Here is a 72,089-nt window from a genome sequence, read left to right as displayed (position 1 = left end):
CATTTACGCTTCAGATTGCTTTGTCTATCGAATTACACCATCCGTGGTCAGGTGTGGGTCCTACTACCAGGAAGTTAAGTTAATACAATGTTTCTTCTGTAGAATGCAGATATATAAATAGTTATGATTTCAGCACGATACTAACGTTGACTTCCTTGTGTGTAAAGTAAGACAATGAGAAACACAAACACAATGTGAATATCATTTGAATATATTTTCGTATACGTCACAGTCGCATAAAACTCATATTACGAAAAAGAAACAAAAGTTTTGTAATAACAGATGTTTAACCACGCAAACAAAACGAACCAGCAAACACACAAAAATAAAAAAATAAAAATAAGGTAATAAAGACAAAATAATTAGTTCTATGAAAATGAACATAGTTAATTTTTATCGAACTAAATTTTGTACATTTTCTTTTATTCTGAATATCATTTTTTATTGTGTATATGAAAAAAGAACCCCCGTAACGTTCGTTCGTACATACCTATACTACGTGTAATATACAAGTTAAAGATCAAGTTCAAAGCAGCGTGTAATATAATAGAATTGTGAGAAATGCGTTGACATGTTGTTGCTTTAAAACTTCAACTTATCTAATGGATCAGTACCGCCTTACTTAAAGCACTTAATTTCAACTCGTTAATTTGACTTTAATCAGGAAAACTACTGGTGTGTAATAAAAGACACCTAAATTTGCCTATATTTTGATTTATGATCTTAACGACCAGGCGATGGCCTAGATTTTAAAATAACTAGAAAAGTTGCGAGTTTTAGTAATTAGTTTAAAACATTAGAATCGTAAATTGGCTCTAGGTAAATACGAGAGTTGTCGTCAATTATGAAATATCATAATGTCTTCGTTCTGACCTCTCACAACGCGTCATATTGAAAAAGATATGAAATAAAGATGATGAAACTTTTCTGGCAACATCTTATGTTTTCAAAGCCTGCATACTATATGCACAATTTCAGCTATGGATTTTGATAACTAATATTCGATTTCTACAAATTCTTCAAAAAAAAAAAAAAATGAAACCAATAAAAGAATACAGGGGTCATGATATAGAGCCAACACGGGACAGCCTAAAAAGACCTGGTTGGGTATACAGGTAACCTCATACATTTTCACTTTCGATTCCCGAATCTAGTAAAAAGTTATCGATGAGAAATATTGTGAATTTAGAAATAGATGAAAATAAAAATATGTTCTTGTTATACCATGTAATACATGTAATACATAAATAAATAACGTCCAGCGATTGTTCCGATACCTTATATTAAAGTGGAATCTTGGTTTTTTGTTCGTTTTCTTTTAAAGTCGAGCTGTGAGGATATTATCTTACAATGATCGAGTTTAATAGTTTGGAATTCGCTTAAAAGGTCGTGTCGTATCAAATTCTCGAATTCGTTTTTATCATATGACTACTGTTACATACGGTGTCATAAACCCATCACATAAATTTTCTTTATGACACTAGTGTAATAACACCTTTCGCTACGCTGATTGGCTGGTTCCGTGAGAACTGTATTCATACGCGTGGGAACGACCTACTTCTTTTTACTACGACTCGTAAAAATGGCGACTAGTGCTTGTAAACTTTGAAAAAAAATCAACTGAACGACAAATTGGTCTATTAACATAACATATTGTACAATCAAAGATAAAATCCAAGATGTAAACATCCTAAGTTTTTTAATTATATTTATACTATAAGATGTTAAATTAGGCCTGGCAAACATCTATTTTATGACCCCTAGTCTAGTAACATATTTCAACTCCGATAGAAAATTGCGGTTGCGTTGTCCGATGAGACATATCTAGTCTAGATTCTTTTCAAATAAACAAATAATAACATTATTTAATAAAATCCTCATGAAAAACGGCAATGTAGTTTGTTACAACTTGCCTTCAACGGTTACTCAGAATAACATGCTGACACTGTCGTCGACAAACACGTGTAATGTCAAAACAAACAACACTGCCAACAAATCGGCATCCAAAGTCGCTTTTCACGGCAGTCTGAACACAATGTTCAGTGGGAATATTCACGGTGGAACATTTCACATCTCCATAAACTCCCGCGAGGACGAGGATAAACACAAAGCAGTGAAAAGGCACCGTACAATGGTTCTGTACGACAGCGACAGCGAATAGACATTTGTACAACGAAGCCTCCATTATCGCGCCAAGTGACGTCACGGCTTCGTCACATCAAAAACAGTCGCTCATGAACTTTCAAACTAAAATATTTTCCTCATTGTTTCAAACACCAAGGACAATTTATCTATTATAGATTAAATGAAAAAATGCTGAAATTTTGTTTTGAGACGTGTATTTAATAAAATGAATCCTTTTCAAGAGTCAGTTGTGTTAGAACTATTTCTTCTCTCGTCGGTATAATTGACCTACTTCGAAGGTTCGGGTGATTTGGTTAAGATGTGACATATAAACTCTATGGCAGCTCATGTAACATCCTCTATGTCATCACCCTACATAGAGCTACTGAAGAAACATTGATCAAATATAAAGATAGTAACACAATAACTGGATACATCAAATCACTTAACACACTGAATACAAAAAAAAAAAAAAAAAAAAAAACAACAACAACAACAACAACAACAACAACAACAACAAAATAAAAAACAAACAAAAAACACAAAAACAAAACAAAAACCAAAAAAAAATTACTGATAACCGTTCTTTTCACCTGTAAGCTGGGTTTATATTTTACCTTGTCTTTGCCTTGAAATACTTAGGTGATCATGTCGCAACCTCACAGCATTGATTAGTGGTCTAATGTTTCAGCGAATAGCGAATGACTCATTTGCTTTCAAGAATACTTGATTTTTTTCCAAACATAACAATATTAATATTGAAATTTAAAGTTTTGTCAATTTCTCAATTATAGAATAAGGAAGTTGATATCACATATCTATATATATTAATTATAGTCCCCTTATCATTAGTCAAATGTTAAAACTGATTTGCGTTTGGACCATTATGGCTGCTTAAAGACCAATTTAATCCATCACCCAAGATTCATTCCTCTCCACAGATGTTGTTTACCACGTAATTGTAGGTGGGGTACATTGACACTATATTGTCACATTCTATAATTTTATTTTATTTACGTTTTTACATCCCTCAATGTCTGTTATTAGTTTACAGAACATTCATTATGTTCGAAATGAGACTGTCAACTTAAACGAATAAAAGTACAGTCATACTCCTGCACTTTAGTCCCAATATGTAACCACAACAGTACCTGCGCCCCATCACAAATCCCCCACGCCGACCTATATATACCCCCACACAATCAGCTACCTTACATATTCCCGGGGTTAGATTTCCTGTCGTGTCGATTCATATCGATAGGTAATTTGAAGACACACACCCATTGTGATTGATTCATGACGTCAGCTGTTTGTTGCGAGCGCGAGCTTACATTCCATTGCCATTCACTCAACTCTCAATCTACCAAACGAATTCCTTTAATTTGCAAAGATGTTTACGCTAAGAACTTCTTGTTATTCAGGGCTTCTTCAGAATCAGAGGTCTACCTGAAGAAAACCTTGATTGCAGTAAAAGTCGTGTACATTTTAGGTTCGCTATATTGTCCATTCCAAAATAATTCATTTTCCATTATCTGTATATATACATTATACACATAATGCAGTACATCAGATGTTTTAATTAATGTATTAGGCATTTTCAATTGGTGCTTTTTAATAAATGTTAGGCTGACATGGTTATTGTTTCAAGATCATCAAGTGTGTTAAAATAGTTGAAGAATGCCGCTATTTGTAAGTTAAACGTATCTATAAGATTACCAGTCACAAAATATATAAGAAATACTAAACATTATGTAATAATGATGTTTTATATTGTTAAAGCAAATTATTCACCTAAAACGTTTTGAAATACAAACTCTGGGGCCTATTTCATGTTATATAAAGCCTCTCTTTGTTTTTTGTATATGTGTATATATTATAAAGCTAAACTTTATAAACCTCTATGGGGTTTATTTTCAATTCATTTGCTTGATAGCTGGTGTTACGTCAACAATAACTAAACAAGGTACGTAATAAACATCTAAAAAATGGACCGGAAACCAACCCTCCGCGCGTCGAGTTACATGCCCGGATGATGAACAGAAAATCGTGGTTTGTTTATCAAATGCAAATCTTTTATTTTTTTCTAACAGCCTTACGCCTACTCTGTAAGTCATAGATGATGTTGTGATTTTGCCCTCTCCTGTTCTTTGCCCTCGCGACAGCAACCAGTACTACGTCTAATCAGCCGCCATTATTCAAAACAAACCAGTTTCCCAACGATATATGACATTTTTTTAGGGTTATTTACATATAGGGAGTGGACTGCTGCATTAGAGATTCCCCTTAATTAGTTGGTATTGATTCTCGCATTATGCCATCATTAGGGTTTGGTTTGGGTAATCATTGGTTAACGTCCTTCCTAAGGTCATTATGGTATATATTCTATCATTCAACATTTATTTATTTATTTTAATTTTGTCCTAACTGATAGGTTACGAAAATTGTAAGTAGAAAACAATAGCAAAGTCGCATGCTGGAAATCCAAGACAAATCCTAAAATGCAAATCAAGCAGGCACAGAAGCAAAATTATGCCTACGTCCATCCCCTATTCAATAATTAAAAACCAAGATAGATGCAATGGTTATTTAACTTATATTTCAAGAAATGAAAAAAAAAGATATATTTCTTGTGCTTTGCCTTATACTATTTGAAATAAAATGATTTATATTATTCTTATTTAGAAGATTGCATATTTTCTAACGGTTTTGAATGACTCAGATGTTAGTAATGACTTCACGTTGATGTATTTTTTATGTGTCTGGAATACATGTTTGATATGCATATGCACGCGACTTCATACTAATATATTTTGATTGATGGTTGGTTTAACAGATCGAATAAATGTAGTTGTTCGCTCTGTCGCGCAAATAATTATTCTTACAGCTAGATTCTAAACCAAAACGAATAAAACCCATTAAAATTTAAAATATCCACGTCGAATTATGCATTGAAGGACAGCAAATTCAGTAAAGAGGAAAATTAGTAAAATTTAATGACAACCGAATGATTTCCATCGCATCAGGAAACAGATATTAGTACTTGAAATTACCTGGAGGGAGGGGGTGTCTAACCAAGAAGGTTAACAACACATCATTTATTAGGTAGTTAAACTATGAATACACTGTTATGTTCGCCTTTTGATCATGAACTTAATCATAAAATGGCTTTTGTGTACCAAATTTAATTAACAGTCCCCCTTGCATGTGCGGACAGCTTAATGCTATAACGGTGATTAATTTTTTACGGTGTTATTCAGTAAACCTCACGGTAAACACATAGCCCATTGGTGATTCAGACATGCAACATCACTTTCCCATAAACACACATCTCGTATAGTTCGAATAACCTTAATTGTCCCATTGAAATATATTCCAAATATTTTGCAGTACATTGATACAAATTAAAGAAACAGCCCCGGGTTTGTTATGTAGACCTGCCATTTCTGCCACATACCATAATGGCTCGCCGAACGCGATTGAAAAATTCATTTTTTCATAAACATCATTGTTCTCAATCGATAACATGCAAATCGATAAAATCAATATCTGATCTGGCTGACGTATCAAATTATGCTACCCTCAAATCAGTCGCGTGCAGATACGCCATCTAATAAAGAACTTAGTTACGTTTAAATTTATGAATGAATGATTGTGAACTTGATTATTTCACCAGCTGTACTTGGAAGAACGCGACAGGTCCAATTGCCAAGTGTACCCAGTACTTAAATGTAAGATCGGGTCCATCACATCAACAATCAATAAAACATATACAGATTAAATAGGTCATTTATCTTTTCATAAAACGATGACTACTTTATTAGACTGAAATTGTTAAGATATGTTTTGCTATGAATTGGGTACTTTTGCAATTAGCATCAATCAATTGCTACCAAACTATGCAGGTGATTTGGTTAAACACTACTACAGTAAACATAAAAATGTATATTTTTCAACTTCTTAATATTCCGAAAAACAATGCATTCTAAGTTTGTTATCAAATACCGCAATATCACAACAATACAGCCGTCTCAAAGCCGTTAAAAATTATTATCCGTGGTTATTTGGCCTTAAGGTAGCAGCCAATGCTTTTTATTTAACTGCTCCGGAGCATGCCACCGGAACCGCCATTTCGACGCTAACACAATACACATGGCATGTCTTGCACTGCCCCATCACCTACTCATATACACCTTAGTCGACTTGAACATAACAAATCAAAGTATCTTGCTCAAGGACACAACTCCTTGTCGGAACTCGATCCGTTTGGTCACATAGTTCTATGTTCTACCACCAAACCACAGTATCTCCTTTATTATTGGTATTCACATGAAGGTTTTAACATAATGATATTGGGGTTATGGTCTAAGATTAATCGTCATCCATGATATAAATATATATAGTGATAGACATTCTTTGTGTCCCAATCTTCCAATGATTAACGAATTTTGTTGTTTTCTTAATCTTGTTTTGATAACAGTTTGTGTTCTGTTCTCTTTTACAGGAAAAAGACACGCTAAACCCTATCCAGTATGCCACTTACAAGTTTAGCCGCAAATGTGAACTATCAGAGACGCATCACATGTATATTGTCGATAAATCACAACTGGAAACACTCCCACCACCTCACGTACCACATACGAAGAAAAGCGAGATCTTCGATTTGTTGATGTACAAACATATAGACGAACGGGCATTGAAAGTACGTACAGTGTGTTGTAGATCGGGATGAGATTCATCAGTTTGGTATTAATATCATTATCATTAACTTTTAACAGAAAAAGGGACTAAAAAAGTATTTGCGAGAGCTTTTGAAAATATGTGTTTCTTTGCCAAGCAAAAGGGCAAATGAGTCTTGACGACATGTACAATTTGATAATGTATTGTATTGTTTAACGTCCTATCAACTGTTTTGACAATTTAAGGACGGCATTCCCTACGTGAAAGAACATGCTTGTGGTGAGTGTGTGTGCTTTTTGGAAGCAAATGATTAAAACAAGTTATCGTCTCCATCTCCATTAAGGTTAATGTTAATAGCAAACCAGTGCTTCTTTTCTTGTTAATTTCGGCAAAACATGCGAAAAAATGCAAGTTTCGGGAAAAACAAAACAAAAAACAAAACTCATACGGTTAACACATATCGCACAAAATAATCATGCATCATTCTCACACATATCTATAGCAGGTAGTGCGATGGATTGACCGGATTTGCCTTTATAAAATCATAAACATTGGCTTTCAAGGTCAAAATAGAATAAATATTTATGCTTTTATAAAGTCATATCCAGTGTAGCGATAGCTCGTACTATGTCTCATGAAATTTGCATTTTACGCATGTTTTACCGAAATTAACAGTCAGCTTAACAAATCAAATGTCAACAGGAAGAATCATGGTTAGCTAGGATACAAACTAACAATTGATCAAACTACTTCTATTTTATTGCACCAAAAAAAGTGATTTATATGCTTGTAAAACATCACTGAACCTTAAAGCAGATATGGAAACATGATATAATCAAGATATTTTAAAACAATATCTTTTCGACTGGAAATAGGTATAGGTATATTAGATAAAATTGAATTAAATTTTAAACAATTTTCCTTTTTATAGTCTTTTTATAGTTTACGTATCGTCAAAAACTTGAAACTGCAAAAAAAAAAAAAAAAAAAAATGCCTGGAATAAAATTATCCCAAGGACTTATTGCTATCATTACACTTCCCGATTCTCCTCTCTGATTGTAAAGATGCCTTGTTAGTTCAACTCTTGTTCACTGGTATTTAGAAATGGCTTAATATACATTTAGTATAAGCTTTTAAGTTTTATTTTTCAAAAAATTAAATTTCCTATAGGTCTCTAGCGATCTACATAAAGGCTCCATGGCCAACCTGGTAGCATACCTTGTGGAGCCGTGCACTGACGACCTGGGTAGAATCAGGTCGATATACACCTGGCTGACGTCAAAAAACCTGAACCAGATAAAGATACCACTGCCACCGATAAGGGAGGGTAGTGTCCCCTATTATCTGAGTAGACTGAAGAATAAGAAAGGGAACTACGCTCAACTACTTAGTCTAATGTGCAGGTAAGTCTCTGTGGAAAACTTTGTTAATTAGGAAATTTCATTTCTAAAAATGATATAATAATTTCGATTATATACATGAGGTATATTTTACGGAAATGATAAAATGAATTTAATGCAAGCAGTTGAAATTTCTTTATGTGTATTTTTGCATCATCAAATTTTGTTCACCAACGATTGATATGGTCTCGAACATTAATAATGATGTGTATTACAACTATGTTGAGATACAAAACATGATACAGAAACACGATAGGGTTCATTATCTTTATTTCATCTTTGGGTTGATTTCGATCAGTTTATATTTCAAAAGTGCATACCTTATATGTCCGTATCTTTTCCCTGAATGCCTATTCAATATGAAATTTAGATATTACGAATAGCGGTATTAACATATCAACGCGAGCGTGATTTTAATGTTTTATTTGATTTGACGTAACTTGTCGTTCTGCCTGTTAACTGCAGACATGCTAAACTGAGCTGTGTGGTCGTCCATGGTTACATGAAGGGAAGCACGTATGCTATTGGTCAATCGGTCAAGGACAACAAAGACATATTGTATGGCGAGTGGAATGCTGTCCTAGTGGACAATGTCTGGCGACTTGTCAATTCCTACTGGGGCGCATGTGCAGTAGATGGTGATGAGAACGCAGCCAAATTTTCGGTAGATGAATCCTTCTTTCTTCCTAACCCTGAACAATTGATCTACTCACACTTTCCGGAGGAATCTAAATGGCAATTACTGGAAACCAGTATCAGCATGAAACAGTTTGAAAAAAAAGCTTATTTAAAAGAACGTTTCTTTGAACTTGAAATGAGGGCTCTTTCTCATCAGAAATGTGAAATTGTGACGGATAACGGCGAGATTGAGATTCTGTTTGGACTACCACAGGAAAAGGCACACGAGTTTGAATTCATGTGCTTGCTCTTCTCCAAATCCGACGACAAATGGAAGCATATCAAAGAAAAGACGTGTCAACATGATTTTGTGTATTACCCAAACGACAGTTCGGTTGCTGTTCGGTGCCGCTTTCCGAAAATAGGAGTGTACAAACTGGAAATAGTGGGCAAAGATTCCAGGAGAAAAGAGCAAGGATATGATTTTGATTGGGTGGCAATCTACAAAATCAAAGTTAACGGCATACCTGAAGGGAACACATCCTTTCCAAAATGCTGCGCGGCCGGATGGGGACCAGGCAAAATTGTGAAGGAGTCCTGCCTCGAAGCCTCCACCGATCCAAATGCCATCATTTTCTCTGAGGGTGGTTACGTAGAGGTGTCTTTTGAGAAACTGAAACGCGAAGCTGCTGGTTTGAACATCTCGTACAAGGTTGTCGGACTGAACAAATCCTTAGACAATATCCCGATGGAGGAAGAAGGTGTCCGAGAGGACGACGAAGAGTATACTATCGAGGTTAACGCGCCACCTGGCGAGGAAAGTGCGTTGTGCATATTTGCATTGATAGATGACCCGTCTTACGGGACAATCACAAAGAACATATGTAATTATCTAGTCATCAGTTCAGAGGTGGAGGAGGTGGACGATTCTCTCTTCCGGGATATAGAGGAGACCCGTCAACGTATGTAATCACAGCAGATTTATTTCATTGATTCTATTCATGGGGGCACATGAAGGTCAAATAATCCCTGCGAAATGCTTGTAGAGTCAATATTTTTGAGTTATTCAAAATGTTCTATCCTGTATATTTTAACAATGGTGTATATGTGAAACATTAAATTACCCCAAAACAGCAAAAATAAGTTTTAACAAATGTATGTCATCGTAATGTTATCATGTTAGGCTTTGTCATTGTAACTTTTCTTCAGTTTTCTGAAGAAGGATACTTATAACGTAATCAGCAATGTAGCAATATACATCCATGGGACTTGTTTTGAGATACTTAAAAATCACCAATTACAAAATACAATAATGTAATTATAACACCGACGTCTCTGTGAACACAATTCGACTACGTTAATATCGTTAATCTTAAACTTCCGTGTCCTCTGAAACCTCCATCATTTTTTTTTATGCAGAGCTTGAAAAGGCGATAGAGGAAAAGAAACTTGAACCGCTAGAAACAGCTGTTGATCTGGTAGAAACAAAGAAATACGAGCGATACATGCCACAAGAAATGAGGAGGGCGAGGGACCTTATTGCCAGGCTGAGGAAGCTGCAACAGCTTCTTCATGCGGTCATGGCGTTGGAACAGCCGACAATAGCGGAAATCCGATCCTTCTCTAATCCACTTCCGGAAATACACAACGTGATGAAGGCAACTCTTTTGTTACTTGGCAACTACGATGATGAGACTAAGGTACTAAATGGCTACATTTTCCCCAGTCTTCAAAATGGTGTATTTCGATATTTCCATAATGCATGCTAATCCATAGAGATATTAATGCTCAATGATCCTCAAATAAGTCATATATTTTATAGGAAATATCTAACGTAATTGTATGTCAACAATATAATGATAATACCACAAGATGTTCCAATGTAGCAATCGTTTTCTGACATTGGATACACACCATAGTGCATGATCACTGCCTCAATAACCACGCGATGATTCTTCAGTAAATTTTCGGTTTACTAGGAGCTATCTAGTAAGTCCATGGTTCTATTATTTTTGCAGCAATGGAAAAATGTACAGGCTATCATTGGTCGAACAGGTAAAGAGTCCCTCAAACGGCGGATAAACGAATTCGACATCAACCAAATGGATCTCGATATTGCATTGGGAGCTAAGAAGATGATTGGGAAGACTGACCTCGCTGACATAAAAATCACCAGTCTAGGGGCTGCCACATTCTACGTATGGGTAAGGGATCGGACATTTTGTTTTTTTCAGTGGTTGTTTTGCTTTGAGTTTAAAGGTTTAATGCACCGAGGCTGCTCCTCACGCGTAAATGAAAAGGCAAGCGTTATATATGTATGAACCCGCTTGATTTTCTCATTACTAGGTTATATATGATGTATGCTTTTGTAGGTGATGCGGTATGTTGTAGGTGATAATACTTGTTTTTCGTTGTAGGTGATGGGATTGGTGGAGGAAATGGAGATACGATACATCGACAAACTCAAGACCACTGTCCCTCGAACTCGAAAGAAGAGTACTTCCTAGGACAAAGCAGACTGACAGATGTACCTTACAATTGGCCAACATAGAAAGCAGTTTTGAAGTGTTGGTACCTCAGCCAGATTGCCTAACATGCTTGTATATTGACGTTCTCCGTGTCATAAAGCAGAAACGCATAGAATAAGTAGAGCAATCATCAAGTGTAAGTTGATTTGGGGATGACAAAGTTTGGTTGTTGAATTCGCTGTACAACGTTTTCCTAAAGTCATAGTTCATCGTTTAAAGCGCAAATGAGGAACATCCTGCTATACAAATATGAATGTGTCATCGTACATCTAAACACGTGGTAACGTTAAACGTGTCAGTAAGACGGGACATGTACTTAGACATTGTAGCAATAAAGAATAAGTTGGACAGACATTATGATAAGAGTGCTGACGATAACAAAGAGGTAAGAAAGGTGGTCCTATACCACGGACAACACAAAAAAGTGAGGACAGTGTGAAATGTGAAAAGATGAAATAAAATGTGATGACATGGTCAATGTGAAACGATGATGCGATATGACGAGCTCTGATGATATTTAAGTGTTGTTTTATTTATTTATTTTTTTGCAACATTGCCTCCAACACAAGCAACGAACTCTATGTTCCGTTTTCTTTATAATATCCTTATATACATATCAATGTACTGCTGCTATCTTAGAAATATGATATGCCGATTTTATTTACACATTTAAATTGTATTTGTTGTGGTCATTATGTCAAGTATCTTCTTAATGCTGGTTGTTTCATTATTTTCTTGTTTGAGGGGTTATTATGAACTGTCCTTGTCGACCAATGTAGTTATATTAATGATAATTAGTTTAGTTTAAAAGCCTAGCTGTGATAAATGTAAATAGTTTACATTCAAGCATATGCCTTATCTTGGCCAAATTTACCTATACACTGGAGACATTCGAGAATGTCTATATCCGTCCGTCATTTGTCTTATTGTAAATATACGTTATTGAAAATATATGTTTCTTGTTATGAAATTCATACTTTTATTTAACAGCTTCATAAGTTATATCAGTCCAGGCTGTGATATTTGTAAATAAATACATCAATGTCGTTATTCCTGCCATCATTAATAAAACTGTCTGACCTTTTGATAATAGTAAACGTAGAAATTGCCCTGATATTTAGCTGTGCAGTCACTTTCTCCAATTGGTCAGGACAATCAAGCTCAGTTGTAATTAGAAGCCTGTTACTCTTGACGCTAATATTTTCTGTGATAGCCTACCTTTAGTTGAATTTTTTGTCCTGCGGAAATGTATTTCATGTAGCAAGAGGAATATACTATGGCTGGTATGCCTTTTATTGTAATTTTACCTTTGTTTTCATTGTATAAATTCATCTATTTAAATTTTATGTTGAATGTTTATTGATCAAACTGAATATCAGATAATAAATTATTGGTTATTGTTGTTGATGGTGCGATACGTAAGATATCAATGTTAACTAAATTATGTTGGTAGTATGCCATATTTAATCATTGTGATATACGATTTGCATTCATTTTATCAATAAAGTGGAAAATTAAAGCTATGTATGAATGCGTGTTTTCAGGGTTTTAACATCCTCGCAACAGGCAGGGATATATACCTTACTGAGTTGATAACGTATATTCTATATTTAATTATAGGTTCTTTGTGCTTTATAAGCAGTACTCCACCTTGCACAATTGCATGCACATTGGATTAAGGCAATATGCTCCAAACTTTAAGGAGAGTTTGGATATGTCGAACTCACTTGCTCAATAAATGTCATCGTGCCCTGCGACACCACATCTAGCACACAACATTTACTTTTTGCAATGATCTGAATGATGACCAAACTTCTGACTGTTGAAAAACGCATTCTAGACACCCTAACACTCCCGCAACCCGTCTTCACAAAATTTAGTAGGTTTTGGGCTAGCATGAGTGCTGGCATCGCTTAGGATTCCTTCTAGTCTAACTTTTATTCTTCGATCATGAATGACTTTCTGCTCCTTTTCTTTGAAATAATTGATAATATTTCATCACCCTCCCCGAAGAGATGGACAACGAGTGACGCCTTTTGAAGAATTCAGGGTAGAGCGAGGAGGAACATTCTCAACACCTCTATCAAAGAACTGGGTCATTCCCAAGAGGTTCTTCGCCTGCTGTTGTCGGACAACTTTCAACAACAGTTCTCCGGATTTAAGCTTTTCAACACTCTTGGAAGTGCCACAGTTAGCGAAAATCGTCTTTGGCGAAAGGGGACATTGAAGGCGCAGGTCTATTGAATTAATTTGAAGTTGGTCATCTTCTGAGTCAGAAGAGGGACAGGGTCGTTTGATTCATTTGGTGGAGCTCATGTTAGATATTTAAAAAAAAAATCACTACCTATGTTCCCCAGCCACTGCGAAACCCAACAAGGGGACACTTCTGACGGTACGGATTCCCAGTACATGAGTGCCATGGCTAGACATGACCTGTACTCGAAAGAGAAGGCAAAACTATATCGATTGACCCAAAAGCCACCGCCTTCTGGGATCAAATAAAAATTTTAAAAAAATAAAGATAATTTATTGAAGCTGGGTATGGCGTGACCAGCCGGTGATTGCTCATTGCAAGCCGTAATGACCACCCGCCTTACTAACATAGGGACAAAAGTAATGTGTTATGGAAGATAATGCCATGGATCATAGGCAGGAATTGACTTAACCACTTACCTTTCACATAATCTCCATTTCATTACCAGGATCGTTTTACTCCTAAGGACTCTAGGGAGACAAACCACGGCAGACAGGTTGCCCCACCTAGTTGACTTTTACCACTACAGTAGGGTACAGTGGATATACAAGCATTCTTAATACTATCCACTGGTGATGAGAAACTTATATTGAATATCATCTGGACCCAAAGCCGTGTTCTGTGATTTGTCAAGCAAAACGTAAAGACTTTGCTGATTATATAGAAGAGCTTACCAAGTATACTGGATAACATTAATTTTATTTCAACGTCAGTCACTTTTCGCGAACATTATTTTCAACGTTAAAATTAGTTTCATTTAAGAATATTGCATTCACTAGACACTGCGTTTCTATTTCGTTATCTTATTTCCTCCCTCTTTAGTCTTCTTTTCCATTCTGAATTAAACAGGTGATAACTGGTCACAAGTAATTTTAATCGCTGAAAACGTGAAAAGTTAACGACGACGCATAAGCACAAAACATGACTAATGCTAGTTCTTTTGGTTTGGAATATATATCTATTCTTGGGCTATCCAGTCGTCTCCCAAGACTGTCAATGGAAGTGTGTACATTGAACGAGTATATTATTTACTACACGAGAAAATTTTGGTTAAATATACTACGAGTCATCTAATAAGTGTTGCTTCCCTTTGGCCATTTATTATATAAGTTCTACTGTACACGTTTTGGAGAAGATTAATGAAGCGTTCAAACTGTTTAAATAATTTGGTATATGTTGCAAATAAACCCGTCATGAGATAATGATCTAAAATGTAATAAACAAAGAACAGAGAAGCATCTGCTAAGGTAAGGGTTGCTTCTCAACGATATCTAACCAGATATAACATTGAACCGACATGACTGGCCCCAAAAATAAGATGACCTAATATGACCAGTTTAACCACATCCAACCAAAAGAGCTAAATTTCCAATCTTCTGGAAACTATCAAAGTGTTAAACACACAGTATTATCCCAACGTCATCAAAAGAATGCCAATTTCTAAAGCCATGATCCAGGTCCAGACATCGTTACTAATAGAAATGGTTAAGTAATAATGTATTAAGTAAAAGAAATACTATGGCCTGTGACAAGCAAGCTATATGGTATCTCTTTGGTAGATATTATCTCGTAGCTATGTGTACGAGATGGTGTCGCTTATCACAACACTTTCAAATTTACAAACGCCGTAAGATATTTCTTTGGTGGAAATGACCTCGTAATATTTGTACCAGATGGTACTTTTCACATCACTTTCTACAACACCAGACTTATATATAGAATCCCAAGAAATGAGATTTTGTTTAACAGAATTTATTATACAAGATTATTTTATTACATAAGTAAAAATGCATTCAGGGTTGATTGATACAAATAAATGTATATACGGATGATTGTTACAATCAAATATAAAATGTATACAAGGATGACTGGTACAAACAATTATAAAATATTTTTAGGGAGGAGTGGTACAGATAAGATTGATATAATGACTGGTACAAATAAAATGTATTTAGGGATGACTGGTACAAGCAAATATAAAATGTATTTAGGGATGACTTGTACATACAATTATAAAATATATTTTGGATTGAATAGTACAAATTAGATGTATATAATGACTGGTACAAATAAAATGTATTTAGAGATGACAGTTACAAATATAAAACGCATTTAGGGATAACTGGTTCATACAAATAGAAAATATGTTTAGGGATGACTGGTACAAACAAATATAAAATGTATTTAGGGATGACTGGTACATACAATTATTAAATATATTTTGGGATGACTAGTACAAATTAGATGTATATAATGACTGGTACAAATAAAATGTATTTAGGGATAACTAGTACAAAAAAATAAAATGAAATACGGATTATTTGTACAAATAAGATGTATTTAGGACGAGTGGTAGAAATAAAATGCATATAATGATAATTGGTACAAACAAATAAAATTTTTATAAAGATGATTGGTATACATAAAATTTATAAGGGATGATTAATATAATCAGTGCATTCTTAACTTACATTTCATACAAATATGAACACTTCATGCTAATTGATTTATCAAAAATCGTACTCTTTTTTTTCCCAAAAAATATTCAACATGTAATTATATTATATGTGTCTATGGTAAATACCTTTTAAGGCGATTGGTTCAAAGCTCCTCATGCGCTTATACATGCACAATAATTTAAATACACATGGTATAAAAGGCTATTTTGCTTTATCATTTATTTTATGTGAAATCAATATGTATCGAAAAGATAACTAAAAAGTTGCTAATAGGCTAGGGTTTACATGTAACCATGACACTAACAAATTCTCTGATTTTTATTTAATTTTGTTAATTGATAATATTTTTATATACATATACTTATTTATATAGAGACACTAAATATATATAGGATGTTTACTGAATGTAAACTAACAATTAAAAAAATTGACTCGGAGGTAATTGGGAAATTAAAACAATATAAAACCGCTTATAACAGCAAATTCTGGAGCTTGCATTAGTCTGACCTGCAACTTTAATGTCGTTAAATTTACACAAAAAAGGATATCAATATATGTTCTCTGAAAAGAGCTTAAATATGAATAGTATATATAAACCAGTTCCTGATTATGGATCCCTGTTCAATCCAAATCCCAGAATCTATCGGTTTTTGTTTTCGTTAGGACATTTTGCTTTGCACGTAATACATGTAGTTATAATACCATGATGACTAATTCAGTTAACCAGTTTTATTATCTCAATTCTAAGTATTTCATTTAGATGTCAGAAATGTATGTTGATAATTCTCAAGATGAGTTTATAACACATTTGTAAAAGCAAGGCTAATCATCAACATATCCCTAGATCCGTAAAACAGATGAAATGTATCCCCTAAAGGACAGAGATAAGATCAGCTGAGTGAATAGGTCATATTCTGAAACAGTTTTAACATACAACGATTGCACATAGTGTTGATGGGCAGTTACAAATGAAATAAACTAATATTTGCAACGAGTTTGATGAAATAAATGTATATTTTGATTTCATTATAGGTATGATTTTACATATATATATATATATTTATTTAATTTATCTAACGACTACTTGACTCCGTTAAATATGTTTTATATAACTCACACTGCTATACGAGGTTTGAAATTACAAACACATACATAACCCATAACAGTCAACTAAACAAATCATCAAAATGATATGCCAACGTATACGATTAATGTTTAAATTTCAGTGGAAATATTATCTTAACGGATCTTGCGCTGGAAGCAGCATTCCACTAAATTTCGACTGGGCTAATTACACGCTAAAAGTTAATGCGCCGAAGTAGGTATGTTTCCATTCACAGATAATAATGTTTTCATTGGTCGGCTGTAAATATAAATGATACTGAAGTTGCTTATGTCTATACCAAAGGTTTCCGACACACGTGTATATGGAATTCCCATGTGCTTGCCATAATAACAAGAGCTGTTGGGGAACAGCATAGCACGTCTCTCAAATGTTTGTCAATAAATAATTAAAATATATTAATTGGAATGGTTTTGCAAATTGCATTAATATTATCATTATTTATATTGTTTACTTGATCAGATTATGTTTTGTGAATTCATGCAATTTTCAAAACCATACCAATTTATATATATATAAATTATTTATTGACAAACATTCGGGAGACAAGCTATACTGTTGTAGATTAAATGAATATATTAAATACAAATGCAATTGCGTTTGGACATATTTCTTCAATTTTTGACAAAATATTATCCTAATGAGAGTTGTCTCCCTTGAAAAATGTGGACCGGTATAAATTGTCTAATGTGAGCATTTTCACATTGTTTAATTTTCAGTTTCACCCTAAGAAGGGATAGTGTAACTCCATAGGGACTCTTTTACCAAATATCAGCACCCTAGTACAATAATAAAGTGATGTGTTAATAGCTTTCAACATTTGCACACAAATTTAAAAAATGCTTTTTTTCCCCAAAAAAACCTTTCAGTTTAACTCCGGCAAGGGAAAGTTTAACTCCCACAGGGAACCTAATACCATGTATTACTATGCCTTTCAACACTCACAACATCAACTTAACACAACGTCCAAAGATTTAAAAACAAAAACAAAAAAACAAAGATTTAAAAAGAAAAAATCCAATTTTTTAAAAGTTTTACTCCAGGAAGGGATTGTCTTACTCCATAGGGACTCTATTGCCAAATATCAGCACCCTAGTACAATTAAAAGTGATGTATTAAAACCTCTTAACACTTGCACCAAAAACTTAACGCAGAAATATTCTAAGGCCAACAATTTGAAAATTCTGTTTTTTTTCCCAAAAAAATCTTTAGTTTAACTCCGGCAGGGGATAGTTTAACCCCAGATGGACTCTATTGCCAACTATCAGCACCCTAGTACAATTATAAAGTGATGTATTAATACATTTCGACACTTGCACCACAAACTTAAGTCAAAAAATTTTCAAAAATCTGCTTTTTTTCCAAAATATCTTTTAGTTTAACTCCGGCAGGGGATAGTTTGACCCCCACAGGGACCATATTACCATAAATTACTATACCTTTCAACACTTGCACCAAAAAATTAACATTTGAAAAACCAACGCCGACGCCGACGCCGACGTCGGAGTGACGACATAAGCTCTCACTCTTTTTCGAAGAGACGAGCTAAAAAGGGCCTCATACTAAAGAAAGCAAGTACGTCTACCGCAACGAACACAAAGACGTCTACAAGAGCCGACAAAGGCAAGTCTACCGCAGCTGTTGATGTCTACAAAACTTAATACAGACGTTAATCATAACTAAGGATATCTACTGTAGCTGACATGGACAAAGCTTACAAAGATGATACCAAAACTAGCAAATACGCCTACCAGAGCTAGCAAAGACGCCTACAAGAGCTAGAAAAGACGCCTACAAGAGCTAACAAAGACGCCTACAAGAGCTAGAAAAGACGCCTACAAGAGCTAACAAAGACGCCTACAAGAGCTAAGACGCCTACTAGAGCTAGTAAAGACGCCTATAAGAGCTAACAACGACGTCTACAAGAGCTAATAAAGACGTCTACAAGAGCTAACAACGACGTCTACAAGAGTTAACAACGACGTCTACAAGAGCTAATAAAGACGCCTACCGGAGCTAACAAAGGCTAGTAAAACTTTTTAGGGTTTCTATTTTTGCTTACTTAGACATCTATAGAGTTAATAAAATAGTCTATTATAGCTTTTAGTTATGGCGTCTACAAAAGCTAACATGGACGTATTCAGAGTTAATAGTATAAAAATAATTAGAATCAAGAAAGACATCAACAATATATGTTCAACCATCGTAATCAAGAACATCTATCATTTCGAATGTCAACCACAGTTGGAAAAGATGTCTACCATAGCCGACATTTGTGTCCTGGGTTCATGTAGCTTCCTACAGGACAATTGAAGGTGTCCGAAAATTCTTTCATATTCTGGAGTGTTCCAATAACCCTGGAATAAAAAGATATGGACTAGTAAAAGCTCGCCTTACGCTAATTGTCATGCAACCAAATTCAATACTTATACCGATATATATTACTTTCAATCGTAAACTAGTTATCAGTCAAAAGTTATATATATATATATATATATATATATATTAAATGTACTGTGAAAAGCTTATGTTGATATGCAGAAACTTTTCCGAAAATTGTTTATGTGTAGCGATAAATGATATTTATCTTCAAACTTGACTGTTGTGCCATGAAATGCGGCTATAACATAATAGCGTACTTGTGAAAAACACTATTTTGACGACATTGATACTCGTATTTATGAAGTATTCTATACAATCGTTGATTCATTTACAATAATAAGAAGTCTTACCTGAATCTTGACGGACTGTGTTGACCGGTCAGGATGTGGTGAATCGCATCGGCTTTTCGATGATTACTGCATCGAATCTATAAAATAGAAACCAAAATATATCTTTATGTAAAATGTCCTATTGTAATTTTACCATTTTATTGGTGTATACAATAAGTTACAATTTTTACAATTTTAAGAAAATCTTCAAAGTGCCCTCACGACCATTCAATAACGTATTAGTATGTAATATCAGGCGTAAAATATTCAAATGTATTGTGTATATGTTGTCTTTGTCACATTTTCATACTTTGTCACAATTTCATACATAACCTTTGTGTTTAAACCATAACACAGGCTTGTGACATAGGTAGCTACACGCATAAAGTATTAATTTCACACAATAAGGGCCTCGTGGTCGGCAGATGTACAATCCTCCTATTCCAATTACAAGTATTTACTTTCGGTAAAATCTAGTATCATTTACTTTGTATATCAAAATTGAAATACAGCATGATATACAAAATTGTATATATTCCGGTAAATGTGCCTGTCCGTTTCGGGTACCAGATTCAAATGACTCATAACCGAACTATATAAACTTATAAACAGAACAAATAATGATCCGATAGTTTAACACTAAATGAGTCGAATATAAGAATAATAATTTCAAGCAAATTCTCATCTCTAGGGGGCAATCAAGGAGACTCTCAACAATCTTCATGTTCTGTACATTTATCAATAATGATGTCCATTGGAGCCTAATACCACACAATATCATATTTGAAGAAACATACCTGAGCAAAATTGACAAAGAATAGCTGGCTGTGTGTTAGGTTTAAGCTGGGAAGTGAAGGTTCCTCTTTTCCTTGTGATGCAACCCAGGCCCTGTATCCCTGCAAAACACAAAGTACTTTCAACTCTCACTACAATTCGTGTTTCATTGGTTGATAAACGTTTAATCATCTTAATGGACGTTTAATGACTCTTATGCTTTAAGGAAATGTAACGTTAAATACACTACTCAACATACATTCCATGTAATAATGGTATATTTCGGGTAATTGAATAATATATATTATAATGAAAATAAAGATATTGTTTGGTACTTAACTTGCGTTTCGTAAAATAGCTGTGTACTTCGCGTAACTCAGAGTTTAAGTAATTGACTCAGGGTTCACTCTTGTGCCTGATAAAGACTCCATATGTAATTGTTTACAATAATCTTAAATTAGATGTAGATAGTCTATATCTTGGCAATAGGCATATAGTTTACGTAAATTCAACGTGCCTTAAAATACAAATAATTACACACTGCACGTTATACATTGTACATCAGATAAGAAAAGAGTTATATTTTACTGAAACATAATCAATCTCAGATCTTTATTCGTGACTGTCTGCATCAACAAAATCTTGAGATTTCCTGAAAGCTGTTGGCCTATTCAAAAAGACTAAATCAACCATTACCACTTGGTTTTAGATATCTGTGAGCGCGTTGATATGTTTTTCTGCGTTTGTGTGTTATTGTTCGAGTATGTCGATACCAGCTTTTGCCTTTTTGTCGTTTTGTTTTTTATTTACCTTCTCTACCCACGATTTACAGGCCCTACTAACCTTTACCTGTTTTGATGGACCATTAGGAGCATTATAAAAAAAATAATAAATTGCGCGTTACAAATCACTATATCGTCCATTTATTCATTTATATATATATATGTTCATATGTACTTATGTCCCCGTCGATTAGCGAGGAGACAAGATCACGAATACATTGGAAATATATATCAAAACATTAAATCAACTAATATTAATTTAAAATTTACGCGTAATCTTAAAATACCACAATTGTTTTTCGGAAAATAAGACAACAAACTGCTTACCTTAAAAGCTTGCTTCAGTCCACCATTGTCGGCTATGTTTTCACCCAAAGTCTGATAGCCGTCCATCTGGAATGTAAATAATCAAACAAAATGCATTTAAACATAACTGCAATAAGGCAATATTTGATAAGTACAATACCAAACATGCATTTCATGGTTGATTCTAATAAAGACTTTTTTCTTCATTTTAGCGACGGCCTTTATTGACTGACGAATAGATATTTGATTGTCTGTTGAACACAGAAAGTGATGGATATCGATCAAAAGTGATTTTTTTTTATAAATTTACTCGTAGTTTTGGGCCTTAAATGACTCAAACTATTGATGGTCGTAAAACAATACAATACACCAAAACTACCCACACCTCAGAATGTCCCAGGTTGAAGAAAAATCATCAGCGGATTCTAGATCAATGAGTAAACTTATGTATTCCTTACGTATTTGCCGCCAGCTTCAGGGTATGAGAATTGGTCATACTGTCTTATGAAACATTTTGAGGTATTGATGAACTCGTCGATGACCTCATCTCCCCACCACTGGTTCAGGTTTCCATACTTGTCATACTGACGCCCTGCAGGACAAATATTAATTATTACAACAATAATCCAAACAGGCCGGTGATGGTAAATCTATTCTTGGTCGCGAACAGCAAATATCTACCAACAAAGAATAGAACAGTACAGGAACCACGGAACCAAATGATTTCCCATAGACGGTAATGGTAACGTTAACCACTCTACTGCTTAAATGGAGTTTTTAACACTGGTCCACAAGCCATAATTTTGAAGAATGTCATCTCGTCAACCTGTAAATAGAATTATTCAAAATTCTACCAATTTGAACTTTTTTTATATGAATTCAGCACCAAAAATTCATCTAAATTTACAACAAAATACACACTTAATTAACTCCCCCTGACAAAAACAGGCTAGGAAAAAAATGACTTTTTTTCTATAAATTTTACATCTACATGTATTGCCCTTCCTATTAAATCTTTTGCCCAAACGAGGAAAACCCACAATCTATTTTTGATTTGGTTCTGTTGTCCCTACATGGGTTTATTTTCTCAATATAATAAAGACAAATTTGGTGCGTCAACATCAAGTAATGATTTATATTATAATACTGATACCAGTATGGACTATCTCGGGCCATCTTTGATAAGTATAAACAAAATTTCAGATTACCTGAAAGCTGTTAGCCTATTTAACAGGACTTATGTAACCATTGCAACTTTCTTTTAGGGACCCCAGAACCAGATCAAAAATAGATTGTGGGTTTTCCCCGTTTGGGCAGAAGATTTAATAGAAAGATGAATGCATTGGGGCCTACTGATTGGATACTTATTAAGGTGAGAGAAGTTTCCAAAGTTGTATGTGAGGGCTGGGCAATACATGTAGATGTAAGTTACTTTTTCCTAGCCTGTTTTTTTTCAGGGGAAGTTAATTAAGTGTGTATTTTGTTGTAAATTTAGGTGCTGAATTCAATACAAGATGGTGGCACCCATATAAAAAAGTTCAAATAGGTAGAATTTTTAAACATTCTATTGACAGGTTTCCGAGATGACATTCTTTTAAATTATTGCTAGTGGACCAGTGTTGAAAACTCCATTTTAGCAATTTATTTGCCCGAACGACATTTTTCTTGTGTTGATGGCCCGTTAAGAGGAATTTACTATCAATAATTAGCGGTAAGCTTTTTTGGCAGAAAGATAATTTTATGCCGGCTGCATAGAGTATGATATTTAAACATTTCATTTTGAAAGGATTCATAGAAAGGGTGGAGATCAGAATCGGGGATGGACCTCAACCATACATATACTCTTATTAGATTATTTACTTATTACTTATTACATTTTACTACCTAGTTTGGGTTAACTGGACTGATTCAGCTTGACGTTAAAATATTGACTGTGTGAAAATTATTTTTGGGGGATGAAGTGATGCTTTTTTGTAAACAGTTCACTTACAAACACTTCATTTAATTCATAAAATCATATCATAGACAACAACAACAAAAAAACAAACAAACAAACAAACAAACAAAACACCATACCTTGATCATCAAAGCCATGCGTAATCTCGTGACCGATCAAACTGCCTATACCACCAAAGTTCAGGGATCTGTGAAAAATAGCATAATAATAATACCCAAGAGCGGTAGACAGTAAACGTATTGTAAATTAGGAAAAACCAGGTGACAGGAATCGCGTAGTCATGAGTTATTGTCTGTCGGAATGAAGCTGGTCAATATTGAGTCATGCTGGTCAATATGGCTTGTGTTATTGTCAATTTGCTCGTTTATATCCCTCTTTATCCTGGTTCATCCTTGTTTTAAGGCAATGGCTGATTATGACTTGATTTTATATTTTACCGTGGCTGGTTTATCACGTTATTTTCTATCTTACATTAAAGAGGTATTCCTTCGTTCGGACATCAGAAACATGCATAAATTCTATTGATAAAATCTATGTCAGATGATGATTATATCAGTGTTTGTGCTTACAAATAATTAACGTCGAAATGTAAAGGCAAAATACGTATCGTATACAAATACCGCAAGTCCTTGCGGTAATAAGTGATGCTTCGGGTCGAATTAAGAATTTTTAGGACTTAATACTCGAAGAACTTTGGTTTATCTTGAGAGTAAAACTGCCTTATTAATGGAAAGAATATAGATTTTAATATTTGGAACAAATACATGCTATCCAATAAGTTTAATTATGACGACCTGAACTTTATTCAAACGAAGAAATGTCCCTTATATTGATCAATATAGTAATAATATGGTTGAAAGTGAGTTAATTGTCGTTCTGAGATCGGTAAATCGCTGCTCCAGTACAATAGTTGAATAATGACGTGCTATGAATTACTAAGGGTTAGTATTTATATATTAGTTAGTACTGTCATTGTAGTGGTTGAACTACGAGTAGATATCTTTCTAAAATGTTGTTCAATTCAGCCGTTGATTAATGCAGTTAGTTCGAATCATTGCTGATTTGTGAATCAGTTTCCTTACATTTTATGACGTAATAGTCAATTTCTCGACCTACCTTGGCTGATCTTTATGGTAATACGGAGGCTGAAGTATACCCGCCGGAAACACTTTTAAAGATAAAGAAATACAATGTATGACAACAATGAAGAACATTTTATTTTAACACAAAATGTACAAATGCTTTCGTTTTATAGTTAAGCATTCTTTTTTTACTAAAAAATAGTAAGATTTATAGATATTTTTGACGTAATTATTCAGATTACCTAACGCATATCTGAATTTTATAATGAATCATTTTATTAATAGGCAATGTTTTACAAAATCATACACTGATATTCTACGTAGACGAATATGTATCAGATATATTGTTTGATAGTGAACTTACATGTTGAAAACAAATATATTGGAGTAATTTTAAATTATCTCAATAAATGACAAATTCCTTAATATCAAAAAAATTAATGTATTCATAGATAAATACATCAGTAATCGTGAGGAGTACTTATCTGTACCAGGTCTCTTTGGCGGGTAAGTTTGTTTCACATTAATTTTGACGTTATGAAAAATGCACTTTCAGCTCAAAATTTGAAAGAAAAACCAATTTTTTATGATAATGTTATATCAAATGTTATTTATCTTATTTTCAATTTTGTATTGTATATCAACAGCTTTGGACATTTAAGGTCTCCCTGATTGAAGACTGCATCCGCATGGTGAGGTCTTGTGTGTTTTAGGAGGCTGAAGAACAGTGACGTTATATAATATGACATACTGATAATGTTTTTAGTGACTTTATATAAATGATATACTGATCTTGTTTATAATGACGTTATAAAAATGACATACTGATACTATTTTTAGTGACGTTATATAAAATTACATACTGATCTTTTTTAGAGCGACGTTATATAGACTACATACTGATCCTGTTTATAGTAACGTTATATAGACTACATACTGATCCTGTTTATAGTGACGTTATATCAATTGACATCCTGATCTTGTTTAGAGCGACGTTATATAAAATGACATACTGATCCTGTTTATAGTAACGTTATATAGACTACATACTGATCCTGTTTATAGTGACGTTATATCAATTGACATACTGATCCTATTTATAGTAACGTTATATAAAATGACATACTGATCCTGTTGTATGGCGAATTGTAGTAAGCGTTGACAGTGGCAGGTGAAGTTGTCCAGCTGAAAGTTCAATTTTAGCATTAAGTTTTTGTTATCAATTTTGATACACATTTATGATAAAAAATTATAAAAAAATGTTTTATACAGATTGATATTTTTTCTCTACCCATATGATTATAATTATGATGCGAATCCTTTTAGCAAAGCAATTCTGATGTCTATTTCTAATTTATTAAGATATATTGACAAATGAACATAACAGCACATCGAATCATGGGCTTAAAGAACAAAACATTAAAGTGTGATTATAGATTCAACTAAATGGTATACATACATGTTTTTATTAACAGGCTGCCGAAGCTTTCTGAAATCACCGGATACCCATAAGTTGAGTAATTTGAGGATGTTTCCAAAGTAATTGTCTTCATTCATTGTATACTGTAAAAGATATGGTATAAATGTCACGCATCGTTCTGATATTTCATTCTTTTTTCTTCTTGCTCTCTGAGACACGAAAACAATATCAAATTAAATCAGTATACTGTTGACGTACACATTTTAGCGGTAATCTTATTTTAGCCTTTTTCGCGCCAGAAGAATTCCACTAAGTTATGATTGCTATAATTGTAGTTTATCTATATTGGTTTCTATGGCAATCATTGTTGGTGCGCTAACTCACTATTCCACTAATCTGATTTAATTTGGTTTTGCAGTAAAATTTGAGCACGCCAAATAAAGTACGTTTACAGTAAGTCGAAGTGTCAAAATCAAGAGGGACGTGGAACGGCCCCCTAATAAATCATAAAGAATGTCAAGCACATTGGAATGTTCTGAAGCCTTCCACAAACATATTGAAACATAGCATGCAGGTTACATTCGGGATATACTCAACCAGCATTGTCTACTACATTTTTTAAAAAGACACGTAAGATTTAAACACAATGACCTGTCTAATCAAGGTAACGTTTTATTAGAGCAAAGTTTGTCACTTACATTTTTATAACCAGCATCAAGTGAGGTATCATTTAAAATGAAATCATCGTATCCAATTTTTCTCTGCATATATACAGCCTGCAAAACACAAAGCACAAACTTCAATTCCTGCTTAAATCTCTCAAATAGAGATACATAGTTTCCGTTTTCTCCTATTTTCAAAACAGTACGAATATACAATCAGATCAAGGCGCAATGTTTGCAATTAACGCTCGAGACATTTTATTGAAAATGCATGTAGATAGATCTACTTTAAATTTCAAATATCATTCTTAGTTAATTGAAAAATCACCAGCGGGAATTAGATCAAAGAGTATGCTCGATTGAAAACAGGATTTGGTTTGGTTTATTTTGTTTAACGTCCTATTAACAGCCAGGATCATTTAAGGACGAGCCAGGTTTTCGAGGTGGAGGAAAGCCAGAGTACCCGGAGAAAAACTACCGGCCCGCGGTCAGTGCCAGGCAACTGCCCCACATGTGTTTCGAACTAGCAAACCCAGAGGTTGAGGCTTAGTGATAAAGTATCGGGACACCTTAACAACTAGGCCACCGCGGCCCCTTTTTTTTTAAAAACAGGAATAGGATGTTGGATATGTTAATACATATTTTCATGTGTATGCATACGACAATGAATCCGGGGGCAGGGGGCGGTAGCCTTCATTGCGCAGTGTCCAGGGTCAACGTAAATTTAGAAATAAGATAACTACTACTAACGATAATATAATGGTAGCATTGCAATAAAGGTGCTGTTACCTTTTAACGCTTTGGTCGACAGTCAAAGACATCACATATGCAAAATCGAACTAAGAGCTCGCATCTCTATGGAATGTATATTTCATTTCAACAAATTTTATTGACATGATGTTAATATCAATTGGATCGAATAACAGGCAAGCCTATATAAATTCTTTCCATGATGGATTGAGTGATCGAATATAATTATAATCTTTTAAATTAATTGGTCTAAATATTTTGAAATGAAATACATAATATAAACAAAGGAATTAAGGGAAGTAACTATTTTTCAACACAAGATAAACACAGAATATGTTACATAAAGCACTTGCACACACACATACACACTTTAATATCAATATAAACAAATATAACAGTGATTCAGTTCCGAAGGAAATAAATAAACAATTGTAGACATCAAAGTTAATTAATATAGAGACAGTAACAGGTGGCTAGACCAAAAGTCCATGTGCCTATATTGCACAGGTCATCACCACCTAAGCTGTATAGGAATTTTCTATGCATATAATTTATGTAATTTTAATAATACTGTAGTTAATGACTTTATTCACACACTGATTTAATATATAGAGAACAGGAACTAAAATCAATGCAAGTATATTTTAATACATAAATAAATATCAGCTATGTTCAACTGGGTTCATATATATATATATATATGATATTTAACTTACATTAAAAATTATTAATTTCATTAAGAAGTAGTATTTTTCAAGATGAACAGTATGATGGCTTTCTAGATCTTATATAAGTTAAAACGATGGGATTTTCCTATAAAATTTTGGACATCATTAAGTATTACTCTGTTAATATTTCCATCACAACTAGGACATCCATTTAAAATAATGTTAATACAAATATGGTTATGGTCAATATTAAAATTATTGAGGGAAGTAAACAAATTTATCCGCAAGTCATTATGTAGAGGACAATCTAGAAAAAAATGAGAAACTGTTTCACGGTCATCTGAACAATTACATAAAGGATTGTCTGTTAAATGGTCCTGGTTTAAACCAAAATTTAGATCACTGCAATAATTTCTAAGCTGAGTTAAAATTATGTTCGCCCTTCTGTTTCCTTCAGTTTTAAAGATTTTAACAGATTCAATTTCCAATGTGTTATTATTATTTAGTTTATGTTTAAAGCTTGCAAGTGAGGGATAATCAGAGTAGTTAGTATCTGTATTGTTAGCTGTGCGGCACATAGACGGGAAGAAACTATCAAAGTAGCTATTAGTTCTGCATAAAGGTGGGTTAAAAAGTCTGATGTGTCGGAGAGGATAAGTATTATCGTTAGGATTGTTAGTAAATGGAATCAATATATCTTGTAAATATTGCGGTGCGAGTCCATGCATAAGTTTATACATCATAATATGTTTATGTTTCATTCTTCTGGCAGCCAGAGTTTCCCAACCAAGTTCCGTATACAGTTTAATATGTGAAGTGCCAGAGCGAAGGCCTGTGATGATTCTTGCTACTTCTAATTGTATTGATTCCAGAAGATCGGCAGATTGTTGTGTGCAGTTATCCCAAACAATGTCAGCGTATTCTAATATTGGCCTAATAAAAGCAGTGTAAATTTTAATTAATGTTTTTCGATTGACTTTTGTTTTTATGTATCGAAGAATGTTAAGTCTGCTGTATGCTTTTTCATATATGTTCTGAATATGTTGTCTCCATGATGCATCATCTTTAAGGGTAAGCCCTAGGTGTGTATGTGATGTAGTGTCAGTAATCTGGCTGTTTTGAAAAGTTAATGTTGGGTGATTTGTGTCTTGTTTCCTTGAAAATATGACTGATTTAGTTGTATTGGGGTTAAATTTGATGTCCCATATGTTTGCCCATTCACTAATATTAGGAAGGTCAGAGGTTAGTGCTTGTGCAGCTTGAGCGGGGTTTTCATCAATAATTATGTAAAGGGAAGTGTCATCTGCAAAAAGCTTAATATTAGTATTAACATTTTCTGTGATATCATTTATGTAAAGAAGAAAGAGAAGTGGGCCAAGAACAGATCCCTGAGGAACCCCTGCATTGATAACCTTGAATTGAGAGAAATAACCTTCAGTGCTAACTCTTTGTAATCTATCTGTAAGATAACTTTGAATCCAGTCAAGTAAATTACCATCAATTCCATAATTTTTCAGTTTTTGAAGAAGACCTTGGTGCCAAACTCGGTCAAAGGCTTTACTGATGTCACAAAATACAAACCTTAACTGCTTTCCCTGATCCATATTACTAACAATTTCATTATATATGAATAATAACTGATTGACTGTAGAGTCGCCTGGTGTAAATCCAGACTGATGCTTAGTTATAATAGAGTTTTCAACAAGGTAATTATGAACATATTTAAAAACAACTTTTTCCATCAATTTACTAAATCCAGAAGTTATTGATATAGGTCTGTAATTTAGGACATCATTAGTATAACCATTTCCTTTATAAATAGCATTAATATTTGCTTGTTTCCAACTGTTAGGTACAATCCCTGATTCTAAAGATTTATTAAATAATAGTGTAAGTGGTAGTTTTAGAGAAGAGTTCAGTTTTTTAACAATTTTTGGAATAACGCCATCAGGGCCTGGTGGCTTATTAGCATTAAGAATGTTAATTTGATCAGAGACATCTTGTTCAGTGACTTGAAAATGTGTTAGTAAAATTGGGATAAAGTTTTGTGCAGTTTGGGGGAGTTCAAGGTTAGGTGTTGAAGTAGAGATATTAGTGAAGTGATTGTTCAGGACTTCAGCTTTATCAATTGGGTGATGAATGACCTGGTTATTTAATTCAAGAGGGGGGGGGGGGGGGGGGGGGGTAGAGGAGGATTTATTAGAGAAGTTAGTGATAGATTTTGCTATCTTCCACCATTTGTCTGGGGAGACCAAGTTATCGTTCAGAGAGTTTTCAATTTTTCTTTATGTAATTTGCCTTTGCTTCACGGATCAGGTCAATAGTTTCATTTCTAAGAGTGCGAAATCTTTGCCAATAGTGAAGATTATTATTTATTTTAGCCTTTTTGTGTATTCTGTTTCTCTGCCTCATCTTAAGCCTAATGTTGTTATTTATCCATGGTTTATCATTCGGTCGTACTGTTATCTCTTTGGTTGGGATAAAATTATTGACCTGTTCCGTTAAACAATTTATTATGGTGGCATTAAATGACTCAGTATCCTGAATTATTGATAAATTTAACCAGTCATAATTAGAAATGGCATTATTCATACTATCAAAATCAGCTTCATCATATATCTGAATACTTTTTTTATAGCTCATATGTTTAAATGTGTTAAAGGAAATTTGGGCATGGACGGATGAATGGTCACTACAGAATGGTGGAGATACATGGGTGCTTCTAATTATGTTACTGTTATTGGTAAATATAATATCAATGGATGTTGCACTGACAGGCGTTACTCGTGTAGGTTCAAGAATAAGACTAGATAGATTATGTTTAATAAGGAGTCTTGATAAATGATCATTTAGTGGCACATTTAGCATATTAACATTAATATCACCTGTAAGTACAACATCCATAGAAGTATCAGTGGCTCTAGTTAAAGTGTCATCAAGTTTGTTCCAGTATTCGATATTACTGTCAGGTCTATATAAACAACCAAGAAGAAATTTATGATTATTAATCAAAACCTCGGACCAAAGCAGTTCTACATCGTCCCTTTCAAGATCAGCTCTTCTTTTTACAATAACAGTGTTTTTATAGTATATTATGACCCCACCCCCTGGGCCTGTAGTTCTATCTTTCCTGTGTGGAGAAGAAGTGAAGGAATGCATTTGAATGTCTCTGCTATTTATCAGTGGATTTAAATGTGTTTCTGTCAGGCATACAATATCGTTACTTTCAAATTCGGTTTCAAGTAAGGAAGTTTTGTTTCTAATAGATCTAACATTTAGATGAACCATGTTCAGATTATAAAACGGACCAGGATTACTTTCAACATCATTGCATAACAGCAGAATAATAGGTTGTGAAAATAGTATGAATGATAGATTATCAAAACATAGAGATGATAAATAATTAAGAATTACAGAGAAATATAAGCCATCATAAAGTATCTTGAAATCAATTGTAAGTATATTTAAAAATAACCACCGGCGATCTACCCAAATTAGGATACCCGCAGAAGAGTTACCCATTCTCATACTTGAAACGTTAAGGAATGTATATGCAGTCTTTAAATGATAACTAAAGATATCTACTTCGAACATCTAATCGCTATAGGCATGTGTGAAATTTATGATAATAAATATCAGGTGTTTCTTCCTAATTTAAACCAAGTATCAAAATATCTCCATTCTGAATGCAATAAAAATGAATAATAGACGGCATATGGATCGCACCTCTGCGGATGACTATGTTTAGAACAGAATACTAAGAAATCTCACCTTTTCCTTAGCTAGCGACTTAGTTTCATCGTCCATCCAGGTAAGTTCCTCAAGTAACTCTCCGAAGGCTTTCTGTATTCCATCAATCATCAGATTCATCTGAAAAAGAATATAGTATAAAAAGTATATATGCTTTCATAGAACTGTTGAAAAATGTCTTTGTCTAAAGAAGGGTATAGTATAAAAATAAAAAAAGTATATATGCGTTCATAGAAATGTTGAAAAATGTCGTTGTCTGAAGAAGAATATAGTATCAAAAAAAATGTATATGCCTTCATAGAACTGTTGGAAAATGTCATTGTCACAAATCTGTGATACATCGGCAATGATCAGCTCAATAACGTATTGATATAAAGACTATCATCACATAATCACATATAACACATTGATTTGTAAAATGGTACACTATTACAATATTCACAATCAAACTAACATTTATTTAACTCATTCTGAAGAGAGGTCCATGGCCACATTTGCTATTTTAAACTAAATATGTGAGTGTGTTTGATATACCTAAGTTTTGATTGTTGTTATTTCCGTTCGTTTCAAAACGTTTTATCTCATAATTTTCTGGCCCTAATGAAACTTTTGTGTTGATGGACAGATAGGAATAAATATGTATTATAAAATCTAACAATGCACAATGTCTGCGTGCTACATGACTATCTGATGAATATAAGAATTGCAAATAAGTATTGTTTCATAAAACGAAGCAATTCTTACGTCATTTTTAGCCTCTTCCTCAAATTTTTCCTTGACGTACAAACGCCCAACAGCCGTGCCGAAGTTACTGTTGACAAACGATGTACATTTCTGCCATCGTGGCCGACTGCCCATTCGCCCAGTAAGTACCTAATAATGAAACATTTTCTTAAATAACATCATTGCGAAATACAAAGTCCCAATAAAGCGTTCTTACTATATTATAGCTATTATAAATAATACATGTCCTCATTATAATGTACTTTTTTGACAAGTACTTAAGATACATCATAGTCATTTTTTTCATTAAAAAACTATAAACCTGAGTATATTAAAATAATTTTTCATTTTCCAAAAATTTCTTTAGTTTGAAATTGCTCCGCTTTGTGCTCAATTTTACACACCTTTTTGTGGCTCAAATGACCTTTTCAGTATCCATAGGCCGTTAAGAATGTAATATCAAACTTAAGATACAGGAAAGGACAGTTAAAACAATAGATAATAATGGCATGCAAACCTTGTTGTATTTTGTCATCATATTTTCAAATCTGGCAGGTAGGTTAGCAATTCTATTTTGCATAATACTCCAAATCACGTAGTTAGCAATAGTCCTGAAAAGAGTTATATAATATACATTGATTTTATATAGCAGTAATAGGATTAGGGGATATGATTATGAATTATAGCAAGGCGGAAATTATAATTTTACTATTATAGCAGATAGTGTTTAGTATCCAGTATCAAATAACCAATAGGCAAATGATACTTGTACGGCATATCTGATGCTGTTCTGTAACCATAGTTACAGTACAAATACCTTATGGAATGAGTAAATGATAAGAAAGAATTTGTCAAACTCGTGATAGTCTTTAATATATTTAGGTTAATCGTATGTATCTGGATTTTAACAAAACACAAGTGAAGCTGTTGAAAGATTAAGCGCATAATATTTGAAGTTGTGAATACACATACCCAAACCATTTTAAGCCACATTTTTGAGTATAACGCCACATTTTTACAAATTTTGTTTGATGTTTCGTTTCATACCTACGCATTTTTACACACAATTTATTAACCATAATGACCTTTCAGTGTTGACCAGCCGTTAAGAATGTAGTAATACTAACCTTTTTGAGAATTTTTCCAGAGTTACAAAAAGTTTGTCAAAATATCTTGGTTCTTCTACTATGATTGGTTCGTCGTCCTCAATTTGCATCTTGATGTTATCCATTCCAAACACACCATTTATGTATTCTTTCCATACAAACTTAAACTGTAACACAAATCACGTCATACTATCATATTGTATGCTTTCTCGTTAGAATGTATATTTCATCCTCAAAATACTTTCAGATAAGACCATTTGCCCTATGCCTGCATTATGATAGATTAGTTTTTTCCTGACAGAAATTATGGCCAAGAATCTTAATTACGATAGGAGTTATATAACACAACCAATATGATATTTCATTTCATATTTACATTACCAACCCGAAGAAAATGTTCCAGAACAATCTGTATTGTTATGAATAAATCACTGGACGAAAAAAACAACCAAGAGCATATTTTCAAAAATTATAAAGAGACCAGTTGTTAATTATCATATAACTTTGTCCCTTTGTCTTGCTGTCTAAGAGACTCCTGAATTTGTTTCGTTTGCAGATTTAAAATTGCACACTGCGTGGCGGTTTCCTGTATCAAAAATTCATTCGTTTCCACACTTACTTTGGTCGGTTCAGGAAAACTTGTGGCGAGATCACCAACTGTGTATTTGTTGTATAAATCCTCACTATTACGACGCAAGTTAGATGGTATGGTTATCTTGAAAAAAAAAAGTTTTATTTTCACATTTATATTACACTGTACTTACACGACATCCTGAAATTAATACACTATCTTTACTATTACCGATAGTAAATTAATAGAAAAAAATTAAATAATAAAAAAAAAAAAAAAAAAATGCAACCAAATTTTACTATCTACATTTATCAGAAAAAACGGTCCCTGTCATCAACAAATGGATGTGGTCTTTGTGCTCTTCGTTACTAATAGTAAATGCACTTACATTAGCTAATGCTATTTCGAACTCGATCTGATCATTAACATCTGCGTCGACAGTTGCAGGATCAGCACCAAAGTCAAGCAGAACCGATTTGATCAGGTTTTCATACGCCAATAGCTTCTCATCGTTACGTCCCCTCAGGAAGAAGCTACGACCAGGCATATTCAAGCCTGGCTGGTCCGCCTGTGTGATACACGTGCACATAAATCACTGGTCAGACATCGTTAGTTTCATTAAGATATTTAAGGATTAACATCAATATTTTTTTCTGTTATACAGTCATAACAGAAAAAACTGGAGTGTACTCTAAATAAACCGCGAAGCGGTTTATGAAGAGAGTACACTCCAGTTTTTTTTATGTTATGACTGTATAACAGAAAAATTAATTAATGTTAATTCTTATAATTTAATTTCGTCTTATACACACCAAGATATTTCACTTTCTTTTGCGAACTCTTTTCTGTGATAAATTATTACGCCACGTCATCATCGAATCAAAAATGACGTTACATTTCGCAACTTCAAAAATTATGTTATGGAGGTATAACAAAATTATTTCAGCCAATGAAAATGCGTGTTTAATACAAAATTAAATTATACACCTATCAGCAAACTGACACTTGATTTTCCAGAACTTGGTTTAGAGGTAAATAACCTGGTTTCCGTTTGTCCTAATATGATATATGCCTTAACAACGATCGCTAAGAGACCATTTGTGTTTTGAAACATTTTTTGATACGCTGTACCATCTTTATTATATAGTAGAACTTGTTTATAACAAATTCCATGGGACCAAGGGAAATATTTCGATATATCTGAAATTCTTGACACAGTTTAGATATATATTTAAGATTGAGACAAATGCGGGATTTTAAATAACTTCATAGTAATATGAAATTCATGTTCCTATTAAAACAAAAAATACTAATCATTTCTGCTTACAAATATGATCCTGGCACTTGAGTTCTTGGTGTCCACAGACACGTAAAACCCTATCAATGGGTTATTGTAATACAGCATCAACTGGCTCAACAAGAGACCAAGGTCGAAGGAGTTTTCGTCCCAACGTCCTCCAGGTCGATCTCCAAGTGCCGGCCAACCCCCGAACGAGTTCAGCAGCTCAACAGCTGCGGACAAGTTTCGTTCCTCAATATTTGCTGCAAATAAAACTTCTGATTTTCTTATCTGTGTGGTAAGTTATGTGTTCATATTTCAAACAAGTATAGCATTATCAACATATTTTAAAAATTATTTAGACGAGGTTGTTAGGTTTACAATTTAGGTTGGAAACAACATACTCATATTGATACACGACTTGTACATTTTCTTTGCGTTTTGTACAGCCTTTTGGTTCGTTGGGCTTTGATTCCCCTTCAAGCAAATCTGAAACAGGACAATCAGTAAAACTTAGAATAAGGATCCATGATCCATGCACAAAAAGAATGAAATAATCTTTTTTTTAAATAATAAAAAACACAAACACATTTCATAAAATGTTTCTTAATATAATCGCACAAATTGGTGACCCCAAAATTAATGATCACATTACGTTCATATTTCAAAAATCATAAGCAGATTACTTTAAAAGCATACATAAAAGTGTGAAAATGTTGACCTATTATCGTGTTTGTATTAAAATTGTGTATCGTGTAATTGGAAGCAGTAACCTATATATATAATCTCATATACAGTGCTCCACTTTCTATATTTAAATGAGCCGCTGAAAAATGGCACGCACACGTGTGCATGCCAGGTTGTTTTGAGGAATGGCGGACTGACGATCAAAACCACGCACCAGAAGTCTAGAGTCGATCAGACGTACTGGTTGGTGCCGCGAAAACAAAGAAGAATAAATGGATAAAATTACATCATCTTCGACTTACAGAGTCAACGTGAGTCTGTTAGACAAAAGATAAATAAGGGTTAGACATAAACAGCCTTCATAAATTGGTGGTGAATCTTCTCGGCGTTACCGAAACAAATTCATGTATCTCTATTTTTCATCTGGGGATGTTACTCTGCGCGCGCAGTGTTGGTTCTCGTTATATTGTTAAAGATCTATTACATACTTATCAATTATTGACGTAACGGCGCAGATTAGAAGTTGAACCAATCAGGGATTATGAAGTTTGATTTATCAAAGTTTCATATTTATGAACAAAAAAACATAGAGAGGATTTAATAAATGAGATTTTTTAATGTCGTACAGTATACGAGCTTGGCAAAACAGCAGATTTATGTTGAAATAGTAGCAATTGTATGTGTATTATATTGATTTCTATGGAATGAAAAAACACTCTCATCACTAATGACACATGTCGCTAATGAAACTATTTGCATTGTTCAAAACTTATCCTGTGTAACAGATGACATTTTATTTGAGTTTATACCGATGTTATAGAAATCTGAGACAAAGTGAGGATTTCTATAACTATTTGTTCGTTTCCTTTAAGAGTAGAACACAAATATATGGATATTTCTATAGATATATGTTCCAGAATAGTTCTATATGTTCGTTCCTATCAGGACTACAACACAAACGTGCATTGCGCGTAAATTGGGTCTTCAAATGTTTGTATGAAATGCTATTAGTTGATATGAGTATTTGCGAATTCATGTTAAACAGAATTTTATGACAGACATAAAATTGAAACCATACGTGTTATAATATATAAGTCATATAGCCAAATATTGTAATGCTAAAAAAATTATTGCGCTAACATTTTAAGCCGTCGTATTTTCAGATTTACCAATTCCGCTACTAAATAACAATAACTCACTATCATCTTATGGTGAAAGGCTTACAAAGACAGTCACGTGATTAACGAACCCATGATTACAGCATATTTCGCCTTCGAAGAACGAGACTTTGGGATTATATAAGCATTTGTAGATAATGTAATGTGCGTTGATCTCACTGAATACTTTTATCGTTAATTGGATGTTAACATACCCCGGATTAGCATAGCGATGTTATCCATCGAACACTCGAGTAAAATTTCACTGTGAACAGGCTTGATAGTGTCTTACGTTCAAAACACTTAATATCATATAAAATAATCTTTGAAGAAAGCTAAACACGAGAGTATATTTCAACATGCTTCCGGGGTTATTAGTTTCGCCATATTCGCGATCGATACAGATACAAGGAAGTTACAAATATCTAGACAGTACCAAACAGAAAGGACACCTTATTAAACAACTATACAGTAAAATCTTCATCAACGTATGGAATCAGACCTGATAATATGTCTTTTGTTCCTATTATCAAGATTCCCACAACAAAGGTCAACTACTGATGGAAAAAAAATCACAACACACTGCTTCGAGGGATGTAGGTTGATGGAGACTATATGAAACGTTCACGGTTGAGAATATTCTAATATAGATAAGAAATAAGACGTGTTCCTACCTAAATACCTGGTCTTGTTTTCCATGTACTTTATCAAAGATCTCCATCATGCAAATCTCTAATTTGCATTTTATTATGCCCTGTTGTTATTTTATTTATTTTTTTGCTTCTGTTTTTTTGTTTTTTAGTTAAAATTTCGTTATCGTTATAATGTCGGCATTTTCTGACGTTTCTGTACAGTAAAAGCAATAACCCATCAGCAAATATTCAATATGATGTTTTAAGTCAATGCAAGGATAAAATTAATAATGTCGTAAAATCTTATAAACATGTGCGTGCGTGCATTTCCTGTTTCTCCATCTATCAAGTAAAGTGTCAAAAATCACAATCAAGTCTTTGAGAGTCTTTGCGTTTGTGTTTCAACGTGACATTGATAAGGGTGATCAATACATTGGGATAAATATAGTTATATTTAATGAACAATATTACATAGACTTACATTTCAGAGTGACATGAACTTCCTCCCTGAGGACACTGAAACTCGCCAGGTATGTGCGGTGCTCTGGAATCACATGTGTTTTCCTCCAGTTCCCGCAGGCAAAGTTGTAAAAGTTGTCACAGGGATTCACATGAAAGTCTATACCTTTAAACACTGATGAAGCTGTAAAGGTATTGATAAGGTTTATTATTTTCATTTGAATTAATGCTACATTGTCTTGGTTATCACATATCCTGATTTGTTTGCAATGCTCAATGTTCGCGTTATGAATTTCTACGGGAGCATTTACTGACAGCATTTCAAATGCGAAAATGAATGTAGCTGCCTGTGAACTTATGTCTAATTGTGAAATATATAATCTGCATGCAAGCATTTGTATGTTTATAGTAAACCGTTACTAAATGAGAGCAATTGTACAAATAAAATTGATTAAATGACATATATGTGGATATACAGCACCCGAATATATTATTTGTCGACCTTAGCTGTTGATAGGACATTGCATGTTACTAAGCCAAATCGAGCAAACTATCATAGTATATATTGTAGAAAATGTTTCATTTGAAAATTATATTTAGCTCATTAAAACATATTTTATTTAGAATTGGTCAATCTTACTGCGATACTTCCCGGTATCCTATTTTACTGGTCACAATTTGTTATACAATAAATCATTTATTGCTTATGACCAGCAATTTGTTTTTTTATATAACTAGCAGGTGATTCCAAGGATGCTAAGTATGCTATCCTACATCTAATCTGCTGGTAGCTATATATATATGTGTATGTATACTGAACTCGTTGCACTTTATATATTACTGATCATCGTTAGGATGAATAAAGCATCCTCGTTGGACGAGTTTTTATGGTCGACATCATGTCTCGATTGGAAATTTTCCATTTTCTTGTGCGATATAAAGTCAGACGGGAATGATTCTTGTTGACTAGTAGTTCCAATGTTAAAACCCTAACTCTTGAGATTGTGACCTAAATTTGCAAGGCGGGCACCGTCGATGTAGCAAAAGGCGCGTTCTCTTCCGGAACACCTGGTCATATTATCCTTGTACTTTTTCTACCTCGTTTAATGAATTTCGGAATTTGAATATGATTTGGAAATTATTCTATGTTTTTTTGAAAATTGATTCAAATCAATATACATAACTTATTTCATTATGCACTATATGAATTAAACAGTTACTTATTATAATCAAGATGCATATTAGTTTGATTTTGGTATATATCGCTAAAGATAAGAGCAATGGGTCAAATTCACAAATATTGCATATCTTACCTGCTTGCACGCAGCCAGGAGTGGTGCATATATCATCTGAAAGATGCATACAAGATGATGTACAAATGTCAAATTCATTGTTGTTGCATATTGACTTATGACCAATGGACAATTATTGTCCTCAGACTATGTATTAAAACTTTTTTTTTAAATCATCAGTCACAAAATGTTTATTAGCAAGTTGAAGGACTCCATTACATGAATATGAATTACACGAAACACTCTATTGTCAGTACTCTTTAATCCAACATCATCAACAACCGACAGCACAACGTTAATATTTTAGTACATATGGCCAGTTCTGCCGGAGTATCTGCCACTGCAATTGTCTTCTGTGGTATGATGCTTCAGTGAGGTACTTTATAAAGGCAGCATCAGTTACACGCTATCACAAGAGGACATAAACACAGATACCTCAACCTCTTAAAATACACACAGTCATCACAACCATGTAACTTGTACACAGAGGAGGCCGTCCTTAAATGACATTCGCTGTTGATATAACGCTAAACAATACCAAACCAAACCGCTATCTTGAATGCACGGCATTAACAAAAATAAATCAAATGTAATGGAGTAAGAAGATAATAGTTGGAAGTTGAATATGATACGTCATCTATCAGTTCAGAATATACATTATTCGTTGTTGGAATTTATGTATTAAAAACTGTGTCTATTTCCTTTTGTGTCTACCTTCGTTCGTGCCTATTCTATCAACGGGGCCCTCGACTCACTTTCGTTGTAATGCAGTTTTCAATATTTGAAATACCACAAAATCCATAAATTGGAAAGATTAATAAAAATCCATATTACATTCCTTTAAAACAATATGTAGTCATAAATTCTTAATTGATTGTGCACGTCTCGTTTCTTTTCTTTTTTAAATTTTATTTCTGAAAATATCCTATTCCTGCAGATAAAAGCAATGTCACGTTGCTGCTTTGTCAATTCAGAACGCTACAAAATGTGATTCCTTAGTCGCAGAGTGTGTTTTTATCCACCAACAATAAATACATTATTGTTTTTTAAAGAAAGAAAAACCTAAAGTAAGTTTAGTAACCCTATTGTATTACTTACATTTCTATTGTCACATGTTTCATTTTAAACAATACCACTGTATTTTACATGTTTTGTTTGATGTTGTATCTTATTATTATTATTATTATTATTTTTTTTTTGCTTTTGCTATAGTTACTTTTATAGCCTTGATGGGCCGTTTAGAATTAATAACGAAATAACTCAAATGCAACTCAAATGCACAAACACAAAAAAAAATCCACTCTTACGGTTCTGCCTGTTATTATACATATATTTTGGTAATTGCATTATTATGTAAAAAAATTTGATACATCAAATTCCAAAAAAACAAAAAAAAAACACTTTTATTTTTTCCATTGTTGGGAACACAAACTACAAACGTTCGTATGCTGTTTCGTACAAAAACATTTTAGAAGTAGAAGTAGTCAAATATGACCCTGAACTTTTAACCTTTATCTATTACCACATAATCTTGTCTGATGTAGACTTTGTTCTGAAATATGTTGATGGGGTAATATTATCAATTCGTACACATGTAAAACCAATGAAATGGTACCTTTTAGATAAACCAGGTCTTTGACGAGTAAGAAATCATTCATATCTTGCCGTGTAGGAAACGAGATTTTAAACATAACTGCCTCTACTAAGGGCCCGAGACTTTTCCCGCGGGACACCATTTCGAAGTTCAGGTGGTATATAATTGATTGGAAATATAGCTTATACACGTGTTTTGGTTAGGAGAGCTTCACTCTTGCGCCCTTCGGTCAACACCAACGGAAAGACCTCCCGATGCGTGCTCTCACACACTCACTCACTAGTCACTAACGCACACACAGACACTCCGATATCACTTAGTGATAGATGTAGATTAAATATGATGTATCTATATCATTGCTCCTAAAACAAACAGAGATTTCTGACAACACTGACCCCCGCCGTAGTGTACAACAGCTCGCACCCCTTACACCTCTTACCTTGCTGTTCCTTGTAACTGGCTACTCCCAAAGCAAGCAGAATGACTAGTAGTAATACGACTAGTATAATCACCACGATTAGCACTATTAGGATTTTCTCTAGTAGGGTCCGGCGCTTCCACCAACTTCCCTCTGTCCTGTTAATGAATAAGATTTGATAACATGTCAAACAATAAGAACAATCTTGTTTTGTCATTTCCATAGCCACATTACTGAATTCATATTAAATGTTGATTTTTATTCTCAAGTAATCCTTTAAAATCAGCGATGAAAACCAAAATAGAACATGCATTCACTAAACGCTCGCATCTCGCACACAAGGAGGTTGTCATTCAATGATCCTAGCTGTTGATAGAACGTAAAACAATACTAGCACAAACCAAATATCAAATCCATATTTACAGCCAAACATCTCACTCTGGAATATTTGTATATCACTTTTGGTTTTTCTAGTTTCCATTTCGTCATAGGCATCATTAATGTGTCTTAGAAGAACGAAACAATTGTAGTATACAATTAAATAGTCTCTAGCCGGTATAAACTGTATATGCATGCATTACTAAATTTGAATTTAAAGGAGCTATTCACTTTTGAATCAACTTGAGCGGAATGATTGAAAGTTCATAGTATTGTTTAAGTATCTGAAAGCCGTCGGTCTTTACAACAAGAATAAACATAGCCACATATATCTTTTTGAAATATATCTGTGAATATATCAACATATTTTCACATATTTCTTTCATTAGGTGTTGTTACGTTTAATACCTTTTTTCTCGCGGTTTGTTGGCCTTAATGACCCGTTAAATGTTCATGGGTCGTTAAGAAGTTAAGTAGTGTATGTGTTTTGACGTACGTTTTTAGCCCAACACTGAATTTAAACAGATTAACGCAATGATTTATTGGCGCCGTCCAAATAATAATCGCCATAGGAAACAAATTTAAAAAAAACCTTCAATCAGCGCAATCTTAATGTAGCAGATGCTTAAACGCGAAAGGCGCTAAAATAAGAACAAAACAAACGAAAACAAAATAAATTAAAATATACTAGATGAAGCCATTACTTTGAAAATGTATTAGCTTAATCTCAATATTAATTGTAGTCAATAAATTTTAATAACTCGTTATTTTGCATTTCGTTGTCTGATGTTGTCTTTGTTATGTGAATATAGTTAAACCAATATATATTTCGTAGATAGCTCTTACGCAACTGAACAATATCAGAGAACTATACAAGACAATATTTGAATGAGTAAACAGGTTTGAAATCACTTCCACGATGTTTCCTAATGGACCACGAAAAGCTATTAAGTAAACCTGGATCATGTCTGTGCTAGTGTTGGTAATAATAGTGATATTTACTTCATTTAACAACAGTAGTTAAAGAATTGTATACATTAAGTTGAGATACTTTCTTTACCATATCAAAAAAACTATTTATTATTTTCTTCTACAATTATCTTATGGTCAATTTTAATGTATTGGACAGTTAAAAAATTAAGGAGAGCCGATAACTTAGCCTGCTTATGTTTGCGGTAATTATCATTTTCGTTTGCGATAACATAAAGCATTTCAATTCTGGCAGAGATATATGGCTGATGTCGCAGTCTTAGAAAGCATAGTCAACTTCAAAAAAAAGGCTATTCTAAAGTTTAAATGTTAAATGAAATTTACACTGAAACAAAACACTTATATTCATTTATTTACCATGACGCTTAAATTATAATTTCAATAATGTCACATTTAAATGTATGTTGTCATCAAATTTAACGTTTTCATTTACGTATGCTGACGGAACAATTGTTTTTGACTCCTGAGTAAAATGCCATTGAGTAATGGTTCCCAGTCTTCACTGAAGTGGCAGATACTCCGGCAGAACTGACCATATGTACTAAAATAAAGATATTTTGATTGAGAGTAATGATATCCTAAGGGGTCTGTTTTGTTTACGTTCTCCAACACATTCTGTGATGAGATAAGTCCAGAGAATATTGATAGTTCGCTTTCCCCAATTAAGTGAAACATATCGCGTTTCTGACGTTTCTGAATGTGAGAAATGATGATATATACAGAGTTTTAAGTAGACATAATTGACAAGTATCATGTTTAACAAGTTCGGTGCGGAAATACATTTAAAACAAACATGTATATAACATGACAGACTCAATCGACTTCATCACTGCCAATAGATTTCAGTACCTGGCCCAGTTTTATTCAACGTTACTTAACTCAAAAGAAGGCCTGATTTGACGTGAGGGGAACATTATGACTAAGGAACGTTCCTTTTTGTATGTAATGTGTCCCCATGGAAAATTGAAGTTAAGGAATTTCATTAGTTTTTTTTTCTTTTAAGGTTTTATTTTTCTAAGTTGCAAACATATACATCATTGTCCTCGTGTAAGAGGGCTATCATTCGCCATACTTCATTCATTCCATCTTTTAATGTCTTTCTCTTTCATAACAAGTTCACAGAAACTGTCCTATTATTTTTTTTTAATTACATGAAGGCATACACTTTCTCGATCTCTCTCATATATTACCCTCGCCCTTTCGCACAATATTAACATCAATACTTACGCTCACAGATGTATATACTAATTATCATTATTATTTTTACAAATCGTTCGTGTAAAGTACATAATGCATGTGTGTAAATATGATTTCATTAGTTAAGGGATGTTAATGAAAACTGTGCTCAGATATCCTCAAAACATATTGAATTGTGTCGCTCATTATAGGAATATTTACAATAGGTAGGATTATCAGGATGGGTTTACCATCAAGGTAAACTTATTGGACCATGTATAGTCCACATAAGTATTGGTCAAAAATCTTTGCGTCATCCTTCACATGCATTGTATACTATTCTAGGAAAGAAAATGAATGTCATGACAATGCGACTAATAACTATATAAGTAGATTAGGAAACGTAAAAACCTATTTATATATAACCGATAGACGTTATATAGTTTGGGTCTTTAGTGCATATCAAGGTGATATGGGTTGATGGGTTTCACAAAAACAAATAAGAACATTTGAATTGATAGGTAGAATATACTTGCATGTTATTAAGACATGTTGTTTGAGAAATCATCTATATTTATTGAATTCATCAAATGATAATATTTCTACGTAGCATAACTGTGAAAACGCATTATGCTGAGTATCATACTGGGCAATGAAAAGGCTGAACACGTTGCAAAGGCAATCTTATCATTACGCAGCTTCAGATATTCGACTTCATTTTACAGATTTTAAGACTTGGTACGAATACTTTAATGTCTCCGTGGCAAACACGATATCTTTTTACCAAGACATAACAACTCTCATATCTTTATTTGTGACTGTCAGCATCAACAAAATTTCAGATTACATGAAAGCTATTGGCCTATTCAACAATATTTAGCTAACCAGCGTGTTGATATCTGGCGTCTCTATTTGTGTGATATTGTTCGAGTTCGTCGATGTTGTCTGTTCCCTTTTTGTTTTGATGTTTCTTTTTACCTATATTACTCAACATTTACTGCTCCTAATGACCTTAACCTGTGTTGATGAACGATTTTTTTACCGTACTTCTCATACTTTATACTAACTTTTTACCGTACTCCTCATCCTTTATACTAACTTTTTACCGTACTCCTCATACTTTATACTAAGCTTTTACGGTACTCATCATACTTTATACTAACTTTTTACCGTACTCCTCTTCCTTTATACTAAGTTTTTACCGTACTCCTCATACTTTATACTAACTTTTTACCGTACTCCTCATACTTTATACTAACTTTTTACCGTACTCCTCATACTTTATACTAACTTTTTACCGTACTCCTCATACTTTATACTAACTTTTTACCGTACTCCTCTTCCTTTATACTAAGTTTTTACCGTACTCCTCTTCCTTTATACTAAGTTTTTACGGTACTCCTCATACTTTATACTAACTTTTTACCGTACTCCTCATACTTTATACTAAGTTTTTACCGTACTCCTCATACTTTATACTAACTTTTTACGGTACTCCTCTTCCTTTATACTTAGTTTTTACCGTACTCCTCATACTTTATACTAACTTTTTACCGTACTCCTCATACTTTATACTAACTTTTTACCGTACTCCTCATACTTTATACTAACTTTTTACGGTACTCCTCTTCCTTTATACTAAGTTTTTACCGTACTCCTCATCCTTTATACTAAGTTTTTACCGTACTCCTCATACTTTATACTAAGTTTTTACCGTACTCCTCATACTTTATACTAACTTTTTACCGTACTCCTCATACTTTATACTAACTTTTTACCGTACTCCTCATACTTTATACTAACTTTTTACCGTACTCCTCATACTTTATACTAACTTTTTACCGTACTCCTCATACTTTATACTAACTTTTTACCGTACTCCTCATACTTTATACTAAGTTTTTACCGTACTTCTCATACTTTATACTAAGTTTTTACCGTACTCCTCATACTTTATACTAAGTTTTTACCGTACTCCTCTTCCTTTATACTAACTTTTTACCGTACTTCTCTTCCTTTATACTAACTTTTTACCGTACTCCTCATACTTTATACTAACTTTTTACCGTACTCCTCATACTTTATACTAACTTTTTACCGTACTCCTCATACTTTATACTAAGTTTTTACCGTACTCCTCATACTTTATACTAACTTTTTACCGTACTTCTCTTCCTTTATACTAAGCTTGTACGGTACTCCTCATACTTTATACTAACTTTTTACCGTACTCCTCTTCCTTTATACTAAGTTTTTACCGTACTCCTCATCCTTTATACTAAGTTTTTACCGTACTCCTCATACTTTATACTAACTTTTTACCGTACTCCTCATACTTTATACTAAGTTTTTACCGTACTCCTCATACTTTATACTAAGTTTTTACCGTACTCCTCATACTTTATACTAAGTTTTTACCGTACTCCTCATACTTTATACTAAGCTTGTACGGTACTCCTCATACTTTATACTAAGTTTTTACCGTACTTCTCATACTTTATACTAAGTTTTTACCGTACTTCTCATACTTTATACTAACTTTTTACCGTACTTCTCATGCTTTATACTAAGTTTTTACCGTACTCCTCTTCCTTTATACTAACTTTTTACCGTACTCCTCATACTTTATACTAACTTTTTACGGTACTCCTCATACTTTATACTAAGTTTTTACCGTACTCCTCATACTTTATACTAAGTTTTTACTGTACTTTTCATCCTTTATACTAACTTTTTACCGTACTCCTCTTCCTTTATACTAAGTTTTTACCGTACTCCTCATACTTTATACTAAGCTTGTACGGTACTCCTCATCCTTTATACTAAGTTTTACCGTACTCCTCCTAGTCCTTTATACTAAGTTTTTACCATACTCCTAGTCCGTCACACTAAGTTTTTACCACACTTCTCCTAATCCGCCATACTGACCTTTTAACATACATTTCCTAATCCTTTATACTAAGCCTTTACCGTACTTCTCCTATTCCGCCAGACTAAGCTTTTACCGTACGTCTGCTAATCCTTCATACTAAACATTTACCATACTATACTCACTAATCTATGTATTCATCTTCCCACATGCTAACCGTACTGCTGACAAATGAATGTATCATCACTATTAATTCAACGCCATATTTCCCCTATATTACATATGACGATTGAAACCGGGTCGTAAATGCGGTACACATTGAATCACCCTATCACTCGCGTATCACCGTACTCCAGTAATCTCATAATAAAATGAAAGAATGGTTGCATTCTCGGTGATAAGAGACATTTTACATCAGTGAATATCAAAACACATTGCAAAATAAGTCTAATCAGAACATCACACAAATTTCTCCGTGAGTTATCGCAGCAGACGGCAAGCCTCACTGTCAAACGAAAGACACCATCACCCATAGCAGACATTGTGTTCTCATAAAGAGTCGAGTCAGTTTACTATTACCTCTAACTTACAAGTGTTGTTAAGCATCCGAAACATGAAAACAATATGTGGCGGATTAGCTTGTATGAGAACGGTCCGTTCCTGATTACGTTTTATTGAGCGATGTGCTATAGGACCTGCGTTACGAGATGTCTCCCTCTCTCTGATACGTATACAGTAGTGTCAAGGAACTTGTATCAGGTTTTATCTTTGGCTTTACAACACAGACTTATTTACTTCACGTGCATTGTCGCAAATGACTTCATCAAACAGTTTCATTAGTATACAAAGTAGGTGGCATGTATGTTAAGCGTAAAATAAAAAAAAGAAATATATAACATTATGTTATTCTATAAATGGTGTAACGCAACAACACCTTTATTACAATTGAGACAATAATCAATCATGATGGATACGTAAAACAGCTAAAATTATAATAATTGTATTACATTCCCTGTTTTCATATCATTATATACATTAACACAAAATTAACTTACACACGAATATCAAAGCAATAACTTTAATATAAATCAAATTTAACTTAGGGGGGAAAACAAACGAAAACGCATTATATTGTGATTTGGTTATACTCTTTACATACCTATTCAGCTTGTCCATGTACATCAAGGCTCACTATTGCAGAACATGACATAATATTTTGACCTAGATCTTTATTATATGCTTCTAAAATAAAATAAAATTCTTCATTTTCGGAATTCACATTTTTACTCCCTTTGGAACTCTTTATACAGAAGTATTGCATAAAAATGAGCTACCAATGCCCTTTCACCTTACGCTAGCATGTCATGTGCAGTATGATTTATACGGGCTGTTGATCCCCTCTTTAGCATCCTCAACAGTACCTCTTTTCTATGATAGGTCGTTAAAGAAATTGGTATTCCAGTTGCAGGTGCCACTCTTCCTAATTATCGGGCACTTAAATGTGTTATGATGTATCATTAACGTTCTCCGGCGTCTCCGCGTTAGTGCACGCGGTCTGTGACAGATACAAACACGAGAGTGAAAAATACATTGCATTAGCGTACATCTAGTATCATAGGCATATTACTTCGGTATTAGCCGCGATGGTAGCAACTGAAACGTGAAAAGTTTCTACGCACCCTGCGGGACACAATCAAATTTACCATGAGGTAAATGTACTCGTTACGATGTAAATGTTTCCCATTAGATGATCGTACGTATTTTGTATGTATTTACCTACTAAATGCGCTGGTATAGAAAATGGTCTAGAAAATAAATATGTGTAGCCTTACCATGTTACACGCACGAAGCACGTGGTCTGCTGCATTATAAAGCATTTATTATGATGAGCAATGTGATGCACCGCATTTATATAAAATACAATCTTAGGATTAATAAAATAAACGGTTAAACTCAATCGAGGGCCAAATGGCCACAGAAAGTGGGGTGAAGCTCAAATAGTCTGTACATTACTAAATGTTTCTTCGTGTGGAATTTTTCTTTCTACGATGAAATGAATAATTGATCTTGTCGACTGACGGCCTGTGGAAAAGCAAGGGTCTGGCAGTCTTATACGAATTAGCCATCCACTTCTGCATAACTCGCAAAGATCAAGAGGGGGAACAATTCGCAAAATGAGAGTATAATGGGACAGTCGAGCCTTGGAATGACAATAATGTGATCGGCGTCACACGTAACCTGAGTACGAACGTCTGACCTAGTCTGGCGTGTCTTCTATCTGAACTCACCAGGCCGTCACAGATTCCTCGTGGTGGTAGACAGAATTTCTGACATGTTGTCAATTAGAGCATGAAATTGGAGTACGGTGATGGAGCTTTACTGAGTTGAAGCAATGGAATATAATCTGACTTCCTCTAAAAACGTCAAATGATTTCCCCCAAATATATATTGACTTGTATTCGATCCAAATTATTAGAATTTGTTTCAAAGTAAACCAAATTGTATATGTTTGGTATACACATTCAATCTTCTTTTTAAAATGCCCATATTGATGTCAATATAATCGGACTCTTTCGAACGATGGATTTTCTCAGTGGATTTTGAATTTACCAAAACGTGACTTTTCTCTTCATCAAATATTTAAATCTAACACTGACTCTCGTACCTTTCGTTCATCCTTCTTTGACAAACATTCAAAATACAGTGGCTTAAATAATTCTAAGCAGATGGTTCTTAGGACGCTAATAAGTTAACGGCAGCCTTGGTTACGACAGATACTGTATTGGGATGCCGGCTTCCAAATGATGTTCATTTTTTTTCTGCAAAAGCCATGCTATCTATCTCGGCAGTTAACACATTAGAGCTAACAATATCATGAGAGCAGTCATCGGTTCTCTCTATCTGTCTTATAGAGAAACAGAAAACTGGATAATATCTCTTTACAAAAAGACTAGTTTTGATACATAATCTTCTCCAAAATTAAATGTATTTTTCTGGATTACTGGACAAGCAGATTGCGTCGCAAAAGTGACATTATCCATTCCAATCACTAATTTTAAACTTCGTTGACCGCTTTTAACCCATTTATAACTATTTTCTAAATATCACAGTGGAAAACGTGATGGGGTCAGTATGTAGACTAAATATTACATTCGATTAAAGTAAATATCGGTGAATGGTCTCCTTGCTACAGGGACAGCCGAGGCTGTCCTTGCCTGTCTTTTGGTGGGTCAGACATATATAAAGCATTCTTATTGATGGAGGCGTTAGGGCCAGCCCCAGTGCGTTGAAATGAACCAATTTTAATGATTTACAACTCGAAAGAGAAAGTTTTGTTCAACAGAATAGCAAATATTATGCTCCAAACTGTTTATATAAACAAACTGTTGAACTATCTGAAAGCTGTTGATCTGTACCCCACAAGATATGAGGAACCATACACACATATACAACTTTTTGTATTATATGTTTGATGTTTGATGTTGACATTTTATGGTAATTTTCACTAACTATTATTTTCTCTAATGACCGATATTCAATTACCATTTTTTCTTTCTAACGAGCCATTTTCAGTCACCATTTTTTATGATGACCTTGACAGCCTTGACTGTAAGCATGTAATAACTAACTTATGAGATTAACCTTCTATATACTTTGTTTTGTACAAGTCCAGATTTCCCACTCTTCCACAAAAAAAAATCCTACAGCCGACACGGTTTGCTGTTGATAGATATCGTACCAGGTAAAACATCTCTGTTGTTGTTACGTATCCAAATGTTTATTTCCCAAGATATTGTGTTCCTGTTGTCTTTTCTTTGTTGCAAAAAAAAATATAGATATATTTCCCATATCCACCAAGTCTTCAAGGTCTTACAGCATGAAGCGTGAAATAATCCACAGATCGTTCCCAGAGAACAACTCGGTCATATGCGATTCCAAAAGCAGATGTTTTTTCAACTACATTTGCTGTGATATACCGGTAAACCGCAATGATTAGATGGTAGTTCGATGATATTAGCTTCACCTGTGTCTTTAACCCTGTTATATACATCGTAAGATGTTAATATCATTGGATCTGTTTAACAAATGTTGCCTGCTATACTGAAGTGCCATTCTCTCCACACACTAATGATATTTTTCCGACAAAAAAATTATTAATTTGTAAAACTGATATAGATATTTTTTGTTTTGTTTTATGATTGCTTATCATAATGCTTGCATAGTTCATAAACAATATATAGTAGTCTTATTGAAGGATAAAGCGTTAATGCTTCAGAACTTTCAGCAAAGGTGATGAATTGATGATTATTATTCCTTTGGATTTTATTTATTCCTCGTCCAAAAAATCTGTTCTAGTACGGTTTTAATATATAGAGGAAAGATCTTAGTTATTTGTATAATTAGAAACATTTTTGGTATATCTTAAGTAAACATAATTATGCGATAAAGGCATTAACATGAAATAAAAATACGATGATTTCGAATTGAAACATCAGTTAGTTTCACGTGTCAGTAAAGATAGCTAAAATGAGATCGGTTGAAACCCTCGCGGAACGCTTCAGTAAACATTGCCAGATCTTGTGTACCAAAAGAGGAACCGGTAATTATGCGAGTTCCCAATAGAGAATGTTTGTAAAAGCAGGGTTACACTTTGGTGTCTGTGGAAATTGGCCGTGTAATTAGCTCTACATGTAGCGCGAGGTTTATTGTAGGATTAAGGATACAGATCGAGTGTTTTATTTCATCCGATTTAGCATCTACTACAGTCAGCATAGAAATTGAACCTGGCACAACATAGGTTTGATACATGTATCTTGTATTTTAATATTCCACCAACCCTATCTTCATCCAATACAACCAACACAAATCTATCAAAGCATCACAAGTAACACAGAAGCCAATTTAAACGCCATTTCAAATAGCCACTACAGTATATAACAATGCTTTTATCTAATTCAAGTTAATTTTCGTTGCTAAATTCGAATATTTGCATTGATTAACTGGACGTCAAAGTCAATTTACCAATACAGTAGATGAATTAGAAAATATTGCATTGACATGACTTTTTTGTCATTAGCATTATACAGCAGGGATAAGTACATCCTGTAGTTTGTCTTAACACTTTTTTTTAATCAGCCGATACACGATATAATTAGGATAACAGTTATGTCCCCTTGGTTTTTTCAGTTATTAACCTTAAAACAATATTTGTAAATGTAAATAGTATTGCACATGCCAACGTTCGACAAAAACAACTGGTATCATTGATTTCATGATCAGGTGATATTGTAATATAACGTTCTAGGATATTTATGAAACAATCATAGATTTAAATAAAAAAAAACGGACATACACAATGTAAATTGAAATAGAGATTAAATTTATAAATAATATAAAGAGCAAAGAACAGTTAATATACAGCAACTATACTTAACATGACTCACTCAAATTTTAGCACAAAACCAAATTAAAACAGTTTAGCGTAATGATGAATTAGCACACCAAAAATGGCTGCCATGGAAACCAATGTAGATAAACTACAATGAGCGGAATCATAATTTAGCGGAAAGCTTCCAGCGCGAAAACGCTAACATTAGATTTCCGCTAAAATATGTACGTTTACAGAGCACTGAATGAACAAAATATCAAAATCAGCAGTGGTAAGGCAAGAGTACTAGTACACTGGCCACCAGCCCCTATAAGTTGTTGTTATAATATTGTTTCACTAAATTCTAATACTAGATTATCTCCCCCTAGTTTGAAACTCAGGTCTAGAATCAGACATACCCTCGAGACCAGAATTATAAACCTAAATTTATTTTATAATTTCAATATTCTAGTCAATTTGAAAATTTCATATATTTTATTATACCTGACCAGAAAATAATTTTCTCTCACTCCACTGCACATTAAAAAGTTGTGTATCACCCTAAATATGGACATTAAGAAAGATAAATGAAGAACTTTCCTCTGAGAAACCATGATAACAAAATAAAGATAATTAAACTCCAATAATACTCAATGGCCGCCTGTCAGCCATGTTGGTTTCCGTTCAGTTCCAAAAAGAGACAAGCATATTAAGGAACTACCATGAACATTATCAAAAGGAGAAGTTCAATAGTGTCAGAGGAAAAGCGCTAACAATCTCGAAATATCAAAATTGAAGATGACTGCCATATTGGTTTTCGATATGTCCCATAATATGTATGCATATCAAACCGTCATTAGAAGACCATATGCAAGGCCTCCCTACTTATAACACATTCCCAATCAGTAGTCACAACCAAATAATTTTAGCGATATTTCTTTTATTTAAAATAGAGTGCTCCTATCTAAGATTTTAAGTGTGATATCGTAAAATTGAGTGTCTCTCAAAAGTATTGCACACTGTATTTTTAGCCACGCCGTGAATTCGTTATCGACATTTAGAAACAAAAAATTCAGCTAATTAACAATATTGGTTCCTTTCATAACTTCTAGTTCTTTTCATAAGTAAAAAAAATACAAGTGCCAACGGCCCTGAAAAACACCAGGTGTCTCTAATTGGAATCCGCCGGTACAGCTGTTATTGACAATATATCTGTTAACAAAAAAAAAAATGATATATTAATTTAAAATGTTGTTGCTGTGTTAAGTTTGTCTAGAAACGTGAACATTACAACCAGTACATGCCTGTAGAGATATGAAATATACTACCACTTCAATCTAAACCGAGTCTTAAGGAAATACCACACAGTTATCCATTATCTGTTGCCGCCATTGCTATCTTAAACTAGCATGTCATATATTGTTTCATGCAGTGGTGTTGACCACATTATCAACGTGTCGGCAAGAAGCATCAAACCATTTAGCGATACTTAGAGTCTTAGAAGAGGGGCCTCGGTGGCCGTGTGGTTTAGGTGTACCGACACTTTAACACTAGCCCTCCACCACTGGGTTCCGAGTTCGAAACCTACGTGGGGCAGTTGCCAGGTACTGACCGTAGGCCGGTGTGTTTTCTCCGTGTACTCCGGCTTTCCTCCACCTCCAAATCCTGGCACGTCCTTAAATGACCCTGGCTGTTAATAGGACGTTAAACAAAAACAAACCAAACCAAAATTAGAAGAGAAAAAATATGATTTTGATCATCTTTGGCATATACTATATCTACTATCACATATATGTTTTAAAATGTGTCATTTGTCAATGTATCTTGTGTATATGCCTTCCCTGCACAGCGTTACGCTTTAGTTTCACGAGGTTTGCCTTGAGCTTGCATCAAGGCTTTCCTATGCCAAGCATTCAACAAGTCCAAACCAGAAAAAAAACATCGACGGTTTCAACGGATCCGGATATCAAACACAGCACAATGAACAGTGAATAAGAACCCGAATCGTTATTGGTTGAGATAGTTTAGCACGTCTGAGCCATGACGTTTTACGCCTGGGGGAAGTTTAAACAGATTTACAATTTGCAAATTGGAAAAAAATGATGGCGGATAACTGTTCCCCGTTGGCTCAACATTTCATTAGACAGAAATCTACAATACCTGGAAAACATCTCATCATCCTGATGAAAATTCTAGGTTGTTAGTCTAAAAATATCAATGGCTATATATGACTTCCTGCGTATCCCAAGTCGCTCTAGATAATTTGGTGTTATTACGTCAACCAAACAAAAATGAAAATGTTTCGTGGCCTAAATTATCTCAAGATTGTGTTGTTTTGTTTTGTTTAACGTCCTATTAACAGCCAGGGTCATTTAAGGATGTGCCAGGTTTTGGAGGTGGGGAAAGCCGGAGTACCCGGAGAAAAACCACCGGCCTACGGTCAGTACCTGGCAATTGCCCCACGTAGGTGTCGAACTCTCAACCCAGAGGTGGAGGGCTAGTGATAAAGTGTCAGAACACCTTAACCACTCGGCCACCGCGGCCCCTCAAGACTGTGTCATTGGCATTTGAAAAGATGTCATTTTATAATGAGAGTTCTAGATATACATGTATATATATATTCAGTTCAGAAACTTGAAAAACTTACTGTTATGGACTGTGGGGTTTATCCATCTCGGAAGCATTTTACTGACAGGGCGGTAATCGGCCGGAAATCATGATAGCCATGATAACCGACATAATTCACGGGAAACGTAGTAACGGGAAACGCAGTTACGGGAAACGTAGTAACGGGAAACGCAGTTGCGGGAAAACATTTCCCGTATCATTATCATGTCTGTCATGATATCCGGCCACTTATCATTCTGTCAGAAAAAAATCTTCCTAGTATAATGAATCTATGTATAATATATATATATAAATGTCTGAAAATATCTTCACAATTTTTACATAGCAATATATCAACGTCATAAAATCTTCATATCATCAGAAATATCGGTTTAGTTAGGCTCAATCACAAGGTCAAAAATCAATGATCTTTTTACTGCTTTTAAAAAGTGTGAACCCGGTATATATAAAGTACTTTTTCAATCTACCTAAACGTGAACTGTGGAAAGCATGTTACTATCTATTTAATGGTTCAATAATGAACGTGGAAAAAAAGATTATCTTCGGTAAGGGCCGTTTTATTTAGCTTGTCAAAAAAACGTCCCGAGTTATACTCTTTATCAGATCGCCCCCTCCTGTCTTGTGTCTACATCTCAACCCTAAATACATGATCGCATCTGTAAGAGAGTTAAAACGATGGTCTAGGAGCCCTGCTATACCTATATACACTCCGGAACGCCAGTCCCGGCGTACCGTCTCATCCGTTAGTATGATAATGATCTAATGTACATATTGTATTCATACTTACTTGATATTCACTGGGTATTCAATGTGCGTTAGTAACGGTATTGAAGTTTGAAATTTATATAATCTATTAACTAATTTGGTGAGCAGTTTTTTGCACTTTATTATAGTTGTTATTTGATTTATGAGATTAATTTTGAAGAAGAAACACATATAAGAGAAATAATGTGTTATTCGGCTAGTACTTCTTGATACGGTATCTTGGAATGTTTACGATGCATTTTGAGTCACTCTAATAACGTTAAAATTACAATTGACCATATATATACTGCACGTGTGTCTATAGTTAGTTTTTAACGTGGTTTTGTCATCCAAATGTAAATAGATATACATTTATTTGATTAATGATTTAAAATCTCCAAAAGTATACATATAACTACAATACGATGATTTTATGTAACTATTTCGATGTACTGTGTCAATATTTCAATGTTCTGTTCGAATTTTTCAATGTTCTGTGTAAATAATTCAATGTAGAATGTAGCTTTTGCTATATGACTATTTCAATGTGCAGCCTGAATTTCAATACGCGAATTGATAGAATTACGATTTTGTTATAATGTCGGAATTCTCTGTTGTTGTTTTTTTTAAATAAAGCATGGTATGTTTAAGATAATATAGATAGATGATAGTCCAACAATTTTTTTTCATAAAATGCAAAAATCAATCATGTGTTCACAGTAGTTTGAACAAATTAGGACACTTTCAAATCTGAACCAGATCAGTTATGTCCTAAACATGTCGTTACTATAGCCAATTTAAATGCGCGTTTAAAGTTTGTGCATTACACCAAGATATTGAATTTTATGTTTTCTTTTTTTTTAATCAAGATCAAAGTTATATATATATATATCCTAAAATAGATTCAGCCTTCCCAATCAGAACCTGCATGCAATCTTTTCTTGACTAAACATATCGGAAATTAAATAACAAATAAACAGGAACGTTAAGCACGAAGGTATGAAATAAAGTAAAGCTAACGGTATTATCTTAACGATTTCTAAATCAACACCTACCTTTTGTTTTCACACTCCACCGATGGCATGGTTACGACGTGGAGAGATCAATAATACTAAAAATCAACACTGTAGAACTTCAACAACTTAAATGTTTAAAGTAAACAAATGATGTATACATCCCAAGAAACCGCTATAGATATACAAGTTTTTCTCCCCACGCGTTTTCACCTTGGCCAACGGGTGATGAGAAATGTGTGGTTTTGTAGTAGTAGCACTGTCCCTGTACTATTTATATTTACGATCTGGCCCCTCTAGTATCTCCCGTAAGTGTGCAGCCTCCCACTCAGGAGCGGTTGCAGCCATTGCGGTGGAAAGGGGCCCTAACGGAGTATGTAGATAGAGGCGGCTATGGGGTACTAGTACGTATATCAGGTGTATTTACTTAGTTTTACTTACATAGGAGTTAAGTACACAAGTGTGATAAAGGTGCTCTTTATACCGAGAACATTTATATAAGACTATATCATATAGCATAGGTTGTGTGTTCTTTATACCGAGAACATGTTATATAAGACTATATCATATAGCATAGGTTGTGTGCTCTCTATAGCGAGAACATGTTATATAAGACTATATCATATAGCATAGGTTGTGTGCTCTTTATACCGAGAACATGTTATATAAGACTATATCATATAGCATACGTTGTGTGCTCTCTATACCGAGAACATGTTATATAAGACTATATCTTATAGCATACGTTGTGTGCTCTCTATACCCAGAACATGTTATAAACACTAAATCATAAAGCATAGTTGTGTACTCTCTATAGCGAGACCATGTTATACAAGACTATATCTTAAAGCATACATGGTGTGCTCTCTATACCCAGAACATGTTATATAAGACTATATCATATATCATAAGTTGTGTGCTCTCTATACCCAGAACATGTTATAAACACTAAATCATATAGCATATGTTGTGTGCTCTCTATACCCAGAACACGTTATATAAGACCATATCATATAGCATATGTTGTGTGCTCTCTATACCCAGAACATGTTATATAAGACTATATCATATAGCATATGTTGTGTGCTCTCTATAGCCAGAACACGTCATATAAGACTATATCATATAGCATATGTTGTGTGCTCTCTATAGCCAGAACACGTCATATAACAAAGACTATATCACATAGCATAGACTATATCATATGTTGTGTGCTCTCTATACCCAGAAAATGTTATATAAGACTATATCATATAGCAAAGACTATATCATATAGCATACGTTGTAGCAATCTTGATGAAACACATTAATTGACATAGCTAATTAATAAATAATTATACTCACTAACACTAGGGACATAATTTTTGTACGTCCTTGCTAACACCGATTGTAATCCGCACAATGGTATAAAACCGAACCACCGGAAACATATCCATCAATTGTTCTTTCAATATAAACAGGATACGCTGTGCACCAATCCATACTCAAAATACATATATCCGTGTTTATTGTTCCTTATTTATGAAACAAATAAATTCAATGAAGAACACTCTATGTTATAGAATTAGATATTTGTCCTGAATTTAATTTGAAAATCATTATTATATAATAATAATAAATAATAATAAAATATTTTATTTACGTGTCATACATATTTTACAACATTTTTTTTCACAGAACTCAACAAACTTATTTGTAAAACATGCCCAGCCAAATCTGACTTACGAGACACTTAAGGTCCAGAACATATTACTGTACATGGACATACAAAATATAGAACCTATATACGAGGGTGGGAGAAGTGCAAGAGTTGCTGTGGGCCAATCCCTACCGACAAGTCGCACAGCCCCCATCCTCGTCATCACAACATCAATTTAATAGATTATAAAATACAATACTTTACAGAATATTTGTGTTAAATGCAATGATGAAGGAAGAGCGATAGTGGTTGGGGAGCCCCCTAACGACAAGTCGCCATACCGTCACCAATACATTCACATAAAAAAAGGATTTCATTTCTACTTTAAAATTACAAAATTTACACAACCTATTATTTAATGCGGCGATAGGACGTGTAAATCGACCCGTCTCTATTTGGAGCGGTAAGCTGCCACTTCTTAACTTAGCTAATACGCCTACTGAATTTTGTACTATTACATCTGTACAATGCAAATGAGCTGTAAAGCTAAATGCAATAAAGAAATTTGAATTTTAATAAACTACGATGTAGTCTTGGTATTAAACTAGTGACGTAAGACTCCGGTTTTAAATCTCTTTAAATAATCGGTTCCTTCATAAAGGCGGGCTGAGCATGGGTCCCTACCGGAGTCAAGCGTGGTAATTGAGGGGTGGGAGATTATAGCTTGGCAGCAATAGCCCCACTGTGTGTTTGTAAACACAGGCACATGGTACTGGACCTACGGTATCATGCTGGCTGAGTGATTATCTGTTTGGTGGTTACTTACTAAATGTATACACTGTATCAATAAAAACTAAAGAGGTATAACAAGGAGACATAATTATGTTTTTAGATAAAATCTTATATAAGTAATTTATTAAAATTTTATGTCAGTAATCTATTAACATTTGTTGTCAGTAATTTGATGCATATATATATATATCTATATTCATTACTGATATTTACTCTACTAAAATGTAAACTATGTTCATCTAAACAAAACAAATAATTGCATAAAATTTAAAAGAAATTTCACTTATAATCCACAAAAGAAGGAATGAAATGTAATCCAAATAAATTCCATCATGACAGTGCAATATTTGTATTTACAACGTCACATGTTGTACATGTATTTACAACGTCACATGTTGTACACTGTATTTACAACGTCACATGTTGTACACTGTATTTACAACGTCACATGTTGTACACTGTATTTACAACGTCACATGTTGTACAATGTATTTACAACGTCACATGTTGTACACTATCTACAAAGTCATATGTTGTACACTGTATTTACAACGTCACATGTTGTACACTGTATTTACAACGTCACATGTTGTACACTGTATTTACAACGTCACATGTTGTACAATGTATTTACAACGTCACATGTTGTACAATGTATTTACAACGTCACATGTTGTAAAATGTATTTACAAAGTCACATGTTGTACAATGTATTTACAACGTCACATGTTGTACAATGTATTTACAACGTCACATGTTGTACACTGTATTTACAACGTCACATGTTGTACACTGTATTTACAACGTCACATGTTGTACACTGTATTTACAACGTCACATGTTGTACAATGTATTTACAACGTCACATGTTGTACAATGTATTTACAACGTCACATGTTGTACACTGTATTTACAACGTCACATGTTGTACACTGTATTTACAACGTCACGTGTTGTACACTGTATTTACAACGTCACATGTTGTACAATGTATTTATAAAGTCACATGTCATGCACAGTATTTCTATATCTGGTTGTAATGGTCCATGACATGTCCCCATATTTCATTGAGGAAAGAAAAAACTCTTAGGAGATAAATTTTTATGTCCAGCATGTTTTCTGGGGTGTCTAGCATCCTCAAAATACGAAATGGAAGTGTACTCCCTGTCCACATTATGGTTCCAATCCAGAATGGCCATGTTTGTCCTCCTCTCATATTCTCGGTGCCCGAATGCTATCCTTTTGTCATGGTATGTCAAAGAAGCATTATTAAAGGACTCCACATAATTCCCGTTAGTGTTATCTTTATCACACCAGAGGCCGGAAAATCACACCTCTTCATCGACTTGGCACACCTTTTGTTTTATATTGTTTTGATTATTTGAAGTCGGTGAAATCTACATAGGAGAATTCAATGTATTTGTTTTATTTCAAAGCCGATGTTCTCGAGTGTTTTAACGTTCGTATATCATTTTAACAGGAGAGACTATTTGACAATATTTCCCTTTTTTATATACAGGAAGTCGGTACTTTATGCAACTTTAATATATCAACACTAAATACTTCAACAGTGATTCATTTTGCCCAACACACTATATTACTGATCAGTGTTAAACAGACTTAGAAAGGATATGGTTTTAAGCTAACACCGCCAATCACATTGGCGGATGGAGGCATTATTCTGAAAATATTTTACTTTTTCACGGAAAGCTGAAAAACGGACTGGTCTGTGCTGTCGTGGTTGTGATCTTCGACAAGACATTTTACCCTTATTGCTCTGGATGGCATGCGACCGGCCTCCCGTATGTTGTTTAGTGAGGTAGTCACCAACTACTACAAGGAGACCCCGCCTAAAATAAACCCTGACTGTTCATGGGGCGATAAACATACAAAGAAAAACAAACAACTCTTCCTTGTTATTTTGAGGATTACGCGCGATGTCAGTGTGTCATCAGGTTCGAAACATACATATTAAATTGTATACGTGTATTTCCGACCTTGGTGTTTACAAAGTATTCGTGATATACAACTGAGTACTTGTTAAATGTGAAACATTTATACTCAACAGTTCCATCCCAAGAACAGTGGTGCACTCATTGACATGCGGTTTATATTTGTTTTCTAGACCCTGACCAGGGAGTGTTTTCATCATAGGCTTGATTTAAAATGTTTAGTGTCAGATCAGCTGACGTAATTAAACATGACGTCATTTCAACGTCATACGTGTCATCGATCGATCGATATTTAATGAGCGGAAGAAAACATCGTATTTAGCTCAAGACAGTCGTACTCTGGTATTTCTTCAGGGAAATAGAAAACAGTCATACAAACAACTGTAAAACGGTGGAAACAATTATGATTTACGATAAAGGAAAATTCCAATGACGATTACGACTGAGCTCCAATCCCCTTAAAAGTCACTCTTCCGGCCTAAACTCCAACTCTTGAGTAGATTTATACTTATCCTAAAACTTTTTTTATCTATTCCGATAATGACTACCGAAACAATCCGAACGTCAACATATGATTGATGGAGAAACATGATGTTTTCCTTAATTTCTTTAAATATGCAAGTGTTTTAAATCTAAACATCTTGTTATACACAAGAGTAAAATTCATTCTTTTGTCACATGTGTAACACGTTACATGTGTTATTTGTCATATCTGTAACGTATTGTGCCCATGTTAATATCAAATCCCACTTTTCTTTGTTTATTCTGTTAAAGCATTGAGTCCTTGGTCACCCCGGTTGCCCTGGACAGCAGGCGATGGACCTCTCGTAACATGTTGTACCCACCAGCTTCTACAACGCTACCAAACCTGAAAGAGACACTGGCTGTGCGAGTGTCGAAAAAACACACAAAAACAGTTTTATCCTGAAGAAACATTGTATGGAGGGTATAGAACTGGTTTCTTTAAGTAAGAACATGTATCATTCAATCACAGAAAAGCTGGTATAAGTATAATGACTAATGATAATCTAAATACTGTTGGGTGGGGCCGCGATAGCTCAGTCTGTTAAAATGGCGGCCACGTGAACCTCTTGTGAAGGTCAGAGGTGTTTGGTTGCGTTTCCTTGGGAAGCGGAGATATCGGGTTGTTATGTCGTTGTTGTATCCGCGGGCGTCCCATGTGTTGTTCAGTAAGGTATTCACCAACTACTACACGGAGACTCCGTCTGTTCATTGGGTGATAAACTTTGTTTTTGGTTTGTTTTTGTTTAACGTCCTATTAACAGCCAGGGTCATTTAAGGACGTGCCAGGTTTTGGAGGTGGAGGAAAGCCGGAAAGCCGGAGTACCCGGAGAAAAACCACCGGCCTACGGTCAGTACCTGGCAACTGCCCCGCGTAGGTTTCGAACTCGCAACCCAGAGGTGGAGGGCTAGTGTTAAAGTGTCGGTACACCTTAACCACTCGGCCACCGCGGTGATAAACACAGCAAACCAACAGACATGATGTTGGTGTAACATCTATAGTCATGTTTAACACATTCCTTCTTTATTTCGCAATTTGAACAAGAGATCCCAGAGGGATCTTGGCGCCCACCATTGAATGTTCTTCATAGGTTCCATGTCAGATTGATCTTTTCTCTACTTTTCTCTTCTTCTAAGTCTTACTAATCTGTGTAAATTCAGAAGAAACCTCTAGTACTTTTCAAAAAAGGAAAACCTATATATAAAATTTAAGATTTAGGCACCAAGGGGAACCTATATATGGAATTTAAGAAAGATTCCTTCAGTACTTTTTCAGAAATAGCGATAACAAACTTCAATTGTCAAAATCCTAGATGGCTGCCTGTCGGCCATGTTGTTTTCCGATTGGTCTCAAAATGCAATATGCATAACTAGGCACATGGGGGAACCTACATATGAAATTTCAGGAAGATCCCTTCATTATTTTCTTAGAAATAGCGATAACCAGTTTCAATTTTCGAAATCCAAGATGGCTGCCTGTCGGCCATGTTGTTTTTCGATTGGTCTCAAAATGCAATATGCATAACTAGGCACCGAGGGGGACCTGCATATGAAATTTCAGAAAGATCCCCTCAGTACTTTCTGAGAAATAGCGATAACAAACTTCAATTGTCAAAATCCAAGATGGCTGCCTGTCGGCCATGTTGTTTTCCGATTGGTCTCAAAATGCAATATGCATAACTAGGCACCGAGGGGAACCTACATATGAAATTTCAGAAAGATCCCTTCATTACTTTCACAGAAATAGCGATAACAAACTTCAATTGTCAAAATCCAAGATGGCTGCCTGTCGGCCATGTTGTTTTCCGATCGGTCTCAAAATGCAATATGCATAACTAGGCACCAAGAGAAACCTACATATGAAATTTGAGAAAGATCCCTTCAGTACTTTCTGAGAAATAGCGATAACAAACTTCAATTGTCAAAATTAAAGATGGCTGCCTGTCGGCCATGTTGTTTTCCGATTGGTCTCAAAATGCAATATGCATAACTAGGCACCGAGGGGAACTTACATATGAAATTTCAGAAAGATCCCTTCATTACTTTCACAGAAATAGCGATAACAAACTTCAATTGTCAAAATCCAAGATGGCTGCCTGTCGGCCATGTTGTTTTCCGATTGGTCTCAAAATGCAATATGCATAACTAGGCACCAAGAGAAACCTACATATGAAATTTGAGAAAGATCCCTTCAGTACTTTCTGAGAAATAGCGATAACAAACTTCAATTGTCAAAATCCAAGATGGCTGCCTGTCGGCCATGTTGTTTTCCGATTGGTCTCAAAATGCAATATGCATAACTAGGCACCGAGGAGAACCTACATATGAAATTTGAGAAAGATCCCTTCAGTACTTTCTGAAGATTAGCGATAACAAGAATTGTTTACGGACGGACGGACGGACGGACGGAGGGACGGAGGGACGGACGGACGACGGACCACGGACGCAGGGCGATTTGAATAGCCCACCATCTGATGATGGTGGGCTAAAATGTAAATAGTAATTCGTTCTCCATCGGAACCGAGAACTACTGCACAAAATCGCTTAGCCTACAAATGCTATAGGATTTTCAACATTTTATAAGGAAATATTATGTTTATTAGTTATCAAGTTTAGATATTTTGTAGACGAGAAATTCCAGAAAACATTACCACTACACAAACACTGACGTCTACGTAGCATCATTTGCATAAACATAAAGCAGATATATAGATTATTTTATATAGACACAGGTTTGCAAGAAAAATTACATGAATACATATAAAAATATATTGCTGGATTTGATGTAGTTTTGAACATGTCGGAAAACAAGAGAGTTTAAGTCTACAGAAAGATCTGAGTTTCCAAACAGGAGAAGTTTTAAATCCAAAAACAAACCTAAGTCATTTAAATTTTGAAACAGATTTAATCTTTCCAATTCATACAATTTGCATTCAAAGAAAAAATGAAAGGCATTTTCAAAAGGATGTCCACAGCTGCAAAACGGATCATTAAGAAGATTTACTCGATACAGATCAAATTTGAGAACACTACAATTGTAGTACAATTTACAAGTAGTATGTAAAATATTTAACTTTCACCATAACTGTAGTAGATAGGTGGAAATGGTTGTACATTTGAGTTTATAGAGTTTTTGAACAAATTAAGGGAAGGCAACGATCGTACAGATAGATCTACAAGTCCCAACTACGAATAGTGGAAGGTATAAACGAGAGAGCCCAAATGGAGGAACTCGATAATGCTTTGATACCCATCTAGTGTAAACACAGCTCTTGGTGGTAATAAAACACGAACATCTGGATGTTAATTCCGAGTAAGTCGAATGGAAACGCTGTAGAGAAAATTGTAGTCCGTTTTCACGAACAAAATATCCTCATTGCTGTGAAACGTTTTGCAACACCGCAAAAAAAAAAAAAAAAAAAAATACGAAAAAATAATCGTTTTCAATATTATGTTGGGGAAATCTAAAACTCGCGTTGCCTGGTGAGCATCTTAAAGGTACAATCAGAGTTAACGCTCTTTCGTGCTCGATACCATGTAGATTTATGAAATAGTCGCGGAGATGCTTCAGGTATGGTTTCTCTTTATGTCGGCAAAATAGATAATACTATCAAGAGGTGATATAACATCATATGTAACATATAAAAAATAGTCTAAGATCAGATTCTAATACAAGTGCTTGTAACACAAGAATAAAATCAGTTTTATCAATGTTAAGCAAAAACAAAATATTTTTATAAAATATATAAGAAACAGATCTAGCACGGAGGGCCAAATCAGAATGTCCATACAAACACCCCTCACGGCCGTCTATATTATGTGCCGTGTTTTGATACTCGGCAGATGTCTATATCACAAGTTGGCAGCTTTGATTCAATGCTGTACGTATCTGAATTAAAAAGGGTATTACCGTATAAAATGAAAGATTATATGCTTCGCTGCTTTCCAGGTATTAGGAGTTTCAATGTAGAAACTTTCGTGCTTGTCCCGTCTAAAACAACAAAGAATACTGACATAATAATATATCAGTAGTTCTTACTCAAAATCGATCAAGCATGGGTAAAATATGAACAAAAAGAATTGATAGATTTGCCTGAAGCGCTCACCAAATGGAAGGCGAACACGACCAGGCGTTCCATGAGCGTAACAGCAAGACAAATCATTTTCTCAAAATGAGAATAGGGTGATGACAACGGAACTATTAGGTATATCTCAATAAGCATTGAGCAAGTCTGACTTCATAATGCACACGGAAATATAATATTTAAAAATGAGATCACGTGATGTCGATCAAACTTCATTCACCGCAGTCGATGTCTTTAACGGAAAATGAGAACTGGTCCACTGGAATCAACTGTGATATGTGAACACCATAGCTAGGGGAAGCAGTGTTGGTTGTGTTTAAATTAGTGATCTCTATCATCTAGTATTTCAACTTAATTTGTTATATTTATTTTTAGGTCTCCTTATCAACTTCGAAAACTACACAACAAAAGTAAGCAAACAGTAAAAAAAAAGAAAAAAAAAAGAACACGCGTGCCAACTTTTTTCGTTCTTATATTGTGAAATAATGCATAAAATATGTTTACCCGTAACAAAAACCTACCCTGGATAATCTTTCTAAATCAGATAAAATATAGTCGTCATAATAAACATAACATTCAATGCTTCCATGATCTTTTGGAACATTAATGTTTTATAATGATATTCTGTCAGTAAAACACGAATAAGTCGAGGTCGACAGCACCAAATAAAACATTCGACTTATCCGACTGTTGGTCTTAACCGTGTTTCTATGTACGGATATAGTGCGATAATATGATGGGACGAAACAATATATAAAAACAAACATTTCGTATCATAACAGGGAATCTTACATTGCATGAATAAAATCACAGAGGAATACATATCACACACACGTGATACACTCGCGGGCGCGTGTCGACATTCACGAGATGACTGCGAGTCGGTAGTGCATGCACATTTTGTATTAACTATATACTTAAAATCATATTGTAACATTTCCAATTTCCATCCTACAAGTATTGAAAATTTTATTGGTAATATAAGATAAATGGACATTTCCGCGGCCATGAATAATTCCATCAAACTGTTCATCTAGCATTAATACTAAAACATCGCCGTAATAGCAGACGACAAGCATGTAATTTATGATTTCATTCCGTTGGCAATTATTATTTCTTTATTTCCTCCAAATTTGAAGAGCAATAGAAATAACACAAAATACACATAAATCTCAACCAACATAGACAGAAAAGAAAATTCGTTCACACTCGGGTTTACATCCTTACACAGTGATACACGCTTTGACATAAAAACATTATAGACTGATATAATAACATGCGCAGTACACTATACACAACACAGAAATATAACAGGGGCAAATACAAATGTAGAATCGTACGGTGATATTTAATGACATACATTCTATCACTCAAAATAGAAAACTTACACTCCTCGTACTACATTATCATCATAGTGTGTGCAATAATACATACAACACACAGCAATGTAAATAGCACCTTGTACACCTTACAAGAAAAGTTCAAACAATCAAACAAATACAGTAATCAGACTAGTAGTGAGTTGCACTAATCGTGCATGTTAATTGTCCAATACAATGCAATATATCAGGAAAAGTGTAGACAATGTTGGTCAACTAATATAATATATACATGTATATATATCCTGTATTGGTCACAGAGTTCTCCATCAAGGATAAATATAAGTTATATGATACCACTTTGTTGAAGAATTTTAGATATAATAACTATGGATTTTATTCTAAATTCCTCTAATTCATAAGGTGTTAAGTCATAATTGAGAAAACCACCAAGAAGAACGTGAATTAAGTGGTAATTAGACATTGCGTTAAGATAAAATAAGAAATCTATATCTTTAACAGTACTGAGTTCGCACCAGAGCTGGTCACGTAATGGTTCTGTATGCGAACATTCCAGTACACAATGAGCGATATCGTCATTGTACATAGATCCACAGTAATGACACAAATGTATATTTTCACTATTACGCAAATCAACACAAAGTTTAACAACTTTCTTAAAAGATAAACTGTATTGTGGAAACCTGAGAGCAAGTTTCCATATTGTACATGGTTGTATGTTCTTATGTACAAGAATAAAGCGAGAAAAATCACTGTCAGCATTCATTCTTTCACACAATTTAAACTGTTCATAGTGTATTACATGGTTGTTGACTAGACATTTCCATTGACATTTGCTTGGAAACACACCAATTTTCAAGTATACATCGAGAACATGATACAAATTATACTTTTGTAGAATATTAACAATGTCAGGAACAAATCCTCTGCTAAAGTGACACAAATTGAATTCAAAAAGACGCTTAATAAGAATCTCGCGTGTTAAACAGCCAACCTCCATGGTACATATTCTACCTAGAAATAACATTTTCCTTAAGCTAATGTAAACCTCTATGGAGAACCAGCCAATACGGGACGTACACATATCCGTTCTTGTTCTTACATTAAGACCTTGAATTGATTTCACAATGAAGTTCTGTGCTTTTTCTAACATGTAAATATCATTCTTCTTTAAATGCCACAGCTCACACCCATATAGTGCTGACGGATATACTTTACATTTAACAATCTTTGCTGTAGTTAAAGGATTCAGCGCACATGGATGTGCACCAGAACGTATTAATGACATAACACCACATTTCAATTTAGAACATGCACGTTCTGTACGTTCGACATTGTTATTTTTACTATTTAATAAAACATCAACATGAGTTCTTACCATAAATAGCTATATTACAGTGAACATTAGACTTCTTTTTAGAAGTAAATCAATTTTAGATTTAGTAGAGGAAAATGTAAACCTCCACTTTCTACTATATGTCTCACATATAGTGAGTAGATACTGTAAACTTTTAACATTATTGCTGATTATACATACATCATCAGCTAGTGTAGGTATATTTATTCGCGAGGAAAGGACTATTGCCCCTTTCCCGCTAAATTCTACTTCATTAAGCAAGTCATTAATAAAGACTGAATATAATTTTGCAGACAAAGATCCACCTTGTAAGATCCCCCGTTTCATGATTACATTGTCAGACTTGAAACCATTAAAAACAACATTACTGGTAAATCGAGAATACATTTGTTTCATGATATTCCATACTTTCCCTTTAATTCCCATATTGTAAAGCTTATAGTATAGGCCATCTTGCCATACAGAATCGAAGGCTTTATTGCTATCAAGAAAAGCGACGAGCACATCGGATCCATTATCTAGATTATAAGTCACGCTTTCCTGAAGGTTAAAAGAAGTACATAAACTACATAATTTTTTGCGGTATGCGGACTGATGCCTGTTCGGAAATGAGGGTGAATCTAATACTGGACTTAAACGTGTAGATAAAAGTGTCTCGAAAATCTTGAAAAACAAAGGAATTAATGTTATACCCCTATAGCTGTTTGGATCGTCTTTTGGTTTCCCATTACCTTTGTACAGAGTGATCTGTTTATACCACACGTGGTATAAACTCTGTACGCATTTCGATTGGCTAACACGGTGAACTTTGACCCAAGCTGCAATTGTTATTGACGTCATCAATAATCTAATGACGTCACATCACCGGGTCCCGGACGTCACCGGTACACTTTATTTGCATACGCGAAATTATACTTGGCCACGTTTCCCTTTGATTCAAGCCGATATTATTGTGGTAGAAACAGGTCACACGACTCGAAATTGTTGGATATGGAATTTATTTCACACTCGTAAGTTATTTTTTAAAAGTTGCAACTTTTGTAACTTTAAAAAAAAACTTACTCGTGTGAAATAAATTCTATATCCAACAACCACTCGTTGTGTAACCTCTATAAACACAATATTATTCTCAAATGTAATCAAAACACAATTGTAAAAATAAACCTTTCACGAAAAGTGCCTACATTGGCTTTAGTTTCAGAGTCATATAAATGGTTTATTTGTGAATCCCGATACATATAGTGTAAGCACTTAAAAAGCTCGGTATAGCGTTGATCTACTAATTGAAAAAAAAAAAAAAAAAAAACTTTTTTTGATTTTTTCTTAAAAATGACTTTAACCAAAATCATCAATGTCAAACATATATGATTAATTTGCGCTTTGTATTCAATATTGACCATATACAATGTAACCGATTTAAATATTTAACATTTAGATGATAAATATTTGTATTGTCTTAACCTTGAAAGGTAATCGGTAATTATAAAGGACCGGAAGTTACATAAATTGCCCACTTCGAGCGTCAAATATTTACTATTGTCAGGCTGCTCCGGCTAATGTGATTACATATGCGTATAAATAACAACCAATCACTGCCGTGCTTACAAATGATGACGCATGAGCAAACGAAGTCTAGTTGGTAAAGTCGGACAAAGTGGTTGAGCAAAGTTGAATAGACGTGTGGATTGTAACTTCTTGCTTCTCTACGCATGCGCATTACATGTAACCAAAGCGAGTTCGATTTTGTAGTTAGATCATAATCACTGTAACAGACACTTGAAGTAGGCCATGATAACATATTTGTCCTCAATCTCAACTCTCGTTACGTTTGATTCATCCATAGCACAGTGTGAAGCATTGCCATGATGAGTATCAAAATGGTGTAACACATCACGTGATCTAGACTGCATCTATTGCCCCATAGATGCAACCAAGATTAACATCGAGGTAATGGGAGACGACATTGCCAAAAGCATGCATTCTGTCACAATTCTTAAGAACCCGTTACTTTTTCTGTTGTTGTAGTATTACAACTGTTCTCCCCGTTTGTATGCGTATCTTAGCGGAAAGGGCATTGGTAGTGTCACATCTTTTGCCAAATAATCTGGTTCTTTTTGACAAATACACCTAGGTATGTTAAAACTAAACTAAGACTATGACAAACCAGCTCGAAAGTTGTCTATCGTATGTAAGTTGCATTTAGTGTAAGCCATATCACACGTACAAAAACACGACCGACGGTGTTCTGTGATTGAGTACTAGATTAACAAGTTTTCCTCACTTACAATAAGTCTGTCAGCAGTCTTCTTCTCCCATTGTTTTTATGGGTAATTTTCTTTGTTTTTTGTTGTTGTTGTTTTTTTGTCTTGTATTTTTTTTCTCTTTTTTTTTCCTTTTTGATAGATTTTTTTGTTTTGTTTTTTTCTTTTTGGGCTTGTTTTTTTTTATATTTGTATTTATTTTTATTTGTTTTTCCGTTTGTTTGTTGGTTTTGTTGTTTTGCTGTTTTTCATTCTCCGTACAAACCAGCATTTTAAAACCTATCATCGTGGAAGTATCTACGCATTGCTAGCATACTGTGTATTTACTTACACTGTTATTTTATTAATAAAGATATTTCCTGGTTTGTTTACGGTACCTCCGGCTGGGTAGCCTGCGTCTGTCAGCATTATCTGTGTCGTAAAGATAGCTCCAATACACGTTTGGTTGTTAAAGCCACATAAAACACGTTAGCGTCTAAGACATACGATACACTTGTAGATCTGCAGCATTGCAATGCTTTTTTTGTTTGTTTGTTGTTTTTTTCCAGACACATGAACTTATCAACGCAACTCTTCATCAAAGTCATTTATAAAACACTTACAGACACTGGTATTTTCTGCCAACCAAGCTTATTTTTCAAAATCTCCGTTAAAATTACGTTTTAAATTACGTTTTTGATGATGTGTTACTTTCGAAATAAGAGAGATTGTAAACCCAATTTCTTTTAAAAAATTTCACTTGAATAATACACAGTTTACATGTTATTAATATTGTGATTTTTCTGGGCCGCAAACATCGCGAACATTCTTCTTCTGATTATTATTATTGTTTTATTTTTAACGGCTCATCAAAACCTAACAGGTTATTAGGACCAATAAATGGTGAGAAAGGTTTAAAATAAAAATATGTAAATATCTGTTAGTCCACACATAAATAGCAATATGGCTATGTTTAGTCGTATCTTGTAATAAAGACCGGTGGTTTTGAGATAGTTCAAATGTTAAGGTTTC

At 34.2% G+C, this 72,089-nt stretch overlaps 2 protein-coding genes across 2 annotated transcripts in view; one reads left to right on the top strand and one right to left on the bottom strand.

Moving 5' to 3' along the window:
- The window catches only part of LOC117344706 (kyphoscoliosis peptidase-like), a 13,505-nt gene extending 643 nt beyond the window's left edge, over positions 1-12,862 (top strand). The window contains exons 2-7 of the mRNA XM_033907535.1: positions 6,626-6,823; positions 7,973-8,205; positions 8,668-9,782; positions 10,240-10,520; positions 10,839-11,024; positions 11,238-12,862. Coding sequence (XP_033763426.1) covers positions 6,626-6,823; positions 7,973-8,205; positions 8,668-9,782; positions 10,240-10,520; positions 10,839-11,024; positions 11,238-11,327 — 2,103 coding nt within the window. The 3' untranslated portion in view covers positions 11,328-12,862. The remainder of the gene's footprint in view (positions 1-6,625; positions 6,824-7,972; positions 8,206-8,667; positions 9,783-10,239; positions 10,521-10,838; positions 11,025-11,237) is intronic.
- A 5,814-nt stretch (positions 12,863-18,676) lies between these two features.
- On the bottom strand, positions 18,677-57,447 carry LOC117344705 (neprilysin-4-like). The gene is made up of 22 exons (XM_033907534.1): positions 57,173-57,447; positions 41,986-42,122; positions 39,974-40,009; positions 38,683-38,844; positions 36,107-36,214; positions 35,774-35,988; positions 34,835-35,014; positions 34,495-34,590; positions 33,897-34,042; positions 33,287-33,380; positions 32,791-32,919; positions 32,068-32,166; positions 26,915-26,992; positions 26,256-26,359; positions 25,923-25,981; positions 24,831-24,882; positions 23,834-23,901; positions 22,216-22,349; positions 21,779-21,844; positions 20,693-20,791; positions 19,917-19,993; positions 18,677-19,541 (listed from the first exon to the last, which is right to left on the bottom strand). The coding sequence occupies exons 1-22, from the start codon at positions 57,199-57,201 to the stop codon at positions 19,442-19,444; spliced, it is 2,268 nt and encodes a 755-aa protein (XP_033763425.1). The 5' UTR covers positions 57,202-57,447; the 3' UTR covers positions 18,677-19,441.
- Positions 57,448-72,089: the final 14,642 nt, after the last annotated feature.

The sequence above is a fragment of the Pecten maximus genome, chromosome 16 (assembly GCF_902652985.1).
Source record: "Pecten maximus chromosome 16, xPecMax1.1, whole genome shotgun sequence".
Taxonomy (NCBI): Eukaryota; Metazoa; Mollusca; class Bivalvia; order Pectinida; family Pectinidae; genus Pecten; species Pecten maximus.
This window is presented reverse-complemented; position numbering and strand designations above follow the sequence as displayed.

What these genes read in the sequence shown, in the direction of transcription:
- LOC117344705 (XM_033907534.1), bottom strand. Translation starts at nt 57,201, where the DNA reads ATGCCATCGGTGGAGTGTGAAAACAAAAG. An exon ending in TCCTGGCTGCGTGCAAGCAG is followed by an intron (nt 38,845 to 39,973) that starts GTAAGATATGCA and finishes ATACCTTTACAG; the next exon opens with CTTCATCAGTGTTTAAAGGT. An exon ending in TCGAAATAGCATTAGCTAAT is followed by an intron (nt 34,591 to 34,834) that starts GTAAGTGCATTT and finishes TTTTTTTTCAAG; the next exon opens with ATAACCATACCATCTAACTT.